Here is a 72089-nt window from a genome sequence, read left to right as displayed (position 1 = left end):
CAACGAGTTAGAGCAGGGTTTATTTTTGCATGCTTAGGGAGTCCAGGATATTTACATTGTGGAAGCTCAGAAGTACCTGTATTTGCCTTTGGACTGATGGGGTGTGATCCATTGTATTCTAATTTAATAAAAACACTCTTACACATAGTGTTTTCTGTTCAGGAATTTAGGATAGTTTATAAATTTTGGAATTTACAAATTGTGTCATGCCTTATTTTAAGTATGTACTGTAGTTTGGTTAAAAATTGAGGGGGAATACAACATTAAAAGAGCCTTGCTGTAAATGTGTGTTTTTTTTATAATGAAGATTTAATCATTTGCACCTATTGCTAATGAGATATTTTGTATCGATTGTGAGTTAATTTAACATTAACACTTAGTTTGGAATCATTCTGACACCACTAGAGACCTGTGGTAACACATGCTGTACAGTGCAATGACCTCAAAACACCATTTGAATTCCTTTGTAGAAATCCTGACCTAAATTCAGGATTTAGATGTATTCAATGGATGAGACAAAACAATGTTCCAAAGTCACCCTTTAACTACCTACAAAGAGTTTGTCTCCAATTTCTGCTTAACTTTTGCTCAGTCATCAGATATGCAAGGAGATAGAAGACTATCCTGCTGGGCAAGTCTGTCAGAATCTATTATGCACAAAACTAAGGTGTAACTGATTACAGGTAGGTTAGCCGATTACTTTGCAAATATCTGATCATTTATTCACGTAGGGACCGTGATGTCAGACCATGCAGTGCACACTGATTAGGTCTTTTGCAACCATTTAGTGTGTTCCTTGTGCGTTTTCTTCATGCTGATCATAACAAGGAACAGTATGCAATGAAATAAGGCACACTTGGGCAGCATTTATTGTAAGAGGCACCACAGTACATCATCACGAAAGTCTTGTTTTCTATGGACAAAGTCTAACTTTGGCAACACAGTATTTCCCGCTTTCCCTCACTTTCAAATAAAAGGCAATCCACTGCATATCCTGCAAGATTCCCAGCCTTTTGTCTGTACATTACAATACGAATTATGGTTACCTGGTAAAGGTGTCAGCAGCAACTAACTGCATCCTTTCCTGTGTCATATTAGCCTTCATCAACACAAATCATTGGTAAATTCCAAGGATCCTACAATAAACTTGCTTTTTCTCAATGTCTTTATCCTTGCAAACATGCTAAGAACTACAAGTATGACAGGCAGTTAACTCCTCATTTTTAACAGGAGGCTTATGGAATTGAAATGGCAACCCCTACTCGAACAATAGCTTGCTGCTCACAGCGAGATGATTCTGATGACAACCTTGGGGCTGAGTGCAGAACAACGTAGGGTTGTAACCCATATACCCGAAGTGTGAGCATGAAAATAGAGACTTGGCAGTCATTTGAAAGATCACCAAGTTGAAAGTAAACTCTTTTTCTCTCTGCAGTATTTGTTTGGTCTGCTGAGTTTTTCCAGCCTTTTTTGATCTTATTTCATATTTCCACCATCCGCAGTACTTTATTTTTGTACCTGGCATGTGCTACCATGCTGAGAGATAATACTACCAGATGGATGGCATCTGTCCTTTGCTATTCCATTAAGACTTGGGACCCTAAATTACATGGGCAATCATAAGACAATATAGCAATATGGGAAAACATGGCACAAATTAAAAAATTAGATTCTCAACATCAAGAGCAAACACTCATCTGATTTGGTACATTGGGTTTGAATGGCCTGATATCCTAAATTAATCCAGTCCCATTTGCCAGCATTTGGTCATATCCCTCTAAACCCTTGCTACTCATCGACCCATCCAGATGGCTTTTAAATGTTGTAATTGTATCTGCCTCCACCACTCCCTCTGGCAACTTGTTCCATGCACGCACCATCTTATGTCTGAAAAGTTGCCCATTAGGTCCCTGTTATCCAATTGTAAAATCTTATTCCTGGGGCTTGGACATGGGCCATTCAGCCCTGCTTGGACTGTTCAGGGATTCTGTATCCTTACTGTTGGTGAGTAGAGATTTGGTCCTGCAGATCCAGTGCAATCAGTTTGGGGTTTAGCAGGAAGGCAGTCAGGGAGCTACTTAGTATCAGGGTTCTAATCATTATTCATTGAGGCTGCCGTTCTAAATCTGTTAGGATGGTGGACCACAGTCAGTCCAGGGAATCTATACACTGAAATAAAGGACACCTTTGCTGTGGTAGGAAAGTTAATTGTGGGGATTGGAGGCAGCAAGGATTACAGTTGTGAAGGGGGCCAACACAACATTTAATGGTCGGACAGCACGAAAAGGCTTGGGGTACTGCAGGAGGATCATTGACAACCTATCTTCAACTGGAGGGCAGTACAAAACAGTGTTTGATATAACCAAGAAGTTTGCCAAGTATCTCCGACAAACTTGCTTACTGCTCCTGTGTCAGCTTGTGCTTTTTTATGAAGTTATTAATGGCCATCATCATGAGGCCTCTCCTGCCTGAGACTGAGCAGATGCCTAATGTACAGCAGTTCTCTAACTTACAGCATCCTGAACGTCACTTCCTAGACCAGCAATGGAGGTGTCTACTGATGTCTTCATTACAATACGCTCCTGAGTTTAATGTAGCTATTTTTTATCACCAAGGTGTCAGTATGTGAGCTGATGAAGTCTGCAGGAAATAGCATGTCAGTGCTTTCTCTAAGAAGTCTGGACTTCTCCTTCAGAAGTTGAGGAGGAGGTATTGGCTGGAGGGGCTACACTTCAGGGTGGAGACTGTGCAGATCCACTGGTGTATGCAAAAAACAAGGGAGAGAATGAGTGGCAAAATAAGGGTAGAGTCTTGGTCATGTTAAGAATACACTCACAGTGGTCATAATGGCAAAGCAGCCTACCACTTGTCAATGAATCTTACTTGGTTGGTAGGTCATAGAGGTCTTGGTATCATCACATGAGCCAGCATGGCCCTCTCTCATGAAAGCAAGATTCTTTCCTCATGTGGGGTGAGGAGATTTCACCGCCCATCTTGGCCCTCTCTGCCCTATTGACAACTATTTTCTCCTAGAATGAAATGAGAGTGAGATGAGTTAAGTGACATGAAAGTGAATGAAACAGCTCATGGTGCTCTTGTAGGTGGGGGAATGATGATGAGGCATCCTAAATGAGTGAGTAGGAAGGAAAGAGGGCAAAAATAACTATTAGTCTGGGAACTGGGTGGATGAGACCCATTGAGGGAAGTTATAGCATGCAAAAGATTTAGATTCCTGGAAGAGAATTAAAATTGGAATTAAACAGTGTAGGTGCTACTAAGTCTCCAAAAAATATATTTACTTGCTGCTGTCTTCTTGGTGTAGAGGCTTTTGCTGTAGACAAAGATATTGAAGCAATGTACAGAGACACATTATGAATTAGTAAGCTAAGTATTTGTTCCTTTCTAGCCAAATTATGCCTAGTCTGATGCAGATCTATGCTGTCTGAACAGCCATTTTACAAGGTACATTTTATATTTTAATGAGTTACGTCCACTGTACACTGATTCTACACTAATGGCTACATTATTAAGAGTACAAAAGCAAAAAACAACTGACAGGTTTTTGTATATTTACCTCTCCAATCAGAAATCACTTCTCATTGATGTAAAGGTGATACAATTCACTTCATAAAAATTTGAAAGCTATGTTTTATTTAGAAAAATCGCGTTGTAATGATTAAGGGATTCAGCGTGAATTCTATGTAATACATAAATAACTTCCAGGGGTAATCAATGTACTTTACAATTCATTTACAGGTAGATTATTATTTCAGCACTGCAATAATCAGCATAACGTGAATGGTTGTGAATGAATGATAAGGTCTGTAGTGTAATCTGTGAGTGTAATCAGTTTGTACTGTAGTTCAAACGGAAAGCAATAACTGAACTTTGAATCATGTTTTCACAGGGTCTGATCTCTGAACTCAGTCATTTGCTCACTCTCTGCTAATTTGTGATTTATGTAAATCACAATAGTAATAAAACTAAAGGCATGCCATCAGCTAAAGTGCAAATTAAATTGCACGCTGTGCAAAAATGTTGCAATGTCATCACTTCTAAATTATAGTCATAGTGTGACTTCCATGAAAAAAAACTGAGTAGAAGGGAAATTATTGCCCACATCATCATTAGCAAAAAAAAATTGACATAATGTTCAGCAAGATGTCCAACTTGAGCAAATTCTTGTGTTTTCATTATATTAAATATAATTGGCATTATATTAAAATATGTAACTTGTATCAACGTTTTTCAAATAATGCAAAAGTTGAAAAAGAAATCTTTTGCAAAGTGTGCTTGTCAATCACACAACCTTTCTGGAAGTGATTCCAAAAATTCTCACAAGGCAAACATTTCAGGCAATTACAGGATCACACAAATTTTCATATATCAAAATTGCAGGCTGACACCTGCCATTTCCTTGGGATTGACCATTCTAAAACCAGTATTGAATCCCAACATCATCTGCAACATTGAAAAGGTTTTGTTAAGAGGGCTGTTGCAAAGACCACTAGGAACAATTTTACCTGCCAGTGAAAACAGAGAGATCTATCCACCAATATCCCCCGCCATTCTTAGTGAGTAGTTGATGAAGTGAAGTCATCATGGTCCTCCTCTAAGAAAGCAACTCAGAGTTTATTGATGTAATTGAGTTCAAATTTTAACTAGGGAAATCATCATGTGATTTTTAATCTCCCCACTAGCTCCAGACCTATGATTCTTCAAGAATTATCTCCACAGGAGAAATCTCTAAACCAAGAAGACAGTGAAGCAGGTGGTACAAATGATATTTTTTGGAGATTTAGTAACACCTTCAGTGGTTGCCTCCCACCTACATTCTCTTTCAGAGTCTGAGTCATTAACTTGCTGAGTCCATAGGAAAGAATAGAGGGTTGTAAGAGTAAATGGGATCACTGTCTTGGGATGGAGGAGGTGGAAATATACGTCTTTCTGGAAATTCACAGAAATATATGGCCAAGAGTGTAATTATTCACCACAAATACAGCACTGATATTGGGTCCAATTTTAACTTGACCTCAGCAAGGAAGCCATTAGGTCTTTCCTAAAATTCCTGGTCTCATTCCCCCCAGCTCCACCCCTTTATGCTATGAGCATGATATAGAAATTGGTTCAAAAACAAACAAGGCAAGCCATTGTCTATTACCTTCTTTATACTCTTTGACAATCATGTGGATCAGGACTTTCACGATAGATTTAAGTGGTCATTCATATTATAGAGTCATAGAGATGTACAGCACAGAAGCAGACCTTTCAGTCCTACTCGTCCATGCCGACCAAATATCCCGACCCAATCTAGTCCCACTTGCCAGGACTTGGCCCAACCCTTCCAAACCCTTCCTATTCATATACCCATCCAAATACTTTTTAAATGTTGTAATTGTACCAGCCTCCACCACTTCCTCTGGCAGCTCATTCTATACACATACCACCATCTGTGTGAAAACATTGCCCTTTAGGTCTCTTTTATATCTTTCCCCTCTCACCCTAAACATATGCCCTCTAGTTCAGGACTCCCCCACCCCAGGGGAAATTTGTCCATTTATCCATGCCCCTCATGATTTTATAAACCTCTATAAGGTCACACCTCAACTTCCGACACTCCAGGGAAAACAGTCCCAGCCTATTCAACCTCTCCCTATTGATCAAATCCTCCAACCCTGGCAACATCATTGTAAATCTTTTTTGAACCCTTTTAACTTTCACAACATCCTTCCAATAGGAAGGAAACAAGAACTGCACACAATATTCCAACAGTGGTCTAACCAATGTCTTGTACAGTCGCAGCATGACCTCCCAACTCCTATACTCAATATTCTGACCAATAAAAGAAAGCATACCAAACGCCTTCTTCACTATCCGATCTACCTGTGACTCCAGTTTCAAGGAGCTATCAACCTGCACTCCAGGGTCTCTTGGTTTAGCAACATTCCTCAGGACCTCACCATTATGTGTATAAATCCAGCTAATGCTTGCTTTCCCAAAATGCAGCACCTCGTATTTATCTAAATTAAACTCCATCGGCCACTTCTCAGCCCATTGGCCCATCTGATCAAGATCCCAGTGTAATCTGAGGTAACCTTTTTCGCTGTCCACTACACCTCTAATTTTGGTGTCATCTACAAACTTACTAACTATACTTCTTACCTCGGTGGTGGGAAAGTTGTTGGAGGGAATTCTGAGGGACAGGATGTACATGTCTTTGGAAAGGCAAGGACTGATTCGGGATAGTCAACATGGCTTTGTGCGTGGGAAATTATGTCTCACAAACTTGATTGAGTTTTTGAAGAAGTAACAAAAAAGATTGATGAGGGCAGAGCAGTAGATGTGAATATATGGACTTCAGTAAGGCGTTCGACAAGGTTCCCCATGGGAGGCTGATTAGCAAGGTTAGATCTCATGGAATACAGGGAGAACTAGCCATTTGGATACAGAACTGGCTCAAAGGTGGAAGACAGACGGTGGTGGTGGAGGGTTGTTTTTCAGACTGGAGGCCTGTGACCAGTGGAGTGCCACAAGGATCGGTGTTGGGACCTCTACTTTTTGTCATTTACATAAGTGAGTTGGATGCGAGCATAAGAGGTACAGTTAGTAAGTTTGCAGATGACACCAAAATTGGAGGTGTAGTGGACAGCGAAGAGGGTTACCTCAGATTACAGCAGGATCTTGACCAGATGGGCCAATGGGCAGAGAAGTGGCAGATGGAGTTTAATTCAGATAAATGCGAGATGGTGCATTTTGGGAAAGCAAATCTTAGCAGGACTTATACACTTAATGGTAAGGTCCTAGGGAGTGTTGCTGAACAAAGAGACCTTAGAGTGCAGGCTCATAGCTCCTTGAAAATGGAGTCGCAGGTGGGTAGGATAGTGAAGAAGGCGTTTGGTATGCTTTCCTTTATTGGTCAGAGTATTGAGTGCAGGAGTTGGGAGGTCATGTTGCAACTGTACAGGACATTGGTTAGGCCACTGTTGGAATATTGCATGCAATTCTGGTCTCCTTCCTATCGGAAAGTTGTTGTGAAAGTTGAAAGGGTTCAGAAAAGATTTAGAAGGATGTTATAGAGTCATAGAGTCATAGAGATGTACAGCACAGAAACAGACCCTTCGGTCCAACCCGTCCATGCCGACCAGATATCCCAACCCAATCTAATCCCACCTGTCAGCACCCGGCCCATATCCCTCCAAACCCTTCCTTTTTAAATACCCATCCAAATGCCTCTTAAATGTTGCAATTGTACCAGCCTCCACCACATCCTCTGGCAGCTCATTCGATACACGTACCACCCTCTGTGTGAAAAAGTTGCCCCTTAGGTCTCTTTTATATCTTTCCCCTCTCACCCTAAACCTATGCCCTCTAGTTCTGGACTCCCCGACCTCAGGGAAAAGACTTTGTCTATTTATCCTATCCATGCCCCTTATAATTTTGTAAACGTCTTGCCAGAGTTGGAGGATCTGGACTACAGGGACAGGCTGAACAGGCTGGGACTGTTTTCCCTGGAGCATCAGAGGTTGAGGGGGTGACCTTATGGAGGTTTACAATATTATGAGGGGCATGGATAGGATAAATAGACCCCAGCACAGACCTTACTTATGTACTTGCTGGACTGATTCATGGATCAAAACCTGTTACAACTCTAACCTTTCCCAAGTCTAAGGAAAGGTCATTAACCATAAAAGGTAACTCTGTTTCTCTGTCACAACCGGCTAAATACTTCCAGGATTTTATTTCAAATATCCAGTGTCTGCGATATTTTGCTTTTTGATTAACAGTTATCTATTTTACATGGATTGTGGCTATTCAACATTAAGCACCTTCTATTTCCTGTTAATCTAGAATATAAGTGTCATCAACAGAAATACAGAGTGGAGCTACAGAGTCATGTAACATTGTGACCAAACTTGGGTCAATTTGAATCTGCCACACTTTATACAGTATTTTATGGCCATCACTCCTGGCTTAGCTAGAATAACCATTGCTATTGCTAGGCAACATCTTATTTTCTAAGAAACTGGGTTTGAAGATCTTGAACATTAACGCTGATTTCTCTTCACAGATGCTGCCAGACCTGTTGAGCTTTTCCAGCAATTTCTGTTTTTGTTTCTTCTTTTCCAAACGTGCTTTTTCTTGTGGCTGACTTTGTTTATTTCAATTGCATCTAATACATTTCTCCTGGTTGCCGATGAGTTAACATACAACGTAGGACACTACAGCACAGTACAGGCTCTTTGGCCCTCAATGTTGTGTCAACCTGTGAAACCAACCTGAAGCTCATCTAATCTACACTATTCCATTCTCATCCATATGCCTTTCCAATGACCATTTAAATGCCCTTAAAGTTGATGAGTCCACTACTGTTGCAGACAGTGCATTCCATGCCTCTACTATTCTCTGAGTAAAGAAACTACCTCTGAATTTGTCCTATATCTATCACCCCTCAATTTAAAGCTATGTCCCTCGTGCTAGCCATTGCCATCCAAGGAAAAATGCTCTCACTGTTCAACCTATCTAACTCTCTGATTATCTTATATATTTCAATTAAGTTGCCTCTCAACCTCCTTCTCTCCGACGAAAATAGCCTCAAGTTCCTCAGTCTTTCCTCATAAGATGTTCCCTTCATACCAGGCAACATCCTAGTAAATCTCCTCTGAAACTTCTCCAAAGCTTCCACATCCTTCTTATAATGCGGTGACCAGAATTGTACGCAATAAAACTGGCCACACCAAAGTTTTGTACAGCTGCAGCATGACGTCATGGTTCTGAAACTCAATCTTTCTACCTAACACACCGCATGCCTTCTTAACAACCCTATCAACCTGGGTGGCAATTTTCAAGGATCTATTTCCATGGACATCGAGATCGCTCTGTTCATCTACACTACTAAGAATCTTATTATTAGCCCAGTACTCTGCATTCCTGTTACTTCTTCCAAGGTGAATCATTTCACACTTTTCCTCATTAAACTCCATTTGCCGCCTCTCAGCCCAGCTCTGCAGCTTATGTATGTCCCTCTGTAACCCACAACATCCTTCAACACGATCCATAACTCTAATGACCTTAGTGTCATCTGCAAATTTATTAACCCATCCTTCTATGCCCTCATTCAGGTCATTTATATAAATGACATACAACAGTGGACCCAAAACAAATCCTTGCGGTACACCACTCATATCTGAACTTCAGGATGAATATTTCCCATTAAAGACACCCTCTGACTCTTTTCAGCTAACCAATCTCTGATCCAAACTGTTGAATCAACCTCAATCCCATGCCTCCATATTTTGTGCAATAGCCTATCTTGGGGAACCTTATCAAATGCCTTAGTGAAATCTATATACACCACATCAATCGCTTTACGGTCATCCACCTGTTTGATCACCTTCTAAAAGAACTCAATAAGGTTTGTGACCTACCCTTCACAAAACCTGTGTTGACTATCTCTAATCAACTTATTCCTTTCTAGATGATTATAAATTCTATCTCTTATAACTATTTCAATACTTTACCCACAACCAAAGTAAAGCTCACAGGTCTATAATTTCCAGGGTTGTCTCTACTCCCCTTCTTGATCAAGAGATCAACGTTTGCTATCCTCCAGTCTTCTGGCACTATTCCTGTAGACAATGATGATATAAAGATCAATGCCAAAGGCTCAGCTATCTTCTCCCTGGCTTCCCAGAGAATCCTAGGATAAATCCCATCCAGCCCAGGGGATTTATGTATTTTTACACTTGCCAGAATTGCTGACACATCCTCTTTGTGAACCTCAATCCCATCTAGTCTAGTTGCCTGTACCTCAGTATTCTTCTTGACAGCATTGTCTTTTTCCCGTGTGATTATTGAAGAAAAGTATTCATTTTAACGCTTCCCCTATCTCCTCTGACTCCACACACAACTTCCTACTAATGTCCTTGATTGGCCCTAATTTTACTATAGTCATTTTTTTATTCCTGATATACCTATAGAAAGCCTTAGGGTTTCCTTGATCCTTGATCCAACACTTCTCATGTCCCTTCCTGGCTCTTCTTAGCTCTCTCTTTATGTCTTTCCTGGCTAACTTGTAACTCTCAAGCACCCTAAACGAACCATCACATCTCATCCTAACATAAACCTTCTTCTTCCTCTTGACAAGAGATTCAACTTCCTTAGTAAACCATGGCTCCCGTGCTCGACAACTTCCTCCCTGACTGGTGCATACTTATTAAGGTCCCGCAGTAGCTGGTCATTGAATAAGCTCTACATTTCAATCGTTAATTGTGCTATTTGTCGAGAATGCCTTTTGCTGCCAATAAAGTTGACTTTGCACATTCCTCATCAGGGCATTTTCTCCATTTTTTTCTTTCATCCTTAGCTGAAGAATGTAAGAATTTTTTTTCTACATCTAATTTGAACAAAGGATTCTTGTGTATCTACTTCATAATTTAGAAATCTAGTGTTTATACCTCTTTTCATTTGGGTTAAGAGTTATTTTAATCAACCTATTCATAAATGCTCTGACACATACCCAGGACAGGTCGAACTTGAATCCAGATGAACTGTCTTAGAATTAGGAACACAACTCTGCTGTAAGAGCCCTTCAATTGGACTGTTAAATAGCTTTTGCTGATGTTCTACATTAGCAAATATGGTTCTCAACACTTGGTGGTGCTGCAGTACTAGAGAGAGTTGAATTTTGTTCAGGTCAGGGACTCACCAATGGAAACTAATATAACAATGCTTTAAATGCTTCCAATAAAGTAAACCGTAATGATGTACCAAGAACTGAATCAGAATTATTCAATAACCATGGATAGATACCGCCAATGGCTGAAAGTAGATAGCCCAGGCTCAATTTTGTGGTCCTGATTCAAGTCCACATGGAGCCAAGAAGGGGAGCAAAATGGTGGCTTGAGCATGATTCCAGCACCACTAATCCAGAATCATGATTCCAGAAGTCCTATATTTCCATCTCTGGCAATTTTCAGTAATGCAGGAACGAGAATAGTATACAAAACCCAAATGCCCAGATTCAAAATTTCAATATTTCTGAAATTTTCAGCGAGGCAGCTGTATTTTCAAAGACTTGGTAACTCACCCTTGGTGAGTGAATCTGTGAACAATCAATTAGAGCCAATAAGATTCTAAAGCATGAATGAAAATTGTATTTCTCTCAGGATTTACATGCATTTAGAAAGGCAAGAAGTGATTAGGGCTAGCCAGCATGGCTATTGTGTCTCACTAACTTGATTGAGTTTTTTGAAGAAGTGACAAAGAAGATTGATGATGGCAGAGTGGTGAACACTGTCTATGTGGACATCAGCAAGGCATTTGACAAGGTTCCACATGGTCGACTGATTAGTAAGGTTAGATCACATGGAATCCAGCTGAAAATGGCCAAATGGATACAAAATTTGCTTGAAGGTAGGAAACAGAGGATGGTGGCAGAGGGTTGTTTCCTGGACTGGAGGCCTGTGACCAGTGGTGTGCCGCAAGGATCAGTGCTGGATCCACTGCTTTTCCTCATTTATATCAATGTTTTGGATGTGAATATAGGAGAAGTTTGCAAATGATGCAGTGGACAGTGAAGACAGTTATCTTAGACTAGAGTGGGCCAATGAACCGAGGAGTGGCAGATGGAGTTCAATTTAGACAAACATGAAGTGTTGCATTTTGCTAAGGCAAATCAGGGCAGGAATTATAGAGTTAATGGTAGGATCCCGTAGAGTGTTGCCGAGAAAAAAGACCTAGAGGTGTAGGTGCATAGTTCTTTGGAAATGGAGTTGCAGGTTGACAGGGTGGTGAAGAGGGCTCTTGGCATACTTGCATTCATTGGTCAGTGCATTGAATATAGCAGTTGGGATGTCATTTTGTAGCTGTACAGGACATTGGTGTGGTCACTTTTAGGACAGATACACCAGTTGTGGAACCTGCTGCCGAGCAAGGACCTACAGAAGGGAGACAGCAGGAGCAGGCAGGCAAAGGGAGATTAAGACACTATCCTCCCGATAGAGCACGATAGCAAATGATGACATACCTGCAAGCATCGAAGGTCAGTGCCTGAAAAGAAGCAACTTCTCCTGGGATACCTTACTTTCCTTTATGAAATGTTGGGTGGGGCACTGTCTCAAATTGTGTTAGTGGAAACCCAATACCAGTGACAATGGCCCTGAATCTTTTCACTTCAGGGTCCTTATTGGCATAATTTCTGGAGAAATTTGTTGGATATTGCACCCAAAAGCCACCAGTGCAGTACAGTTTTTACAGATGCAAAGTTCAAACATGCTCATGGGTTCATTTTAATCCCACACTGCTAACTGACAGAGCAGTGAACCTGCACAGTTACTGCCTTTGCTGTTTGAATTCATGTATTGCTGGATATCAGAGTGCGTCTGAGAAAATTAACAAACAGTGAAATTCACAACTAATTGTGGAAGAACCTGTTTGAGAGATGTCACAGCACAAAAATAGGTAAGTGAATATTTTAAGCGTGGCCTTACAGTAAGTCTGCAGTAGTGAGTAAAGTGGGTTCTTTCTTGATTATATGTTTTATTGAGATATGTCTCTTGTTTAAAGTTAAAAACATAAGACGAAAGTAGTAACTTAACCTGCAGCAGTGTTTTGGAAAGGAATAAGACAGTACTATTTTCTGGGTCTGTAGATTGAAAGGAGCAAAAATAGCCTTTAGTAGAGTGAATATGCTCTTCTTGTCGGATGTGGGATTTTAGAGAGAGTTTACGTGGTACTGAGGATTATATCTGCAATGAGTGCCTTTGGTTTCAAATTCTATCAGATCGAATAGATTGGTTGGAGAGACAGTTAGGGGCAATGAGGAATTTACAAAAGCAAGGGGTTGTGTTGGATGGTAGTGATAGGAAGGGGGAAAAGTCGCAGATACAGTCACATAGATGGGTTAACTCCAGGAAAGGTAACAGAGGCAGGCAGGTAGTGCAGGAGTCTTCTGTGTCTATCCCCATTTCAACCAAGTATGCTGTTTTGGAAAATGTAGGGGGTGATGGATTCTCAGGGGAATGTAGCACGAACAGGCAAGTTTCTAGTATTGAGACAGGCTCTAATGCAATGAGGGGTACGGGGGACTCCAAGAGATCAATTGTGTTAGGGGACTCTCTAGTCCGAGGTACAGATAGACGTTTCTGTGGCCAGCAGCAAAAAATCTGAAAGATGTGTTGCTTCCCTGGTGCCAGGATCAAGGATGTTTCAGAGGATGCAGAATGTTCTCAAGGGGGAGAGGAGCCACCAGAAGGTCATTGTACATAATGGAACCAATGACATAGGAAGGGAAAAGGTTGAGATTCTGAAGGGAGATTATAAAGAGTTAGGTAGGAATTTAAAAAGGAGGTCCTCGGAAGTAGTAATATCTGGATTACTCCCGTTGCTACAAGCTGGTGAGGGCAGGAATAGGAGGATAGAGCAGATGAATGCATGGCTGAGGAGCTGGTGGATGGGAGAAGGATTCGCATTTTTGGATCTTTGGAATCTCATTTGGGGTAGAAGTGACCTGTAAAAGAAGGACGGATTGCACCTAAATTGGAAGGGGACTGATATACTGGCAGGGAAATTTGCAAGAACTGCTTAGGAGGATTTAAACTAGTAAGGTGGGGTTGGGGGGGAATGGTGGTTGGGTGGTAGGTCCCAGGGAGATAGTGAGGAAAGAGATCAATCTGACATTGGTACAGTTGAGAACAAAGGCGAGTCAAAAAGTCAGGGCAGGCAGGCACAAAGCAGACAACAAGGTCGGACTGATAAATTAAACTGCATTTATTTCAATGCAAGAGGCCTAACAGGGAGGCAGATGAACTCAGGGCATGGTTCGGAACATAAGACTGGGATATCAGAGCAATTACAGAAACATGGCTCAGGGATGGACAGGACTGGCAGCTTAATGTTCCAGGATACAAATGCTACAGGAAGGATAGAAAGGGAGGCAAGAGAGGAAGGGGAGTGATGTTTTTGACAAGGTTAGCATTACAGCTGTACTGAGGGAGGATATTCCTGGAAATACATCCAGGGAAGTTATTTGGGTGGAACTGAAAAATAAGAAATGGATGATCACCTTATTGGGATTGTTTTATAGACTCCCTAATAGTCAGAGGGAAATTGAGAAACAAACTTGTAAGGAGATCTCAACTAACTGTAAGTATAATAGGGTAGTTATGGTTGGGGATTTAAACTTTCCAACATAGACTGGGACTGCCATGGTGTTAAGGGTTTAGATGGAAAGGAATTTGTTAAGTGTGTACAACAAAATTTCCTGATTCTGTATGTGGATGTACCTACTAGAGAAGGTGCAATACTTGACCTACTCTTGGGAAATAAGGCAGGGCAGGTGACTGAGGTGTCAGTGGGGGAGCACTTTGGGACCAGCGAACATAATTCTATTAGATTTTAAATAATGATGGAAAAGGATAGACCAGATCTAAAAGTTGAAGTTCTAAATTGGAGAAAGGTCAATTTTGACAGCATTAGGCAAGAACTTTTGAAAGCTGATTGGAGGCAGATATTTGCAGGTAATGGGATGGCTGGAAAATGGGAAGCCTTCAGAAATGAGATAACGAGAATCCGGAGACAGAATATTCCTGTTAGGGTGAAAGGAAAGGCTGGTAGGTGTAGGGAATGCTGGACGACAAAAGAAATTGAGTGTTTGTTTAAGAAAAAGAAGGAAGCATATGTCAGGCATAGACAGGATAGATTGAGTGAATCCTTAGAAGAGTAGAAAGGCAGTAGGAGTATATACTTAAGAGGGAAATCAGGAGGGCAAAAAAGGGGCCATGAGACAGCTTTGGCAAATTGAGTTCATGAGAATTCAAAGGGTTTTTACAAATACATGAAGGACAAAACGGTAACTAGGGAGAGACCAGCAAGCCTGATGTCGGTGGTGGGCTAGTTGTTGGAGGCAACCCTGAGGGACAGGACGTACATGCATTTGGAAAGGCAAGGACTGATTAGGGAAAGTCAACATGGCTTTGTGCGTGGGAAATCATGTCTCACAAATTTGATTGTGTTTTTTGAAGAAGTAACAAAGAGGATTAATGAGGGCAGCGTGGGAGATGGGATCTATATGGACTTCAATAAGGCGTTCAACAAGGTTCGCCGTGGGAGACTGGTTAGCAAGGTTTGATCTCATGGAATACAGGGAGAACTAGCCATTTGGATACAGAACTGGCTCAAAGGTGGAAGACAGAGGGTGATGGTGGAGGGTTGTTTTTCAGACTGGAGGCTTGTGACCAGTGGAATGCCACAAGGTTCAGTGCTGGGTCCACTACTTGTCATCATTTATATAAATATTTGGATGTGAGCATAAGAGATATAGTTAGTAAGATTGCAGATGACACCAAAATTGCAGGTGTAGTGGACAGCGAAGAAGGTTCCCACAGATTACAATGGGATCTTAATCGGATGGGCCAATGGGCTGAGAAGTAGCAGATGGAGTTTAATTTAGATAAATGCAAGGTGCTGCATTTTGGGAAAGCAAATCTTAGCAGGACTTATACACTTAATGGTAAGGTCCTAGGGAGTGTTGCTGAACAATGAGATCTTGGAGTGCAGTTTCATAGGTCCTTGAAAGTGGAGTCGCAGGTAGATAGGATAGTGAAGAAGGTGTTTGGTATGCTTTCCTTTATTGGTCAGAGTATTGAGTACAGGAGTTGGGAGGTCATGTTGCGGCTATACAGGACATTGGTTAGGCCACTGTTGGAATATTGAGTGCAATTCTGATCTCCTTCCTGTCGGAAACATGTTGTAAAACTTGAAAGGGTTCAGAAAATATTTACAAGGATGTTGCCAGGGTTGGAGGATTTGAGTTATAGGGAGAGGTTGGATAGGCTAGGGCTGTTTTTCCTTGGAGCATCGGAGGCTGAGGGATGACCTTATCGAGGTTTATAAAATTATGAGGGACATGGATAGGATAAGTAGACAAGACCTTTTTCCTGCAGTGGGGGAGTCCAGAACTAGAGGGCATAGATTTAGGGTGAGAGGGGAAAAATATAAAAGAGACCTAAGGGGCAACGTTTTCATGCAGAGGGTGGTACATGTATAGAGTGAGCTGACAGAGGAAGTGGTTTCGACTGGTACAATTGCAACATTGAAAAGGCATCTGGATGGTTTTGTGAATAGGAAGGGTTTGGAGGGATGTGGGCCAGGTGCTGCCAGTGGGACTAGTTTGGGTTGGGCTATCTGATTGGCAGTGACAAGTTGGACTGTTTCCATGCTGTACATCTCTATGACTCTCTGACTCTATGACAATGCCAGTCACACAGACAAAGCCAGAAGCTTTGATAAAAATAGTGATTTCCAAAGGTAGAAGTGGTAGCAGCACACATGTGACAATTAAAGCACCATTAGGACCATGCACCCTTGGAATCTTACAAGCCCAGAGCCATCCTCCACCTTTGTCTCATTCACTGGTGTGATTTTATTGATGCTCAAGCAGCTCCTCTTCTAGAGTTGTGTAAATTGCCAATCTGGGTTAGCCACTCTTGACCTGGCCCTGTCTTGGGCATTATGTGATTTTTTCTTCATACCAATAAAAAGGGGCATTTTAATGAACACACTGTGGAAAAATCAAGCTTTCAATTGTGTGGCTAATATGTCCTTTGTCAGCAGTAAAAACTTCTCAATGGTCCTGGGGTTGCACTGGGACACCACAGAATCCTCAGTGCCTGGATTGCATTATATCTGGTTCATGCCATCTTGGATACTTGGCCAAGACATGAGGCAATCCCACATGAGATATGCATCACATCCTTACAAACTTACATCTAGGTCCATCTACTGAATGTTTATATGTACACCCTGGCAGACTCACAAGAGGTCATTGAGCTTTTTATAGCACGACAGACATGTCTTATGGATGACCCAATAATTGTTCACTGCCTCAGTAACCTCTTTAGGACTAGGGTTAGAGTTAGGGTTAGGGTTAGGCAGTTTTGTTCGGACATGATGGGTTCTGCTTCTCAAGAAGCATGAGGACTCCCACCAATTATTGGCAGCCTGAAGGAGAATTCACACTATGTCATCATCAAATTGTATGGCGATTTTTGAGTGGAGCCACTCAACACTTGGCCTCTCTATTCTTTCTGGAATATTGTGTGCATATAGCCTCTGTGGAGAGACAAGGACACTGAAAGGTGAGAACTTGTGTCTTATCCTCAACATTTGTTATTAAGAAGGGGAATATGACAGGTGTGTTTAAATATTCTCTCCCCACCCAGTAAGGGTGCTTATTATGACAATGCTGACGTAATAGTAAAACAAAATTTAAAACAATCTCTTTCTTGTTACTGCTGTTAAACAGACTGATTTGTAGAACCCATTGTTGCAGAGGCTATAGAGGCCAAGTCATTGAATGTATTTAAGATAGAGCTAGATAGGTTCTGATAACTAAGGGGATCAAAGGTTACAGGAAGAAGGCAGGAGAATGAGGTTAAAAAACATATCAACCATGATTAAATAACAGAGCAGAATTGATGGACCGAATGGCCCAATTCTGCTCCTATGTCTTATGGTTTTATAATATGACGGCATCTGTGAAATTGACAGAACAGGTGCCAGACAGCAATATGCCCAACCCTTTGACTGATCACACCTAAGCATTTAAGTAAATGCAAAGTAAATCAGCCCTAGGAGAAACAAAGCAGCTCTGAGATGCATCCAGTCAAATTCATGAGATGTGTTCTTGTGTCTGTGTGCAACATGTCCTCACAGCAACATTACAATGATATGAGCCACTGTACTCCAAAGTGAAGCATTGAAGTGCAGAGGTGTATTCTAATTAAAGTCAGAGTTATACCATAATGGTGCAGGAAGGTTGAACTTGTCGGTTGCCACTGGCCATGGATGTAGGGTGTGTACAGCTGCTGTCTGTAGAACAAGCCCTGAGATATTGGTGCTGGATGCCCACAATGGTAGCTCTGAAGAGCAAACGGAGAGCTGGAGTCACCAGGTATCATTCTGACTTTTATGTTGTGAATTATCACTATTTTCTATCCAGTACTTGGTAGAATGGGAAACTGCATATCAATAAAGTCAGATTAGGTAATAATAAGATGCTAATACAGGCAAATGGGTGTCAATAGGCCTCTTGACATTCAATAGCAAGATTGGTTGCAGAATCAAACTTTTCCTCTTTATGTCAAAAGTCACATTTCTGCTGATCTGGCCTTTTTTGCCAAACTGACTCACCAATGCCTATATCATTCAGGGGCTGAGAAGGTTCTACTAAAGATCGTCTTTCTGGTAAAAAAAACTTAGATTTAGATTTAGGTTTAGGGTTACATTTTATTGTCATGTGAACTCAAGTACAAAATCACAGGAGTACAGTGAAAAATTTTCAATGTCACCACCCACAGCGCCATCTTAGGGACAAGTACCTCAGTACAAAAACTTAAGAACAAGGTAGAAAGAAATAAGACACAAAGTTAAAAGCTAATCATTACAATCACTCTTGGTATAGTGTAAAAAAAAGAAATAAATTTAAAAGTTAAACATTGTGGTCCTTCTTATTCTGTAGTCTTAAGTGCTCAGCCATGCTGGGACTGCACTTCCTACAAGGGCTCAACCTCCTCAACTTTGACATGCTTTCCCCATACTGGCTTGATCTCCCCAGCTCCTGTCGTTATTGTAGATGTCGGGGGAACCTTGATCACCGTGTTGGGCTCGCTCCTGGGATCTCACACTGTCAAAAGTCCTGATCCAGGCCTTTAGCCACTGTCACACACCAGATCGCCAAAAGCTCTGATTCAGGCACCACCCACACTGGGTCTCGGCCTCACCTTCAGGCCACACATCAGGCATCAGGAACTCACCAAGAGTCCTGGGTCAGGCTCCCAGCCACTGCCTCACACTGGGCATCTAGCCAACCATTAAATTTAATGAGGCGTAAGTGAGGACTGCAGATGCTGGAGATTAGAGTCAAGAGAGTGGTGCTGGAAAAGCACAGCAGGTCAGGCAGCATCTGAGGAGCAGGAGAATCAACATTTCAGGCAAAAGCCCTTCATCAAGAGTCAAATTTAATGAACCCAATATTGCCACTCTCTGGAAGGTAAGTTCATAAAAAAACTTCAATAAAAACTGAAACAAAAAAAAACACATGAGAAAAGAAGAGAAAAGGGAAGGGGAAGAGCGGACAAAGTGGACGAGTGTATTCCACCACCAACCTGTAGAGATGCCAACTCGAGTGCACACTTGGCCTGCTCGCCAATCTCCACAAGTCTGTGTTGGGCCTACTCACCAGCCATTACAATTCCACGCTGGGCCTACTGGCCAACTGACTTGAGTCCACGCTGGGACTACCTGCCGACTGCCACAGATCCGCGCTGGATCCACTGCCACTACCAATACTCTTACCCGATTAAGCTCTTCAACATGAGGTAAGTAAAATAGGATTTAAAAAAAGAAATGAAATGAAAAAAAGTGGAAGGAGCGGAGGAGTCCCAGGCTTGGAAGTTATATTCCATGGCTATCTTACCAACCGTTTTTAGCTAGCCACAAATTCTGTAGTTGTCACATATACATTGTTTTATTCTGATTTTTATCCAGATCAAACAATTTTAATGTTGTTGAAGACATATATATTCTTAAATCTAGCTTCATTTCTAAATTAAATTCTATTTCTCAAATCCAAGTTGCAGTATAGATGTATTGAGGTTCTGAACAGTTGGTTGAGGTACATTTACATGTATTGATTTCTTCTGCTAAGAACAACAGAGGGGAGAAATAAATGTGCATTTTTCTTCACATCCATTTATTGTGTTTCTATTTAAATCAGGCAACTCATTTTGCCTGTTTTCCTTCTTCCATATTCATTTTCAGTATGGCTCTTGACTGTTTGGCTTCCAGCCAGATGATAACTGTGAAATTTCAAAATTATCAGTTTAATAGCAATGAATGCCTGTGACTATTGTTCTACTGCTAAGCCTGATATACCAGTACGGCTGCATCACAAGCTCACTTGTACATTCCTTTACTTTTACTGGAACTTACAAAATGTCTTTGTCATTTGAATCACAGATCCGAGAAATATGTATCGCAGTTGGTGATCTTTCTGTTCTGCCCGAAACAGAGCAACTCGTCTCTTCCCCCAGGCTGGAATTTTCTGTGTCATTTGAAAGTTCTGAGATTTTGGGAAGAAGTGGGCGGGAGACTGGGGATAGTTATACTACAACAGAAAATAGCAGAATAGAAATCTGATAGGCTGAATCACCTCCTTCTGCACCGTAATACTTCTGTGATTCTGTTTCTAATGTTTTTACATCAGAGCCAGATTTTTTCAAAGGGTAGACATTATGATGGGAGACCAGAATGCTGAATACAGTGACAGTATAATTAGCATAATTCAATTGCTAATTGCAAACCATTTTGATGGGGCATTTGAATTATACAGAAAGTGCATTTCAGGGCCCCGACGGGTATATAGAGGCTTTAAGCAAGCATTTAATGGCTATTCATGCAGTAAGCCATCACTGTTTGTCAGAGAGTGTGGAGCTGCTTGGGCTGTCAGATGCCCGAAACGTCGATTTTTCTGTTCCTCGGATGCTGCCTGACTTGCTATGCTTTCCCAGCACCACACTATTCTGTCAGATAGTTGGGGGCTTATTTTCTAGTACTGCAAGGCATGCTGTCATTGTACCTTTTGGGAACTGGCACTTGTGCAGGTTAAACAGAGGAGAAGAGGGGAGAGCATTGGGTGGGTACGTGGAGGCTTGGCACAGCAATACATGGCATCCTGCTTTCCAGAGGTTGGACCAATGATGATAGATAGTTGAGTGGAAAAGGTGTGTAGCCAAAGGCAGCTGCACAACAGTAACATCAGAACTAACCGGGTCAACTAACTTTAACTGTGAAAAAAGGCAGGCCACTAACTTTTCTGCCCTATAGCTTGTATTGACCTTGGTACCATCTTCTAGCTGCCTGGGACCTGACAGATCTTGGCACACTGAAGGCATCTGCATAGATGGAGTAGTGTCCATTGTTGGTGCAGTTACATGAGGTGCTGGTCTCACTGACAGAGGGGCTGAGGAGCTTCCAAGTACTGAAGGCAGCCTCTCCTCCTCCTCATAAAGGCATTGACAAAGCACCCTATTGACCAGCGTAACAGGATGAAAAACCAGGCCCTCGTTCCCCTTTTGATGTATAATCACTCTATTCCTACCATGGGTCAAAATCCTGGAATTCCCTCTGTAACAGTATTATGAGTCTGTCAACAGTACATCGACTGCAGCACCACAAAAAGGCAGCTCACCACAAACTTCCCAAGGGCAATCAGGGATGGACAATAAATGCTGGCTCAGCCAGCGATACCACATGCCATGAATGATTCAATAAAACTCTTGTGAGTGTTCTGATGTCACACCATCTATGATGGAGAGGCCACTATGCTGCCAAACAGGGAACATTCTAATTCAAAGTATAGATATAGACTGATTGGGGATGTAGGCCCAGTCTGAGGTTAGGATAACCAAATGCCTCATAGAACAATTGACAGGATCGAACAAAAACTTGTCCGGTGATGTGGGAAGGGCATGGGACCATAGGGAATATGAAGCTGGGGTGGTGGGAGGGAGGCAGTGAGGGTTGGTTAGGCTCAGTAAGAAGACATTAAATTTATAATTGGATGTTGACAGTTTGCAGGGTAGTGGGGAGAGACTGAAGGGTTGTAAAGGGAACATGAAAAGTTGTGAAGGTTGATGGGTACAAGCACAAAGGTGACAGGAAGAAGGTGGAAGGTAACAAGTTCTGGCATAAAATTGATAATGACCATTTTTGCAATGTCTTCAGAGATGTGTGTGTGTGTGATGCCTGGATGGGAGCTCAGTGTAGGAGGGACCCTACATGAATGATGGATGAATGTTTCGTTGTGGAAAACTGAACAATTTGAAAACTTCACTGTTCAGTGGTGAAATTTATGTTTCTCATCTCACTGTCAGCTTTCTTAATGCAGATTAATTGCTGCAATGCCTTGTATCAGGAAGCAGGAGAGCAGATGAAGAGGATGCAGCAAAGGAGGGCTTTTTCTGGTCAACGAAAGGGGCTATAACACCAGCAGCAAAGGTGAAGGATGGTCAGGATCCAAGGACAGTACTGGAGAAGGCAGACCCTGGTGCTTGACAACAACATTGTGATCCAGATACAGAACTTCTTTATTTGTCCAGTAGGCTCTTCCACCTTAGTGTAGGGTCAGCTGACAATGGCTTTCACCAATGAAAAACATACCCTGCAACATAATTCTATATGTCACTCGAACACACTGATGGCTCTTCTAGTTTTTTACTGGAATTGCCTGGAAACCAACAAAAGGGTGTAAGTGCCACTAACTTCCAGTTCTACCTTTAGAAATGGTATTCCACAAATAAAATGCAATCTATTAACTCTGTTTACACTCCACAGAGACTGAATATTTTCAGTATTTCTGTTTTTGTAGCATTTCAGATTTCCAGCATCTGTAGTATGTTGATTTTGCATTTTTAGCTAGCAATTTGAATTTGTGCCCTCTACATTCAACTCCAAATGTAGTCACTTGGAATTTATAGCAGAGTAAATGTTCCCTTTATGAGCTGGGAGCATCAGTATGTAAAAGGTGCATTGGAAAGAGCTACATAATTGTGTGAAAATGTAGCACAGGCAAGCAATAGATCTAACAAGGTGATCATATTCAATTGGGCAAGTATGAATGTTCACTACTCTGATCCTGTCACTTCAATCACCGGATCAGATGACATATGCTTCTGAGTTCTAATCCGAGTGTACATATTACAGATAAATGCAATAAATTCTCAAAAATTGCTGCAATCCTTGATACAGGTTGAACATTCTGAATGGTTTTAAAATCAATTGAAGCTCCCAGCTCATGAAGGGAACATTCTTTCTGCTATAAATCCTAAGTTACTGCATTTGGAGCTGAATTTCATGGCCTTGGGAGTCAGGACGACAGTGCTTGTAAAATTGATGGCCATGGTGCACGGATCCGTCATCGACTTGCCCTAACCGTTCACACGGATATTTTACCTGCAGCAGGACAAGAATCATATTAATATCCACTTGTACACAAAACTGAAGACAATGAGATTCAAGGACCAGTAGCAACACAGATGTGAAATTAACCACAGCACAGAAAGCAGAGACATGTGGAAAAGTAATAGGCAGTAAGGAGAGTAGCAGCGTAGTCAGGTGACCATAAACTGATGAAATGGGTAGACCATGGCAGATAGAATGATAATGTAGAGAAGTATGTAAGAATTCATTTTTAAAGGGAGAATGAGAAGAGGTTGTTTAAACTAAATGATACAAATTGTAATGAATGCAGGAACAAGGAAACATGGGGTTTTGGACATAAAGTTATTTGAAGATGGCAGGACAAGTTAATAAGAGGCATAGGATTGAAAAGAAAGTAAATTATTTTAAATATTTCCAAATGTTTGGTTAGGCCTTAATTGATATATAATGCTGCTTTTTATTTGGGGAGGCAGGATTGCTCCCCTTCACAAGAAGAGGCAACTACCTTCCAAAATCCAGAAGCCTGCTCAGCTATAATATTCTGCGGACGTGCCAATTGCTTTATTAGTGGACTTGCACTCCAGTATTCAAGTGGGGACTCAGGCTGCACCAGAGCTCAGTAGTGGGTGCTCCCAGGAAGGAGCTTGAAGAGAATCACAGCTTTCCAGAAAGATAAATATAGTCATAGAGCCATACAGCTGGAAATAGACCCTTCAGTTCAACTCTTCCATGCCAAACAGATATCCTAAATTAATCTAGTCCCATATACCAGTATTTGGCCCATATCTCTCTACACCCTTCCTACTCATATACCTATCCAGATGCCTTCTAAATATTGTAATTGCATCAGCCTCCACCACTTCCTCTCGTAGTTCATTTAATACACACACCACACCTCTACATGAAAACGTTGCCCTTTAAGTCCCTTTTAAACCTTTCCCCTCTCACCTGAAACCTATGGTCTCTAGTTTTGGACAGCATGGGGAAAAGACCTTGGCTCTTCACACTATCCATTCCCTTCACAATTTTATAAACCTCTATAACATCACCCCTCAGCTTCTGATGCTCCAATGAAAATAAACCCAGCCTATTCAGCCTTTTCCTATAGCTCAAACCTCCTGACCCTGCCAATATCCTTGTAAATTTTACTGAATTCCTTCAAATTTCACAACACCTTTCCTATAACAAGGAGACCAGAATTGCAAACAATATTCCAAAAGTGCCCTAACCAGTGTACTGTACAGCCACAACATGACCTCCCAACTCCTATATCCAATGCACTTACCAATAAAGGCAAGCATAACAAACATAACATCGTGTCTACCTGCGATTCCACTTTCCAGGAGCTTGAAACCTGCACTCCAAGGTCTCTTTGTTCAGCAACACTCCCCAGGACCTTACCATTAACTTTATAAGTCCTACCCTGATTCGCCTTTCCAAAAATGGAGCATTTTACATTTATCTAAATTAAACTCCATCTGCCACTCCTCAGCCCATTGGCCCATCTGATCAAGATCCCATTGTAGTCTGAGGTAACCTTCTTTGCTGTCCACTACACCTCCAATTTTGGTGTCATCTACAAACATATTAATCATACCTCTTATGTTCACATCCCATCCCAGGCGCTGGTGGAGGGTCAGGAGTGAGGGGTTACAGATGGGAGCTGCAGGTGGAGGTAATGGTTGCTGTGAACGTGGTGAGGGGTCTGTAAAATGAGGTGGAGAGGGCAGATAGAGAAGGATAGGGGAGAGATAAAGGAGGAGGGGAGAGAGAGGGGTAAAAGGGAAGAAGAGGGGATGAGGGAAAAGAGAGCGAAACAGTGAAGGGGGGAAGGGAAAGATATGATCTTTAATTTTTTGATTACACTGAACAGGTGGGCTGCTGATTTCAGGCACTCCCTCATTCAGAGTATGATGGAGGGTGGTTGGGGGGGGGGGGGGGGGGGGGGGTGTAAACCACCCAAACTACTTTACATGCCCCCTTGAAATAAACATCCAGTTGGGGAGATATAAAATCCAACTTATTGTGTTCAAATCAGGGCACAAGGGAAACAGCATAGGTCATGGAAATTTGCAGTACAGAAATTTGCTGTAATGGCACCAGATATGAAAGACTTCAGCTCCATGGAAAGTCTAGAGAAGATGTGAATGCTTTCTTTAAAGTAAAGAAAGTAAACTTAAGTGTTGAAATGATTAAGGATTTTGATAGAGTAAATTACAAGAAATTGATCCTACTGGCAGAAGTCAGTAGCCAGGGGACATAGATTTGAAGTAAATAGCAAAAGCCAGAGATAAGATAGAAGAACTTTTCATGCAGTGAGATTTAAGTGCACTAAGTATTGCACTATCTAAAATGTTGCTGGAAATAATTTTTTTTTCCCAAAAGAAAATTGCATAAATACAGTACATGAAGGGGAGAAATTTGCAGGCACATGGAAATAGAACGGCACTTTCAAAAATCTTGCACAATAGAGTGAGCTAAATGAATTTCATCGGCCCTCTAGCAGAAACAATAGGAAATGGGGGAGATCTGATACTGGATGGGAAACCCAGAAGAAATTTCAGCATGACTTTTAATGGTGACATTTTAATGAAGCCAAAACATTTTATTTCCAGTTTTGTTGTTCAGTGCATAACTGCAAGTAAGGTAAGAACTTGCAAGACCAGATTTAAATTGTAGTATGTAGTAGGGTACATGGAACAGTCCCCCATCTGCAGCTATACCAGTACCATTACCCACCTTTTTCTCTGCTACATCAATGACTGTAATGGTGCTGCCTTGTACACCCATCAGGAACTCTAACAATTCATTCACTTCACCCATACCTTCCACCCTGACCTCAATTTCACCTGGACCATCTCTACGGCTCCCTCCCTTTCCTGGATCTCTCTGTCTCCATCTCCAGCAACCAAGTCAGCATCAACGCCTATTACAAATACACAGACTCCCAAAGCTACCTCAATTACACCTCCTTCCCTCCTGCAAAAACACAATCCCATACTCCCAATTCCTCCACCTCCATGTCTGTTCCCAGGATGAGCAATTCCACTCCTGGACATCCCAGATGTCTTTCTACTGCAGGAACCATAACTTCACCTCCCCTGTGATCAACAATACCCTCAACCGCATCTCCTCCACTTCCCATACCTCTGCCCTCAAACCCTACCCCCAAAATGCAACAAGGGTAGAACCCTCCTGGTCCTCGCATTAGTGGTCCACCCCACTAATCTCCAAGCCCAATGCATCATTCTCTGCCACTTGTCACCTGCAATCTGACCCCACCACCAGAATGATATTTCTCTCCCCACCCCTATCACTTTCTGCAGGGACCATTCTTTCCAAAACTCCTTCATTAGGTCCACACTCCCCACCAACCCCTCCTCCGCACCTGGAACCTTCCCATGCGGCCACAGGAAGTGCAGAACCTGCGACCGCACCACCCCCCTCACCTCCAGCCAAAGCCCCAAAGAATCATTCCAAGTATGGCAGAGATTCGTGTGCATTTCCTCTAACCTGATGTATTGCATGTGTTGCTCCCGATGCGATCTCCATTACATCGGAGTGACTGAGCACAAACTCACAGAGTGGTTCAGGGATAATTTATGGTCCATACGCTCCAATCAACTTCACCTTCCGTTCGCCATCCACTTCAACTCCCCCACCCACTCTCCCAATGACATGTCCATCCTGGGCCTCCTGCAACATCAACACAAGGCCATATGCAAACTGGAAGAAGAACACCTCATCTTCTGCCTCAAGAGCTTGGATGGGATTTTCTTTGAAGGGTCAGTATGGGCTGAATGGGCTGATTGGCTTGATTCCACACTGGAGGAATTCTATGATTCTGTACAAAATCGCCTGACTTAACCAGATTAGGAAAGATTAGTACACTGGCACATTTGTCTGCACATCACCCTGTTCCTTCATTTTTCCCTCTTAAGTTTGTACCATCACATCATTCCACATCCTTTTGCCTTACATATCTGTCCGTTCATCTCTTTCTATGTATTTCCTCAAGTTTTTATCTTTCTAGCCACATTTTCTCATTCTCCATTATCTTTGCATAATTTCATGCCTCTCCCTGATAGTTATCCACATTAATACCACTGTAGCCATCAGATAAACACATGATAGATTCCTTCATTAAATTAACTCCCAGGATCTCCCAGCTACCTGGTTACACATTTAAAGACAAGTAACCAACATGTCATTATGACACTCTGTCATCCTCATAATGATAGCTTTCAACATTCTTAATTTTCTATCCATTTTGCCCCTTACGTGCACCAGACATAATAGATGTCAATGATAATGATTCCATAGATGAACTGAGTTGTTCAGAAGTTGCAGCATCACAGGGTTTACACAGACCACACAGCAACTCAGAGGCTTCCATTTTGATTGGATCAGTAAAGTGGATAGTCAAGCTTTCAGCTGGTGACTCATATTTCATAAATAAGTGAGAACAGAATGCAGTAGTAGGTATGGCATGGAGAATCCATGCGGAAGGCAAAGCCTTTTCTAATCTTTGCTCAGCTGTAAGTAGCTTTAGTACCCTAGACTCAGACAATGGATAGGAGAATCATAGAGTATCAACAGACACTGTGTGACTCACTGACACCTCAATACTAGACGCATGTAAAGAGAGTGTCTTAGACACTACACAAGAAAGCTACTATAGTGCAGCAGGAGGAGAAAAGCCTTATTTAGTGGAACATCAAGCCTTAGAGACAGAACATGTACAGACACCCACAGTCCAAGATAATCGAAAGTAGCATCTCAACGTGCAAAAGCTGTATTGGCTTAAAGCACAGGGTAAAGGATAAGTACTGAATATTTCCTGCAGTTTGAACTTTACAATTGTACTCTCATCTGAATTTCACTGGGTGAGCTTCAGATGTTGTGAAACCTGAAAGGGTTCAGAAAAGATTTTCCCAACAGTCTCGGGCAATTGTCATGTGGAGTCTGCATACTCTCCGGGTGCTCCGGTTTCCTTCCACAATCCAAAGTTGTGCTGGTTAGGTGAATTGGCCATGCTAAATTGCCCATAGTGTTCAGGGATGTGTAGGTTAGGTGCATTAGTCAGGATAAATATTGGATAATAGGATAGGGGAATGGGTCTGGCTGGGTTACTCTTCAGAGGGTTGGTGTGGACTTGTTGGGCCAAAGGGGCTGTTTCCACACTGTAGGGATTCTATCAACAAAATAAAACTGGAAGTGCCATCACATTGACAAGGATGTTGCCAGGTTTGGAGGATTTGAGCTGTAGGGAGAGGCTGAATAGGCTGGGGTTGTTTTCCCTGCAGCGTCAGAGGCTGAGGGCTGAGGTTTATAAAATCACGCGGGGCATGGATAAGATAAATAGACAAGGTCTTTTCCCTGGGGTGGGGGACTCCAGAACCAGAGAGCATAGGTTTAGGGTGAGAGGGGAAAGATATAAAAGAGACCTAAGGGGTAACATTTTCCCACAGAGAGTGGTGGGTGAATGGAATGAGCTGCCAGAGGAAGTGGTAGAGGCTGTTACATTTACAACATTTAAAAGGCGTCTGGATGGGTGTATGAATAGGTATATGGGCCAAGTGATGGCAAATGCTAGATTAGGTTAGGATACCTGGTGGATGAGTTGGATCGAAGGGTCTGTTTCCACGTTGTACATCTCTATGACTCAATAAGTCCAAGAACACACACATTCAACAACACTTGAAGGGAGCACTGATGATAGCAGGGGCTCAGAATGTACATTGGTAGAACATTTCAGTACTCAGCACCAACAGTAGTACAGCAGCAATTCTAATATCTGAGCTGGTCAAGTTCTATGGAACAAACCTAGACTGAGTCTGCGGTAGATGGTGAGGGAATCAACAACAGGGAAAAAGCATACTTGACCTCATTATCACCAGCCTGCCTGCCAGAGAACCATCTGTCCATGACAATATAGGTAAAAGTGACCACCATACAGTGCTTGTGGAGGTGAAGTCCTACTTTCACTACAGTAATACATTCACCGCATCATGTAGATAATCAAGTTATTAAAGCATGGCACTGGAAAAAGTACAATAGGTCATGCAGCATTTGAGGACCAAGAGAGTTGATGTTTTGGGCATATCCTTTCTAATAGGGCTGACTTTGAACCGATCTAACAACTCAAGACATGGCCTCCATGAGGTGCTATGGGCCATCAGTAGCAACAGAATCCACAGTCTCATTGCCTGGCATATCCCTCACTCCAGCATTACCATTAAGTCAGGGGATGTACTCTGGTTCACTGAAGAGAGTAGAAGGGCATGCCAGGAGCAGCACCAGCACAAGCACCATGACACCTAAAAATGACGTCACCTGGGATCAGCAGTAAAGTGATGACGGGTGTCATTAGCAGTAGTATCAATCAGCGCCTGCTCAGCAATAACCTGCTCAGCAATGCTCAGTTTGAGTTCTACCAGGCTCAGTCAGCTGCTGACCTCATTACAGCCTTGTTTCAACATGGACAAAAGTGATGAGATGAGAGTAACAGCCCTTGACATCACAGCCACATTTGACTGAGTGTGACATCAAGGAGCACAGGCAAAACTGGAATCAGTGGGAATCAGGAGGAAAGCTACCTACTTGTTGGAATCATACTTAGCACATTGGAAGGTGGTTGTACTTGTTGAAAGTCAGTCATTGAGTTCCAGGGCACCTTCCACGAGCTCCTTAGGATACTGTCCTAGGCAGCTTCAGCAATGAACTTCCTCCTATCAAAGTCAGAAGTGGGAATGTTCAGTGATGATTATATGATGTTCAGCACAATTCAAAACTCCTCTGATACTCTGTTTCTAGTCCATGTCCAAATGCAATAAGACCTGGGCAATATCCAGGCCTGGCTGAAAGTGGCAGGTAACATTCATATCACACAAATGCTATTGAACAGCCAACATCAATAGGAGCCAATCTAACCATTGCTGTTTGACATTGGAGGGTGTTCCCATCACTGAATTCCTCCACTAGCAACCACCTGGGGGCTACCATTCATCTGAAACTGAACTGGACTAGCCATATAAATACATGGGCTAAAGAACATTTCAAAGGTAAGGAATCCTACAGCATGTAACTCATCTCCTGACTCCCCAAAGCCTGTCCATCATCTACAAGGCACAAGTCAGGAGTGTGATGGAGTAGACCCCACTTGCCTGGGTGAGTGCTACTCCAGCAACACACAAGAAAATTGACACTATCCAAGACAAAGCAGCCCATTTAATTGCACCACATCTGCAAACATCCACTTCCTCCACCACTGCCAGTCAGATGCAGCAGTGTGTACCATCTACAAGATGCATTGCAGAAATTCACTAAAACTCCTTATACAGCACCTTCCAGACCCACAACTACTCCCATCTAAAAGGACAAGGGCAGCAGCATGAGTATACCAATAGCTGCAAGTTCCCCTGCAAGCTGCTCAGTATCCGGACTTGGAAAATGTCACTTTTCCTCCCATGCCTTTGGTACCAAATCACTCCCTAACAACGTGGTGGGTCTATCTATTGAACATGGACTGCAGTGGTTCAAGAGAGCAGCTCACCATCACCTTCTCACAGGCAACTCGGAATGGGCAGTGAAAACTGGCCCAGCCAGCTGAACATAAAAAGAAATTAGTCACCAAAAATAAGCAGCAGTCTGGGCTGTTATATGACAAAGGTATTATAACAGTGAAGAGCAAGTTGGCACAAAGGATTGATTGTTGCTGATTAAATATCAACTGAGCACTGTTGAACAGAAATTGCTTCACCACAATTGTTCATAGGTTTTACACATGGTGCCCACGTGGCAATGAATTCCAGGCTTTAATTCCCCGATCCTATCAGTTATGCTTTATTGATCTTTCATGTTGCTTCAGTTGCGGATGTGGAAAAGTTGTTGGAATTCAGTTTACTGAGCAGAACATCCATGACCTGGCAAGAACAAAATACAATATGATTTTGTTTTAATGCTTGGAATCCATGGAATGTGGGTTTCATTGGCAAGGCTGGTATTTGTTACACATCCCCAGTTTCCCTTGCACTGATTGACTCTCTAGATCATTTCAGAGGGCATTTAAGAATGAACTGTAATGCTGGGGATCTGGCGTGACATGTAGGTCAGATCAGATAAGGACAGACTTCCTTCCCTAAAAGATCATTACTGAAACAGGGGAGTTTTTACACCGTTCTCTAATAGGCTAACTTTTTAAATCAAGATGATATCGATTTCATTTTCCATTATTTCCCAAGGTGGAATTCCAATCCATGTCACCAAACTATTAACCTCAGACCCTGGATTACTAATCTAGTGACATGATTAATGTATTGTGAGAAACAAAGCCCACTCACTTCAATAATTTCAGTCCGAGACAAGATCTGAATCAGTAGTGCCATTTATTTTACACTTGCAAGTGGGTGTGATGTCCACTTTCTCAAGGCAAGGGACATACACACACTAAATTCAATTCATACATAACATTTATATGATTTGATGTCTATTGTTTTACACTGCTCCCTCCCCTGCTTACATCGTCCACTTCCCTAAGACCGGCCCCCATTACCCCTGTTTACCTCTTGCCTTATCCAGCCTTGTCTGTGATAAAATGCTTATTTCTGGTCTCACAAGGCTGTTTGACCTTATCCTGCTATAGGTCATTGTTAGGCCTATCCTTTCTTCATCATTATCTACCCCCTTCATCTGTGCCTTTCCCGAGGCCGTTCTGATCCCTATGACCCTTTTAATTGGGGTTTGTTCCTGTGTTTTTGTAAAAGTGGGAAGCACATGTTTATATCTACTGTTTGTACAGGCGTATCTAGCTTAACTTCATCCCCTCACAACATCTTATCTACTTGCCCATAATGTCTACCTTCTGACATACAGTTTTAGCTAATACAAAAACAATTATATATTTCCTCCACATCGTTTCCATTCTTGTTGACTCAGCTCTTGGCTAAAACAATTACACACTGGTGTGAGTTCATTTTACTTTGTAAGATGGAATTGCAGAATTGCAGAAGTAACATTAATTTACCTATATCCCACAGTATCAACACCTCCCCGGAAGTGATATCGCACAAGTTTCCTGAAAGGAATGCAAAGGTTAAAACAAAATGAAGATAGTTTTCCTGTCATAGACAGAGCCATACAGGGGGAGGTTTCACTGCTGGAACACTTGCTTCAGTGGCACAATTCCCCACTCATGCCTTTTCTGAGGAGTGGGTTCTCAAACCCCCACCATAACTGACATTCACAACAGATAGCTCATAAACGAGAGATGGGTCGAGATCAGTGTGGTGCTGGAAAAGCTCAGCAGGTCAGGCAGCATCCCGAGAAGCAGGAAAATCGACGTTTCGGGCAAAAAGCCCTTCATCAGGAATGAGCTCACTTTTGCCGAGTAAACGAGAGATGTCCATTAGGAAATAGGATGCCGATAAGGATTTAGAATAGCGATTCTTTCTGATACGGTTACTTACCAGGGGTAAATATTTTAGAAATAAATATGTTTACAATTCCACGACTCGTTGCAGGTGCTGCAGTCCGAAAGTGTGTAATCTGCACGGGACCTCAACGATTTACAAAAAAAAATGCACGATGCACTGAATGTGTTTGCTGTGAACGGATTAAGTCTAAGATTTCACAGCTATATCACAACAATGTGAAACAGAATATGATTAATTAAATGTCATTTATCTTAGTTCTAATAATAATTTTAAACACCAGGAGATACACTGATTTCTAATTGGGCGCTTGACAAGTTTGTTTTGCTCGATTTTCTATCCCTCCCACTTTTTGCTGACGAAATGTTGTTGTTTCAATCCATTGTAGTCCGGAAGCCGCACCGTGATGTGCTTATCCAGTTTGTAGAACGCGGTTCAGTTCTTCCGCAATGGCAGAATTCGGGAAAATAACAGGTATGGGATCGAGAAGGAGAGGGGAGCGTATCAGTCTATTTTTTTTTTTGCAAGCATTTCTTGGAAATGTACTTATTCCGAAACAAAATTGACTTGAACTTCCTTAAAAGTCGCTGGGTTTTAATTCTGTCGTTGGTATCAAATGCTTGTTGGATTTGTTCTGGGGAAACTGGCTTATGAGTTCTGAACTGTCAATATTGTCATTCCGTGTTCACAATTACGATTTTTTTAAAGGAATAATTTCGTTATTAACTTGGTTATAATACCTGTACTTCTGTTATCTTTATGGATTATCTGAACGTAGGAAACTTAGTAGCAAACAGTCTTCCCAAACTCAAGTTAAAAATCGCACGGCTAGGTTATAGTCAAACAGGTTTAATTGGAAGCACTAGCTTTCGGAGCGACGCTCCTTCATCAGCTGGTTGTGGAGGACACGATTGTAAGGCACAGAATTTATAGCAAAGTTTACAGTATGATGTAACTGAAATTGTACATTGGAAAATTTGAATACTGTAACACAACAGTTAACCTGAGAATGTAACTTTTTTTTTAAAAGTTACATATGAAAGTGAAACTAACATGGTCAGTCTAACAGACAAAAGACTCAACAAACAATCAAGGTATTTTTCAATGTATAATTTCAGTTACATCACACTGTAAACTTTTACTATAAATTCTGTCTTATAATTGTGACCTCCACAACCACCTGATGAAGGAGCGGCACTCTGAAAGCTAGAGCTTCCAATTAAATCTTTTGGACTAAAACCTGGTGTTGTGTGATTTTTAATTTTGTACACCCCAGTCCAACACTGGCACCTCCAAATCATTCCCAAACTCTACTGTCTTAACTCAGTCCCATTGACCTACAATGGCTCTTTCATTAACATTCAATGGTCTCTGGTTTAAAAAAAAATCTGTGCCTCCATTTTAAAATTCACATCTTTATTTATGAAACTCCTCCCTATTGCTGTTATCTATTACAACACTTAGATATGTGTTCCTCTAATTCTGGCCTCTTAAGCATTTATAATTGAATTGATCCCCCCAATAGTGACTACCCAGGTCTGAGGTCTAGAATTCTCTACCCAAACCTGGGACTGCCTTTCTGCATCTGTTAAAGGAGGAAAACACTTTTTAACATTTGATTTTAACCAAACTTTGGCTGTTTCCCTGAATATCTCATGTGGTGTCATGTTTTACTTTATAATGCTCTAGTTGGAATGTTAAGGGCACAGATAAACCTAAATAATTGTCGACATTGTGGATATTACAGTATGTTCTAGTGTCCTTAAGTAGAGAAATAAAAATCAAAGAGATCTAAAATCTATTACAGTCAACTTTTTAAAGTGAGAGTTCTGGAAACATTTGCCAGAAAAAAATGACTTGGGTCATTTTTGTTTCTTCACATGAAATAGTTTAACAGAAATATGTTTTTCATCCTGTCATGAGATGTCAGTGTCAGTAGCTAGGGCTGCTTTTATTGCCCATCCCTAACTGCCCTGAAGAAGTTGTACATGCTGCTTTGAACCACTGCAGTCCATGGGGTGTACGGACACCCACAATGCTGTTAGGAAGAGAGTTCTGGGATTTTGAAGAAATTCAGAATGTTGTGTGACTTCGAGGGAAACCAGCGGGTGCTGATGTTCCTTTACATCGCCTGTTCTTGTCCTTTTTTAAGTGGCAGAAGTCACAAGTTTGAATTGTTCTGTTGAAAGTACCTAAGTGAATTTCTATTGTGTATTTTGTAGACAATAAACACAGGCTGCTATACATCAGCTGTGGAATGAGTGAATGTTGAAGATAATAGATGGAGTACCAATTAAATATGTTGCTTGTTCTCCCGTGATATCAACCTTTTTGAGTGTTTTTGGAAATACAGTACACCCATCTAGGTGCAGAGTGTTAGATCATACTCCTGATTTATGCCTTGTAGATGGTAGACATGCACTACGGAGACAGGAGGTAGGCTACTCAATGCAGAATTCCTGGCTGTTTACCGGCTCTTGTAGCCACAATACAAGAAGGTGTTTAGTATGTTTTCCTTTATTGTTCAGAGCATTGAGTATAGTAGTTGGGAGGTCATGTTGCGGCTGTATAGGACATTGGCTAGGTCACTTTTGGAATGTTGTGTGCAATTCTGGTCTCCCTTGTATAGGAAGGATGTGAAACATGAAAGGGTTCAGAAAAGATTTACAGGATGTTGCCACAGTTAGAGGGTTTGAGCTATAGGGAGAGGCTTAACAGGCTGGGGCTGTTTTTCTTAGAGTTTTGAAGGCTGAGGGGTGACCTTGGAGGTTTACAAAATCATGAGGGGCAAGGATGGGTAAATAGATAAAGTCTTTTCCCTGGGTTGGGAAGTCCAGAACTAGAGGACATAGGTTTAGGGTGAGAGGGGAAAGATTTAAAGGAGGCCTAAGGAGCATCTTTTCCACGCAGACAGTGGTGCGTGTATGGAATGAGCTGCCAGAGGAAGTGGTTGAGGCTGACAAAATTACAACATCTACCCATTTGGATGGGGAGATGAATTGGAAGGTTTTAGAGGGATATGGCCAAATACTGTTAAATAAGACTAGATTAGTTTAGGATATCTGGTTGGCTTGGGCGAGTTCGAACGAAGGAGCTATTTCTATGCTGTATATCTCTATGATTCTCTATGGCTGTTCCAGTACAGTCTTGGTCGATGATAACCCCCAGCATGTTGATAGTGGGGGTTTCAGTGGTGGTAGGTAAATTCTTTCTTGGAGATGGTCATTGCTTGGAAGTTAGGCTGAGAAGTGGTCGGTAACATTTGCACTACACTAAGCCTGGATGCAGCCTAGATCTTTCTGCATACGGGTGTGACAGCTTCAGTATCTTGGTGTTCAACCTGGTAAAATCATCAGTGAACATTTCCACTTCTGACCTCATGATAGCGGAATGTCATTGATGAAGGAGCTAAAAATGGTCGGGCCTAGGACACTATCCTGAGGAACAGTAATCCTTGTGGCGCTGTGATAGTGGCCATAATTTCTAGGTTCACATCTCACCTGCTCCAGAGGTGTGTAATAGCAGTTCCAAACTGGTTGATTTGAAGGAAACAATACCTGAGGAATGCCTTTTTTGGGGTGCTGAGATGATTGATTGCCAACAGCTACCATCTTTGTTTGTGTTTGATATGAGACCAATATGGGAGTTATTTCCCTGATTCTCATGACTCCAGTTTTGCTCTGGCTCCTTGATTCAATACTCACTTGAATGCAGCCTTGGTGTCAAGAACAATCGCTCTCCCTTAACTCCATGTATCATAGAAGAGTAAATGAAAGGCACTTCCAAAGTGTACTTAAAATATAATTGCTGGCGTATTTTAGACTGGAGGTGGAATGTGTGCAATGTTCCATCACCAGTTAATGGGATTAGCTTGTTTGGTCTAAATGTCACCTCTTACCCTCCTTTTAGATGTTCAAATATCCCGCCTCTTCAAATATTTACACTATATTACAGATCTGAGCCTAAGGAAACATTTTCTGAACCAGCTAATGTATGTTTCATGTTTTTAAAAAAACTGTGACATCTATGGTCCTGGATCAACATGACAACTCTTCCAAAGGTCTAATTTATTATTTTAATCATGCAGCTACATAATATAGGATCGTGATTCTCACTTGAACGATTGTGCTCATGTATTCAGATCTAGATGTCATCCTGATTGGACCAGTTGTTTTTATTATTAAGGATATGGTCTTTCTATGTATTCTTCACTACTTGCAGACTTCGAAAATTCACCCGTGTGTGTTCTTAACAGGGATTTTAAAAAGATCACGAGACAAAACAGCAGCTGGAGAAAAAAAATAATACAATTACGTGAGATCCCTGAAGTGATAGAGCAAACAACAAATTATAATTGAAGTAAAAACAGAACAAGTATAGAACAACATAAACACAGAACAGAAAATAAACTCTCACAGCAGAAACAACTGTAGGGAGTAAGGGGGAAAGTAACAGAGCAAGAGAGGGAAACAAGAGGAGTTGAAATTATCTAGATTCATAGGGGAAGTTTAATATTTTTGAAATTAATGAAATTAGGAACTTCAACAATAGGGAGTGAGTAACAGATGTTTGGAAAGTGTAGCTTTCATGACCATAGGGAATCCCTGCTTTGTATATTACATTCTAGCCTTTTATAAATCAAACATTAATGAATAGCTAAGATCAACAGTCCTTTTGCTGCTTATATGGAAGAACTTCATCTTTTAGAATAAGATTGATTAAAATGAAATTCGTGCCTGAGGTAAAAGGTTCAAATCATAAACATTTTTAATTCATAGTACACTACAACAATACTTTCCTGTGCAATAGGTTTAACCAATTCATAAATGTGATGTTTGTAAACCTGTATGAATTTACAGAAACTGGGAAAATATTTGCAGAAATATTTACTCTGTCAGAGTAATTTATTTTGTAAAAGCTTTCTTATGGACCAGATAAATTCCCTAAAAATATATTAAGAAGATAGCGTGGATCCTAGCCTTTTCTTATTTTTAAGGCAAGAGTAAGGCATTGCATTCCAGAAGAAATTCTTTTTTTGAGACAGAACATAGGTGTTCTGCGATGTGATCACCCGATCATATGCTTCATTTCTCCAGTGTAGACTCTGAGCTTGCAGTTCTCGACCACTTGAACACACCACCTTGTTCTCTGGCTAGCAGTTCAGTCTCAGATTTGCTGCAGTGCTCCAATGCAACTTAGCGCAAGCTGAAAGAACAGCACCTGATTTTACACATGGGAACTGTACAGCCTTCTGGACTCAATACTGAATTCAACAATTTTTAAGGCTTGAGTAACCTTGTCCCATGTCCTTACGCAAACTCTCATACATCTGGTCTTGTTATCACATGGTCTACTATTACACACAATCCATTGTAAGCCACTAATTGACCCCATTAGTAGCTAATCATTCTCCCAGGCTGATCATTGTCCACTCCTTTCTGTCCCCACTCTTTTGGGCTCTGGCTCCACCTATCTTTTACCCCTTATCCCACCCACCCCCAACCTATCTCCTGCATAAAAACTAACATTTTCCTAGCTACCATCAGTTCTGAAGGAAAGGTCACTGGATCCAAAATGTTAATTCTGATTTCTCACCACTCATTGTATCCCAATTTTTAAGAATATCCCCATTTCCAATTTAATTTGAGAAACGTCCAATTCAGAAATACCGGACCTTGGTTCTTTGCTCTGTTAAACCAGTGATGCATTCTCCTTTTGCTTTCCTTTTTGAGAAAAATAGCTTTTGAGCATATTTGCATAACACACTCTGTAAGACTTCTTTCTATCTGGCATTCTTATCAAATAATTCACCTCATCAAATTGAGAAGGAATTGAATAAGGCCCACTAAACACGCCTTTTAAGTTTTAAGTGCCACTGAGAGTAACACTAAAGCTTTTATCTCCACTAGCAAGATTAGGAAGTTTTGATCTCTTGTTTGCTTCCTGTTTCATCACATGCTGTGCTGCTTTTAAATGCTGTTGAGTTGTGTGTTACTGGAAAAGCACAGCAGATCAGGCAGCATCCGAGGAATGGCTGAAGAAGGGCTCCAGCCCGAAATGTCGATTTTCCTGTTCTTCGGATGCTGCCTGACCTGCTGTACTATTCTCAACACACTCTCAACTCTGATCTCCAGCATCTGCAGACCTCACTATCTCCTACTTTTAAATGCTGTCTAGCCATCTCGCCTGCTGCATTTAATCTTTCCCTAAAATGTGATACATAGTGCAAATGTGTGGTCTCTGAACGTTGATTCACCAATTTCTTCTTAATCAATTTCAGTGGTCCTGCCACAATGCCTAAAAACTATTTCAAATGGACTTAATTTAGTTGATTCATTAATTGCAAAAATCACAGATGGAATTCCTTTATCCCAACACTCTGGATAGTCTTGATTATAAGCCCTCAACATGGTCTTTTTAAAGTTTGATGCCACTATTCTAGTGATTCCTGTGATTCGAGTACACCATGAATTTGAATTGTTTTATTCCGAAGCTATCCATAACTTCCTTGATCAAATTTTACATCAAAATTATTCCTTGATCTGATGATATTTCTGTGGTAGTCCGTATCTAGTTTAAACAGAATTGAGTAACTCTTCTACAATCCTTTTAGCTGTGATGCTGTGTAATGGAAAGGGCTTCAGAAATGTTGTAGACACATCCATTATTGTCAATAAATGCTGATTTCCACTTCTTGTTTTAAGTAGAGATCTTATGCAATCAATTATGACTCTTATAAAAGGTTCTTCAAATACAGGAATAGGTATTATGTTGCTGGTTTTGTCATTGTCTGAAGTTTTCCAATTATCTGACACACATGACATGCCTAGCAAAATTCAACCACATCGTTATGCAGCCCAGGTCAATAAAAATGTTCTTTTTATTTTGGCTTGAGTTTTCCTTACTCCCAAATGACCACCTATTAATTTGTATGCTGCCCTCAACATCTCCTTTCTATAGGAGGCAGTGAGGTCTGCAGATGCTGGAGATCAAAGTTGAGTGTGTTGCTGTGTTTTTCCAGCAACACACTCTGTCCTCCTTCCTTTAACCCACTGGTAATACAACTTGATGAACTTCTGCCCATTTTTCATCCACCTGAATATGTGATAGTCTCCATTTCCTCAAGTCTTCATTTTTAAGATGGTAACATTCTAGGATACTTCTTTGTATGCTTTTTGACACAACTGCTTTATTTTATTTCTCTTTTTGTTGTAATTCAGCTATTTTCTCTAAAAATATCTACTTTGTCCTCCACCTGTCTTGAGCTTCTTTCCCTTAATTATTGATCAAACATTGTTTCTGATAATTAAACTGCAACATCCTTCAACATTCCCTGGTTTCTCCTCCTGTTTCAAGCTGTGGTTTTGTGACTTTATTAGCACACAGTCAGGAAAAATCCCAGGATAGTTGCCTGATTTTCCACTAACTTCTTGACCACAGTAGGCATGACTGTCAACTGTGATCCAGCTATCCCATTACCAAGGATAAACTATATTTCTGGAACTGAGAATTTCTCTATTACTCCTACCACCACTTCATCACTTTTCATTGGACTCTTTATCCTCATTTTATAGAATGGAACACTACCCTTCTCACCATGAATTCCTCATATTACCATTTTTCCCTAAAATACTCCTTCTGAACTACATATCTCCTCTTCTCAGTACCAATGATTGACTTTCTCCCATATCTCTTAAAATCTTAATTTCTTTATCTGGCCCTCCTGGCACACGTAAGTAAACCTTACCCCCACAAGTGAATTCTTTAACAAAATCTGGCACTTTCTTCTCCACCAATCCCCTGACCAGGTTGTACCTTTTTATTTTACAGCTTTTTAGCTTCCACAATGCTTTCCTTTACCACTTCAACAAAACTCAGTGGCTCATCCTGTTCTCCCACATCCGTTTTCCCAGTGATTTTTCTGATTCACTAACACTGCAACTTCATGCAGTAAACTTTATTACAGTGAAAACATCTGAGCTTTTTTTTACTTCTCTTTCCCACTCGTGGATTTATTTTTGAATTCCTCCAAATAATCATCTCTATGAGCATCATATATTTGATCGATTTTCAGTGCCCTTATCCACCTATCAAAATTACTTTGTTTGATCCTTTCAACTCTGTGTATGTTTCAGATTCTTAAAATGTTGTCTGTAGGCTTCTGGCACTAGCTTGTATGTACTTAAGATGGCTTTTTTCATCTCATCATACTTCCCACATATCACCTCTGCTAGAGATGCAAGTACCTCACTAGTTCCACCTCCCAACTTTGTTTGGATCAAGAATGGTCACTGGCCATTTCATTTGTTTAGCCACTTTCTCAAATTAAATGAAAGGCTTCAACATCCTTCTTATTGAACTTTGGCAATGCTTGGACATATTTAAACAGATCCCCACCTATGATGGCTATGATAAAATTGCTCTCCATCACTGTCCTCCTCACTACTCCTGCTTTTCACCTCTACCGACACTACTTTAAGTTGATTTTTGGAGGTTGGAGCTGAAAACTCCCAAGTTCAAAATTCCTCCCCTTTCTTCCTCCCCCCTCCCCCCTTCTTCTTCTTTCTTCCTCTTTCTTTTTTTTCTTCCTCCTCCTCCTCCTCCTCCTCCTCCTCCTCCTCCTCCTCCTCCTCCCCCCTCGCCGACTTCGTCTTGGGCTCTTACTTCCTTTGTGTTCTGCTACAGCAATTGCCTCTTTCTGTAGCTTCCAGTTGTAATTCAAATCGTTTCACTTCCTTTTCATGTTCAAGCTGCTTCAGTTGCAATTAAATTGTATCCATTTCCAAAGATTCCAATGCCATTTCTGACAACCATAAATGAAAGTTATTGCTGCAATTACTTCCCTTTTATTTCCCAAGGATAAAGGCAACCCCCAACTCCTGTTTGTCTGTCAATCCCAAAAGCTTTGCCTTGCTCACGTTCTGTAAAGCTCCTGAAGTGACTTATTCCACCCACAGGGACCTCTTACTGACAGACAGAGCCATTACTACACAAGGTATACCATGTTTAAACCGACCGAATTTAACATCCGAAAAGAGAACACCAATACTCACCACAAGGATCCTAAACCCAACCTGGAATTACAGATTTTGATCCCAACAATAGCCCCCAATTTGATATGGACCAGAGCAAACCCCTTCAAAATATGTTAGGAAGATAGCCTAGACCTTAACATTTTGTTATGCTTAAAGTAACTGTAAAGCATTGCAATCCAGATGTAATTCAATTGATCAGACTACTCGACTTTACACAAAACACACTGTATTTTACACTGCAGTTAAAATAAAGCCAAAATAAAATAAAAGAATTGGCTTAACTGTAACTCTATTGAAACACTTAACAAAATGATATGTATATATTAACTATTGCTAATTAATTGTTCCAATATAGCAATATCTCATAAAGACACTCTTGGCAAAGGCAAATTCAATAAAATAGATTTTCTTACATGCAATTCAAACAGCAGAAAGGGAGCCCCATCTTTTAGCTATAACAGAGGAATAAGAGCTTCTACATCCAGCTTCAAGATCCCAGCAACTATATAGAGCTAAAACTAAAACTCATGGTACTGTTGGAGCTTGACCCATTCAGACTGCTTCTATTGTTCCAACTTTCCATCATTTAAAAAAAAGACAAAATACACCTCCCTTAAATCCATTGTATCATCACTGGTTGTACTGAAATATGGAATTGTTGGCATCTTTATTACTGGTTTAATCCTATTTGCAATCCTCTTAATCTTCCAGACAAAAAAGTCACCGAATAGCTAAATGGAGCTGTAGACATTTAAGTGGAACAATTTTCAATTACGTAGAAGTATTGCAGGATTTTGGCATGAGCTTGTAGTAAAACGTTTCCATTCTCTGTGTGCTTTGGCTGAAAGTAGGTCCTTGATTCATGGTCTAATTGACGTTTTGTTTTGGGGACAATCCATGGTGCAGCTAGGTCAAAATTGTTGGACAGAAATGTTAATATCCAGATTTGACCAACTTGACACCAAGCAGCAAAAATGTAGCAAGTGCCTGAGGTTGTCAGAATCAGATCCCCTGATGCCCAGCCCCACACCACACCATGCAACCAAACCCCCTCCCCTCCCAAGACCTTCCACTCATCTCTCATCAGTCCTTATCTACTTACTTCTGTGTGCTGTAGCTCCTGAATTGTGAGTGGCAGTACAGTATGTCTGCATCCCATTTTAAAATAAAAGTTCAGTGGATCAAATTTGAACATTGGGCCTTTTAAATTGCATTGATCAGGCACTGTCTGAAAATTGCCAATATTGTGTCCATTCTTATTCAACCTCTGGCTGCAAACAGCTCTACAGTGGTTCATCAAACTTCTTGAGTCCAATAACATGTGGCCAGTAACAAGGTAAGTGGAAGTATTTGTGCAGTGAGGACCAGACAGGAAATAACATAGCGTCAAAACAGCAGAATTAGTGTCTTCAGACAAAAATCTTGCCAGTGCAGGAAGAAATGTCGAAGGCTTGATAACACAAGGTTGGTTGATTTGAATAGTTTGCTGCATGTGGGTCATGTGCCATGAGTACCAGGCCTGGAATTTCTGAAGGCCAAGTGGGATTGTTGTGGTGCTGGTGGTCAAAGGTAGCAAATGCCCTCTTCCATCAGATTTAAGAACAGCTTCTTCTGGCTGTTATCAGATTATGAACAGTTCTCTCATGTATCAGAGCTGATCTTTCTCTGCACCTTCTCTGTAGCTGTAACACTACATTCTGCATTCTGTTCTATTACCCTGATGTACTTATGTACTGATGTACTTATGTAAGTATGATTTGACTGGTTAGCATGCAAAATAATACTTCTCACTATATCTTGGTACATGTGACAATAATAAATCAAATCAAAAGGAAGCTGGTTCAGGTAGCCAGGATTTTATTATAAAGCAAGTTTCAATTTCAGCCCTTCTTTATAAATATTTGATTGTGCCTAAAAAGCTTTGCGTAGAGATTTGTACCTCCTTGTGAAGTAGCTATCCATTATTCCTCAATCTGCTGTGCAATAAAAATCATCAGATTTGGTGATAAGCGTTCTGGCCAGTTTCAGAGTGCTAGTTCTATTGATAGCAGTTCTGCAATATGTAAATGACGAGAAAATGCAGTTTGCTGGCCTCCTACCTTATTTTCCTCCAGCCAATCATATAAATAGCAATGACTCTGATTTGTGATCCTTTTACATTGAGGTCAAATAACTGTGTATTGCAAAACCAAAAAAGAGCCGTCAGGAAATGATTTTGGGTGACTTTTTATTTGTTTGGACTGCATGTGGCTTGAGGACACTAGCAGGACTTGATATTGCTTTTTCCTTTGCACATCGAGCATAAAAATTCCTGAAGTGAACCTGTGGCAAATCACAATGTTAGAAAATGATCATTTCAGTTAAGGGGCATCTCTAGGCTTAGGAGTTCCCAAAAATTATGGTTTGCAGCTCTCACTGAAGTCATGGAATGAGATTTGGGGATTTCACAATCTCCAACTGAGTTCTAACAGCTATTTGGCCCCTTTTAAATGGTTGGGTTATTTTCTGTTGGGATTCATCTTCTGTTCTGAGGGTTGATTGTTGCTACAACTACAGCCTGCAAAAGATAGATCTTACTCCATTTTCAGTGCAGACCCAGCAGTTTTAAAATGTCATCCTACACCTTCAAATTTCACTCTGACATTGCATGAAGTCTGAAGCATTTGAATAGGGTAACAGAAGGCAAGTTTGAGACGCTGTGCTCTAGTGTAAGTCCACCTATAAATTTGCAAGTCACGTAAATTAAAGTTCTCTTACCAAAATTATAGTGCACAAAGCTTGTTAACTTGATAAATGTCTGGAATGTAATCAGTAATGTTTCCACGTGGGAGCACCACCAGTCAAATGTTAAGAATTTAAAAAATGAAAATTGTAAAGGTTGTATTGCAATATGTGGCATATATGCTGAACTTGTCACAACATCAGTGACTAAAAGAGAACAGGTTGTGGTTCAGCCTGTTTGAGGAAATGAGGCTATCTGAAAAATTCCCCAATTTATAATAACTTGTTAGAACTTGTTTTCAATTTAGCTTGAATATCAAATCATTTCTGTTTGCTAGAATGGGGGAAGGAATAAACTAATGTCTTACGTAATATCATTTTCAAATTTATCCTTTCTTTTACCTCTTCATCTCAGCCTTAACATCCTACTTATTCCTATGATTGGTTGGTTGTCATTTTATTTCTCACAACAGTGACTTTTCCTCATTTCAAAAACATGAATGTTGAGAGTCAATTTTTAACAATGATCAATGTGCATGTAATCCAGCAAGTAAACTGGATGGTGATCAAAGGTGAAAACCCAATAGTTAATATCTGCATTGCACCTTAAATGTAATAAATCATCCCATTGAAATGGAGGCAGTTGGATGGCTGCAGTGTCCTGTGGGGCAATGTGGCTGCTGAGAACCCCTATTTGCCCATGACCAACACCTCTTCCCCCGAATTTCTATTCCACAAGACTCAAAGAAAATGATCAAGCTTCTCATCAGTTGATCTTCTATCCTGGGTGTCCAGCAGTGATCTCTGAGAATCAGAAGCCAGGCAATACTTTGCTGCCGAGGCCCATAATTTGTTAAGAACTTCTTAAAGAACTAAGTGGAGTTTGATTCTGTGAGCTTTTCCTGTTGGACAGGGAGTCAATCATCTCAGAAGAACCTCACCCTAGAGTAAAATGCATGGAAGACTAAATTTTTGTCATAATTAGTTTTGTGTGTGGTTCTTTACTGTACTGGATACTGCATTTCTTTCTATTTGGGGAAGTGTGCAGTTTCCTTTCAGAACTGAAGATTTTTGACACTTAAATAATGAAATCTCATTCAAGACTTTTAAGTATAGGCTATTTGTTCCTTTGATTAAACTGAGATTTTATCAATGATTTTAAAAGGTGAAGTTTAACAATAAGCATTTATCATATTACAACGGATGTGAGAAACTATGCAAGTAGAAATTTAGTTAATCCAGTACCCGTATATCCATAGTATACAGTTCTTTTACCAGGAACTAATTTGAAATATATATAATATCACAAGAATGTTTTCTAAGAAAAAGAACGTCATTTGGTTAGTTGAAAAAGTTGGGACTGTTTGCCTTGGGAGAAATGAAAGTTGAGAGGAGATTTGATAAAGATATGCAAAATCATGAAGGACCTGGACAGAATAGAAAAGGAGAAACTGTTCCAACTACTGGAAGATTTGAAAACAAGAGGGCACTGTTTTAATGTAATTGGCAAAAGAAGCAATGAAGACATGAGAAAAAAGTTTTCCACACAGTGAGTGATTAAGATCAGAAATGCACTGCTTCAGAACATGGTAGAGGCAGGTTTAATCAAGGCATTCAAAAGGCTAATTGGATCATTATCTAGAAAGGCAGGATGTGCAGTGTTGTCTGGAGAAGGTGGGGAAATGAATTTGGCATAACCATAGGCTAGAAGTCCAGAGTGCCATTGACATATTTAACATATAAATCCAAAATGTATTTTTTTAAAAAGTATTAATATAGTCGAGTCAGATAGAGACAGGCATGTCATGGAATGTAACAGCTAAAGATGCAAAAGGAAATTCAAACAGCAGTCCTTCAAACCAGGAAGAGACAAATCAAAATAGACTGGGTTGTGATTTTTTTTGTGATTAATGAATAATAGCAGATGTTTAAACCCCTGTTCAACAGCAAACCACCTCTTGTAGATTATGTCCCAAACTGCAGTCAGAATACACACAAACATTGGTTATTAAAGTCAGTTTCAACTGTAATGGAGTGCACTGGTGGAAATGAATATCTTTTTCTAAGCCAGAGAGCTAAAATAACCCTGTGGACAAGCTTGTGTTCAAGCATCGGTATACTCTGAATGTCACAACCATAAGAGCTATTCCTAGTCACTCTTACTTTGTAAGTAAAGAAACTGAGTGCTGGAAGTCAACTAGCTAGTAAACTAGACAAAAGGAATCATCACAACAAAAGAACTGTCTCGAATTATGAATGATGAAATTCAGTCACGGTTGAAAAGAATCTCATCATACCCACAAAAGATCACGAAACACTGTTCAATTATCAATGTTGTCGCACCCGATAGCTACCACTGCAACATTAAACTATCTGCTCTTTGAAGACAATTCAGAAACTGATCCATGTATTTCTTTTAAAACATTTATCTGTTTAGGCTAACCTTTTATTTCTAATCGGTGTATATGTGTAGCTTTACTAATTTTTCTCCCACTTATTAATTAATAAACTCACTCTTTGCTAACTCAAGAAAGTCTGTCTAAATTGGGTCCTTTTAAAACAACTTCATTTGGTTTTGGGTGAAAAGTTTCAACAAAAGTAAAAGCATCCATTTTAAATGTGACCTTGTTGCGGCCAACCAAGGGGGTAGGTGAATAAAGAGGGGAGCCACTTTGTCAACCCTCGCCCTGGAGCTTAACAGTTTGGGGTGTCTTGTTGGAACGGTTTCAAATTGGGGAACCTCACCTGGGTTCTGTGCGAAATATGCTCAGTGTATTGCTCATTCTGAGAGTTAACATATGATGGACTGAATGGCCTCTTTTGTGCTATAAGAATTCTAAGATTCTCTAATATGTGATCAGTCAACTTCCACTTCACACAAGGTAGTTGTGATAGTGAAAATTCAAGGAGAGACACGAGAACTGATTTGCATACTGTATTTTTAGAAAGTATTTCTACTTTCACCTCCTGACTATGGTTTGTCAGTCAGTTACACCTGATTCTCAAACATGAAGCAACAAGTTCTGTTGGGTTTATTACAATTTGTTCAAACTTTGATGTTAAATTGCTCAATTATCACATGACATAAGAGGCAGATTTTTGGAGAATGACTTTCCCTGAATTTTACCTTTTGAAGATTTATCTGACTTTCCACAATGTCTGGGCTACAGTGCCAGGGACCAGGGTTTAATTCCAGCTTCGTGTGACTGTCTGTGTAGAGTTTGCATATTCTCCCTGTGTATTCCTGGGTTTCCTCCGGTGCTTTGGTTTCCTCCCATGATCCAAAGATGTGCAGGTTAGGTGAATTGGCCTAGTGTTCACAGATGTGTAGGTTAGGTACATTATTCAGGAGTAAATGTAGGGTAAAGGAATGGGTCTGGACAGGTTGCTGTTCAGAGGGTTGGTGTGGACTTTTTGGGCCGAAGGGCCTGTTTCCATGCTGTAGAGATTCTGAAGTGTCCATTTGAGGTGAGCTATTTAATAGGGTCAAGCATTTTTCTGAATTTCATTTGCAAGTACCTAGTCTTGCATGCAACAGAAACATAATATTAAAGCCACTTAATGTCTAAAATGAATGTCCACATCAGTTAGCAGGCTACAATTGCCATAAGAACTAAAATTATGTATGTGACTTTTTTTAATCATTGAATGCAAGAATGTTAAATCACTTCCTGTGTGGCAATAAGATTCCTTCTCAGTATTTGAAGAAGAGCATGGGAGTTTCGTTTCCCAAGCAATTATCCCTTGATTAACATTGCTCAGAAAAATCTGATGCATCTCATTGCTATTTGTGGGAACTTGGCTGTGTAGAACTTGGATACCATATTTCCTTCCATTTCAACAGTGACTGTAGTTAAAGTACTTTGGCTGCAAATGTTTCAGTACATCCTGATGTTGTGAAAGGCAGTGTATATAAATGGAAGTATCAATGCGCCTGCAAAATTCTGGGAATTTAGTTTATTCAATTATTTTGTGCTCTGACAAAATGTACATTTTGTCTGTGCTGAAGGTTCCACTTGCATAGCCTTGCTAATACAAAAGCTCTGCATGTTCTGGTCTTCAATGAGCTGAGGTTTGCAAAGCATGGAATATAAATTATGCTGCAGCAGATGGAGGTCGGTTAATATGTATAAGGACAATATCACTTTTACATTAATGCAGGCTAAATACAGAGATGTTTGGCTGCAGTTTCACCTGGAATAGTTCACCAATATAAAGTATTGTAATAGAAAAGGTAAATTAGGTTGACCACCCATCCACATCGGCACCATGGATTTCCCTGCCTGAAGAGAAATCACCTAGCTGTGTGTGAAGGTTGAGTTGTGGGGCTCAGTTACCCATCCAGTTTCCATGCCTGTCATTGCAGCCACCAGTAACATCTAGGAGAGCCATGGGAGTAAACTCCAGAGCAACTGTGATAATCACATTCAAGAGAATGTTGAGGGAGAGAGTCTTTTTGTTTGTAAAGTTGTTTGTGGAATATGAGTGTAGCCATCTAGCATTTATTGCCCATCTCTAATAGCCCAGGGACATTTAAGAGTCAACCGCACATCATTTATGGAATAAAATTGGCCATCCTCAACCAATCTGGCCTATGCACAACTCCATGTCTGGAGTTGTGCATAGGACAGATTGGTTGAGCATGGTCTATTCGTTCCATAAAGAATATTAATGAACTCTGCATTTTGTTTTTTGCTGACCAGTAGAAAAGCTACAACTTTGATATGTTCTACAAGGTGACAGGAGAGTTTTGAACTAAATTTCAGCAAATATAGGCGGGGTTTGGCTTCCACTTGTTAATTATCTCTGGTGAGGAGTTCAACTAATTTTCCAGATCCTAATTTGAATCATAGACAGACATCTAATCTTGGGGTGGAGTAGGAATGAGGTTAAAATGTGGAAAAAGAAAACAGGACATTTTTCATGAAGTATTTTGAGATGAACTTTCAGTAGTTTTGCAGATGCATTTTCTGGTGGCAAATCAGGATTGGTTGTAGTCATAAATCCTCGGGGGATGAATTTCCGCAGAATTTCTCCCACTTTGTTCACTAAGTTTCATGGAAAAGCCGTAGAAACCCTGGGGGAAAGAAAACAGTGTTTCCAACATATAGGCAATTTATCCAGAGGTCCTGCAGTTCTTCAGCCAAGTTTACAGTGACTTGTGAGAGAACCCCTGTTAAAGTGCAACTTCCTGTTCATCTTTGGTTAATATATTTCTTGTTGCTTTCCTTTTAAGCCTATCAATAGAGTACAAGACGTTTTAATATACACCTGTTACTTCTAGTAAGCCATAAGATATTCAGTGTCATCAGATCCAGGAGTGTAAAATGACGCAAAGCCAATCATATTAAGTTGCAAAGATATATTATTATCACTTTTAAAGCCGGTCTAATTTTACATGGAGCTTCAGATGATTCAGAGCTCACTATTGTTTGTCAGCTTTGGGCTCCTGCTAAGAAGAATGCATATTCTCAAGGATGTTTTCTATCTATAATCAAATGTAATATATACAATGTGGCATATTCTTCCTACTATTTCTGCTCTTTGTTACAACTACTTGTGGCAAACAGTTGCTGGGCTGTCTCACATCTCCTCACCAATCTTACTCCCCGCTGGTTTCACTGATTCCTAACTGTTCCTTGTAGTTTGTCCATTCATTGCATTGCCTGATTCTGGCCTGATTCTAGTTAATATTACTTTCGATTTAACCAATGTCTTTGGCCCTGCCCTCCTTTTGATAATGACCTGAGGTTGAACTAAGTGCAATTGTTGTCATATTTAAGGCTGAGGTAAGCTTCTGACCACCTGCATGCTAGCTTTCAGTGACTATTGGACAAGGACAGCCCAGTTCTCTTTCGATATCAACATTTTCCAATCTCTTTCCATTTAAGAAATACTGTGTACCTCCATTCATCCTACCAAAGTGGATAACTTCACACTTCTTCACGTTATATTCTATGATGCACTTGCCCATTCACTTTTTCTGTCAAAATCCTCCTTAAGCCTCTGTACATGTTCCTTACAAACATTGGGATTGAGAATTTTATCATCTGCAAACTTGGAAGTATTACAATATGTCCCCACAGCCTATTCATTGATGTGATTGTGAATAGCTGAGGCCCAAGCGCTGATCCTTGTGGTATCCTACAGCTCACTCTGTCAATGTGAGAATTATTTTTTTTATGCCTACAGTTTTCTGCCATTAAGCAGTCCTCAATCCATTCTAATCTGTCCCTGGTCCCAAGTGCTTTAAAGTTGTTTTCTAATCTCCTATGTCAGACTTCATCAAAAGTCTAAATCCACCACATCTTCTGGTTTCCCCCTAATGGATTCTTCTTGTAAAACACTTTTTTTAAAAATCTCTATCAAGTTTGTCATGTTGTCTCTCTGTACAATCAGACAATTATTCTTTAAGTATTATAGGTTCTAGTACTTGTCCCTACCATTATCATCACACTAATAGGGTCTCTAATTCCTTGTTTTCTTTCTCCTCCCTCTCTTTTGTTAAACAGTGAGGTTACTTTACAACCATTCAATCTCTAGGTATTATTATCTTCCAAAATTTTATTAATTTGGCAATCAATGTATTGACTCTCTTCTCCAGTCATCTCTTTGAACACTCTAGGGTGAAGATTGTCATGTTTCAGGAGTTTTGTCAACATTCAATCCTATTAACTTTTCAAATTTTGCTGATATTAATTTCTTTCAGTTCCATACTCTTCGATCTTAACTTTTTCAGGGAGACCTCATATCTATTATTTAATTAGCTTCTTTGTTATTTCTCTTTTACTTCTTGTAAAAAATCTCAGTTTATTATGGGCCCATATTGCCTTTGTTAATCTTTATTTCTTTTCAAATAAATCTGTGTAGAAAGTTTTTACAATCAGTTTTTGTGTTTCTTGCTATTTTACATTCATAGTCTATTCATTTTCTTTCAGTTTCTTTGACCTCCTTTGCTGAATTAGTCTAAAAGTCATACAGCATGGAAGCAGACCATTTGATCCAACCATTTCCTTGCTGACCGCAATCACAAACTAAACTAGTCCTACCTGCCTGCCCTTCGCCCATATCCCTTCAAAAGTTTCTTATTCATGTACTTATCAAAATGCCTTTTAAATGTTGTAACTATACCCATATCCCCCACTTCCTCTGGAAGTTCATTCTACAAAGAATCACTGTTTTTAAAATTGTTTTCCTCTCACATTAAAAATATACCCTTAGTCTTGATATCCCCCACCCTAGGGAAAAGACACCTGCCATTCACCTTATCTAAACCCCTCATTATTTTCTAAATCTCTATCATATCACCTCGACCTCCTACACTGCAGTGAGAAGAGGTCTGAGCCGAATCAGTCTCTCCTTATAACTCAAACCCTCTATTCCCAGCAATATCAAGGTAAACCTCTTCTTAACCCTCTCCAGCTTAAAAACATCCTTCCTATAACAGGGTGACCAGAACTGAACACATTACCCCAGAAGCAGCCTCACCAATATTCTGTACAACCTTAACATATCATCCCAACTCCTATACTCCAAGATCTGAGCAATGAAAGTAAGTATACCAAAGACCTCCTTAACTACTCTATGTATATGATGCAAACTTCAAAGAATTATATACCTGAACCCCTAGGTTCTACAACACTACCCAAAGCCCTACTTTTAATTGTATCAGTCTTGCCTTTGCATTTAGGTAAAACAAAGAATGCCTCCTTTATCCAAATTAATGTCCATCTGCCACTCATCAGCCCATTGACCCAATCAATCAAAATCTCTTTGTAATCTTAGATAACCTTCCTCGCTGTTCACTATACCACCAATATTTGTGCTATCTGCAAGCTTACTAACCATGCTTTCTATATTCTCATCTAAATCATTTATACAAATGACAAACAAAAGTGGACCGCACTGATCCCTGTGGAGCACCACTGCTCACAGGCCTCCAATTCTCCCAGTATTCTTTGACAATGTTTATAAGCCACCTGCTCCTTCATTCTAATTCAATGTTTCACTTACCTTGTTAGCCATGGTTCATTTGCAGTTTCTGTTGTATATCTTTGCCTTTTATGGGCGTGTCTGTTTTTGTAACTTAAGCATCAATTGTTCAAATACTAATCATTGTCAATCTACCATCAAACATTTTAACATATTTTTCCTGCCCACTACAGCCAACATTCTCCTCATACCTTCACAGTTTTCCTTGTTTAGACTTTAGTTTCAAGTAGAATTTTACATTAAGTTTGAAAAAAGATGTAGTTCAATCACACTATGGTTCCTGTTGACATAATGTTTTTTTTTAACTGGCAAAATTAATAATTAGTCCTTTTGCATTGCACAATGTCAGATCAAAAAAAGTCTGTGCTCTAATTGATTCCTCAACATTTTGCTCCAGAAAACATTCAAACAAATTTCAGAAATTCTTCTTTCATAGCACCGGTGCTCATTTGATTTACCAGTCCATATGTAATGTTCCATCAAAGTGGTTCCCTCTAACCACCTGTATACAATGACGGATGTCACCATGCTGATTGTGTCATTGGCTTCTCGTTCCAGAGCTGCTGCTTTGCACAGACCCCTGAAGCCCATGCAACCTATATGTAAATTGAAGTCACCATTGATTACTGCATTCCCTAACTACAGGCACTTTGATTTCGTGATTTATGCTGTGCCTTATATTACCAGTACTGTTTGGCAGCCTAAAAACCACTTCTACCTATGATTGCTACTCCTTGCTGTTTCTCAGCTCCTTTCAAACAGACTCTGCATTCTGCTTTTCCAATCGGAGACTCTCTCCCATTAATGCACTGAACGTTTTCCTCATCATTAGCACAACTTCATCTCTTTATACCTTTCTACATAGCTTTCCAAAATGTCAAATATCCTTTTAATATTCCGTTCCCAGTCATCTTCATCCTGCAGCCATGTCTCCATCATAGCAATTAAAATATCTTTTTTTAGTTCTTCTTGTAGAGTTAATTCACTTATTGTGAATGCTATGTACATTCAGATAATGTTCTTCATTGTGCTTTTTTAACATTACTCTGTAATTTTATCCTGATATGATTCTAGGATTTGTTTCTGTAGCTTTCTACTTTCACTTAACAGCTTTTCTACTTCCTATAAGCAGCATTCTTCCTCTATCAGAATTAAAAGCAGACTCTATCCCGTGTCTATAATTTAGTAGAATGATAGAAGGAGAATCAGCCAAGTTTTTAGAGAAAAATATATACCAATCAGTCTCTGAAAAGTTCGTAAAGAGCAAATACTTGAACAGCTGTTACTCATAGCATTGTTCATCTTCTAATGTCTATCAACTTCCTAATCCTTAGTTTTGCAGATTGGTTGAGGTTCTGTAGTTCTGTTGCTTTTTGCCCATCAATGAGTTCCAGCATTCAGGGTGAGAGAGAGTCTCTTGTTTCCATTTTAAATGATTTGTAGTGCTTGGAGTTAGAGAGGGTCTCTACCTGCAACATGGGCATAACTATGGAAGTTCTTTGACTAACACCTTCACACTGAAACCCAGGTAAAAGTGTTCAACCCCATGACTGTATTCTATTCCAGTAGATTAGAATTTTTTTTAAACTTCTTTCCTGGAGGCTAAAACAGCATGTCTACAAGAAGTGGTTTTCTGCCAAGAAGGAAGAAATAGTTAGCTTCTTGTTATCTGTTCTTGTTGAGTGTCTCCCTGTTTGACATTTCCTTCATAATTTACTTGTGCAACATGTCATGAGTTTCACACAGGACTTTGCCAGACAATCACTACATTTAAATCCACAGTACATTTATTTTCTGTTGCAGACCTCCCTTATAAACACAACACATTTAAGAGAGAATGTCTGTAAATAGTTTGAGGTTCTGATAATCGAATGACAGATTAGAATGTTAACCAAAAAACTGGAAAAGCTCTACACCTTTGGCAGCATCCATGGGGAGAAATCAGAGTTAACATTTTGGGTCTGGTGACCCTTCCTCAGATTAGAATGTTTGTTGTATTCTCGACCGAAGTATGTACGAAGAACGAACTGACTGAATTGTTGGCACAACATCAACCTAGAAGGCATGATGTGGTAGCCATTAAACACATGGCTGCAAGGCACTCAGGACTGGGAACGAAATGAGATCATAGCTGATGATCCTCAACTTAATTATCCTACCTTTTTCCTGTACCCTTGATATCAGCCTTGAATATACTTAACGACACAGCCTTAAAAGCCCTCTTCAGTAGAGAATCCCCTGACACACTTCCCTCTGAGGTAAGAAATTCCACCTCAATTTTGTATGTCCACAGTGTGGCATTTTAAAAGCACTTAGTGTGAGACAGAACAAGTTTAAACCACCCTGAGGCAAGAGCTTGATTGGCCAAATAGAACAGCAGTGAAGAGTTATGTAAAGAAATAAGAAACAAAAATGAAAATTTAAAAAAACTTACAAAAGTGTAAAGGATGACAGTGAGTGAAAATGTGCAAAGGATGATAAAACAGAAGGCAAAAGTTACCAATAAGATTATGGGGAAAATGTGCAAGGGACATCAAAATCAACATTTTTCTTCTACATTCTTGTGGAAAGAAGATAATCATGTGGATCCTTTTAAACCAATGTTAATATTGTCAATAAGTAAGGAAATATTGGATATGTTGAATAGTTACTTAACATCAGTACTTACAGTAGAGAAAAGCTCAGAACGCAGGACATTTTAAAACAAAACTAATATTGAATTGGAAGAAAATTAACATGAGAAAAGGATCAATGAAGAAGATAGCGATGCTACCGAATGACTGATACCATGAATCAGGTGGGTCCAATCCCAAGTAAGTGAGAGTACCACAGATGTACTATAATCCTCCAAAGTCCACTCAATCCAGGAACAGTGTCTTTTTTAGATTGGAAAGTAGTGCACTTCACTGTTTTTTGAGAAGGGTAAGGCAGTGGGGGGAGGGGGGCGGGGTTAGGAAGCCAGAAAATTACAAATTAGACATAGAGTCATCTACATGTAAAGTTTGTAAACAAACCCTTCGGTCCAACCCATCCATGCCAATCAAATATCCCAACCCAATCTAGTCACACCTGCTAGCACCCCGTCCATATCCCTCCAAACCCTTCCTATTCATATACCCATCCAAATGCCTTTTAAATGTTGCAATTGTACCAGCCTCCACCATTTCCTCTGGTAGCTCATTCCATACACATACCACCCTCTGCATGAAAACGTTGCCCCTTAGGTCCCTTTTATATCTTTCCCCTCTGACCCTAAACCTATGCCCTCTAGTTCTGGACTTCCCCCAGCCCAGGGATAAGGTTTTGTCTATTTATCCCATCCATACCCTTCATAATTTTCTATACCACTATAAGGTCACCCCTCAGCCTCTGAAGCTCCAGGGAAAACAGCCCCAGCCTGTTCAGCCTCTCCCCATAGCTCAAATCCTCCAACCCTAGCAACATCCTTGTAAATCTTTTCTGAACCCTTTCAAGTTTCACAACATCTTTCCAATAGGAAGGAGACCAGAATTGCACCCAATATTCCAAGAGTGGCCTAACCAATGTCCTGTACAGCTGCAACATGACCTCCCAACTCCTATACTCAATACTCTGACCAATAAAGGAAAGCATACCAAACACCGCCTTCACTATCCTATCAACCTGCGACTCTACTTTCATGGAGCTATGAACCTGCCCTCCATTAGATCTTGTTCAGCAACACTCTCTAGGACTTAGCAGGACTTATACACTTAATGGTAATATTTGCTTTTCCAAAATGCAGCACCTCGCATTTATCTGAATTAAACTCCACCTACCACTTCTCAGCCCATTGGCCCATCTGGTCAAGATCCTGTAGTAATCTGAGGTAACCCTCTTCGCTGTCCATTACACCTCCAATTGTGGTGTCATCTGCAAACTTACTAACTGTAACTCTTATGCTCACATCCAGATCATTTATGTAAATAACAAAAAGTAGTGGACCCAGCACCGATCCTTGTGGCACTCCACTGGTCACAGGCCTCCAGTCTGAAAAACAACCCTCCATCACCACCCTCTGTCTTCTACCTTTGAGCCAGTTCTGTATCCAAATGGCTAGTTCTCCCTGTATTCCATGAGATCTAACCTTGCTAATCAGTCTCCCATGGGGAACCTTGTCAAACGCCTTACTAAAGTCCATATAGATCACATCTACTGCTCTGCCCTCATCAATCCTCTTTGCTACTTCCTCAAAAAATTCAATCAAGTTTTGGAAATCATGTCTCACATGCACAAAGCCATGTTGACTGTCCCTAATCAGTCCTTGCCTTTCCAAAGACCTGTACATTCTGTCCCTCAGGATTCCCTCCAACAATTTGCCCACCACCCAAGTCAGGCTCACTGGTCTATAATTCCCTGGCTTGTCCTTACCACCCTTCTTAAACAGTGGCAACATGTTAGCCAACCTCCAGTCTTCTGGTACGTCACCTGTGACTATTGATGATACAAATATCTCAGCAAGAGGCCCAGCAATCACTTTTCTAGCTTCCCACAGAGTTCTCGGGTACACCTGATCAGGCCTTGGGGATTTATCCACTTTTGCCCGTTTCAAGATATCCAGCACTTACTCCTATGTAACATGAACATTTTGCAAGATGTCACCATCTATTTCCCTATCTTCCATATCCTTTTCCACAGTAAATACTGATGCAAAATACTCGTTTAGTATCTCCCCCATTTTCTGTGGCTCCACACAAAGGCCGCCTTGCTGATCTTTGAGGGGCCCTATTCTCCCCTAGTTATCCTTTTGTCCTTAATGTATTTGTAAAACCTCTTTGGATTCTCCTTAACTATATCTGCCAAAGCTATCTCATATCCCCTTTTTGCCCTCCTGAGTTCCCTCTTAAGTATACTCCTTCTGCCTTTATACTCTTCTAAGGATTCACTCGATCTATCCTGTCTATAATTTACATGTGCTTCCTTTTTCTTAAGCAAATCCTCAATTTCTTTAGTCATCCAGCATTCCCTATACCTACCAGCCTTCCCTTTCACCCTAAAAACAAATATACTTTCTCAGGATTCTCGTTATCTCATTCCTGAAGGCTTCCCATTTTCCAGCCATCCCTTTACCTGTGAACATCTGCCCCCCAATCAGCTTTTGAAAATTCTTGCCTAATACCGTCCAAATTGGCCTTTCTCCAATTTAGAACTTCAACATTTTAGATCTGGTCTATCCTTTTCCATCGCTATTTTAAATCTAATAGAATTATGGTCGCTGGCCCCAAAAGTGCTCCCCCACTGACACCTCAGTCACCTGCTATGTCTTATTTCCCAAGAGTAGGTCAAGTTTTGCTCTTTTCTAGTAGGTACATCCACATACTGAATCAGAAAATTTTCCTGTACACACTTAAAAAAAAAAATTCTCTCCATCTAACCCTTTAACACTATGGCAAGTCCCAATCTATGTTCAAAAAGTTAAAATCCCCTCCCATAACAACCCTATTATTCTTACAGGTAGCTGTTAACTGTTGTCAGGAAATCATGCTGTTTTAGCCAAATGTTTGTTGTCAGAAAATTATTCAAGTCTGTTATTAAGTATGGAATTTTTGAATATCTTAAATTTTCAACTGATCAGAAACAACCAGCAAGAGTTTATAAAATAAAATAAATTCCTAGAGAAACTCAGCCAGTCTGTCACATCTAAAGAGAGACTGAGTTAATGTTTTGAGTCAATACAGCTCAATATTAACTCAGTTTCTCCTTCTACAGATGCAGCCAGATCTGCTGAGTTTCTACAGCATTTGGGTTTTAATTCAAAGCAGCACAGTGCTTACCTTTTCCGAATTCATTAAATAAAAGAAATACCATGCCTGACAAACTTGTTCCTTTCTAAAACAAAAGCCTATGGATTATATTTATATGGACCAACAGAAGGCATGTTCTTGTACAACAGAATAGATTTAATGTTAAGGCAAGAGTTTGCCTGATACTGAACCAACTCTAGCTATGACAATAATCACGTGCTTTTGCTTCACTTGTCCTTTGCTTGGAAACTAAATGAAACTGTAATATTACACAGAGGTCAGTTAACTCAACAGCTAAATAATCCTTAGGAATTGATGATTAAATCCAACCCCCACTTTAACGTGATTGCTGCTATAGGGCTGTTTAAATAAACATTGGAGAAAAACTAAGCAGCATCTGGGGAGGTGGGGGAAGTTGGTAGGGTGACTGTCAGCAGTGATCTCTATATCTCAGGATAGGGTCCTGCCCAAGTACTGCAGGAAACATGCGCAGGATGTACCAGAAAGCAGGTAATTTGGTCAAGAACTAATTAGACAGACATTGAAATGTTTGTTACTGTCTGCAGAGAGGAGGCAAATTTAATTCATTTAGTTTGCCTTTCATTTTTCAGCTCACTCTGAGTTGGTTGCGTGTTTGTTTTCTTCTGTCCAGTTAACATGCCTGTTTTTGTTGCTACCTCTAATTCCAGGTTTCTTACTAATTCTACAGTGACGTTAGATCAGGATGTTTCCTAAACATTTAAAAGGTACAAGCTACACTCTCACATGCAAAGATGAAATTAATGTTTTGAATCAAAACAACACACTTATTTTAAATAAAAAGGGAAAATGTTTTATGTACTCTGGCAACATCTGTGGAATGAGAAACTGAGTTAACATTTCAAGACAAATTACTTTCTTTCCCCCAGACCTAATTGTTCCCAAGGCTTGAGCATTTTCACCAACAAAACAGAAATTGATGAAAAAAAAACTCAGCAGGTCTGACAACATCTGTGCAGAGAAAGCAGGGTATTGAAGAAGGGTCACTGAACCTGAAATATTAACTCAGCTTTCTTTACACAGATGCTGCCAGACCTGCTGAAATAAGTTCTGTTCTTGTTTCTGATTCCCAGCATCTGCAGTTTTTTTTTGTTAAACTTTTTCAGCTGGATCAATCTTAACTTTTCATGTGTTTCTGCTGCTTTTAGATTATCCAAGGGTTCAGAACAGCAAGGAAAATCCCAGTTTTAATGTAAAGAACAAACTGAAGAGTGTCACCTTACATTTACCTATTGATGTATAATTATCACAGATCTTGTACCCAAGCAATGCTTTCACTTAAAGCTGCTAATCAGAGTTGTCTTTATTTAAATTACAAACTGTAACCCGATGCCACTTTGAATCAGTTGGAAGTTCTTAAAGGTACAAAAGGTAATGGAACATTAAAAAGTTTAATTAATTGCATATATTTGTTCTTGCATTAATTGTGCTTCTTTAAGGAGCAATGGTATCTGCCTGCAGTAAGCTTAGCACTTTAAAATGCTATAATTAAGTTGGCATTACTGCAAATAGATAATAGTTAGATTTATATTTTAAATAGACAATTATATAAATATTTGAAGCACCAAGGACTGTGGATCCAGCACAAACAGGTGCTGGTGTGAGAGTAAATAGCTGAAAATGTGTTGCTGGAAAAGCGCAGCAGGTCAGGCAGCATCCAAGGAGCAGGAGAATCGACGTTTCGGGCATGACCCCTTCTTCAGGAATGAGAGTAAATAGCAAACCAAAATCAGGGTTTGCTATGCCTAATGTAGGAAGCACTCAATGTGAAAAGTGTTTCTGAGTTACAATCCATCTTACAAAATTCCTTCAATTATTTCTGACAAGCTCTAAAGTGTGACCTGAGGTCCCAATGTTGGACTGGGGTGAACAAAGTTAAAAATCACACAACGCCAGGTTACCATCCAACAGGCTTGTTTGGAAGCACGAGCTTTCGAAGTGCTGCTTCATCAGGTGTTTGTGCTCTAAATTAGCTCTAAAGTAGGAATATCACCTTAATGGTACAGCATAACAATACAGAAGCTCTAACAAAATGTGCTGTGGAACAAGGATTGCTTTTATGAAAGAGCATTATCCTGTATTTAACTGTTGTGTCTTCCTGATTTACAAGGGCTCCTTTCTGGCAATAACAAAGCACAAAAAATTAAAATAGTTATATATCTCAATTGTGCAAAATTAGAGAACAGTGCAAAATTATATGAGTGACATCATTTCTTTGGTTAATGCTTTTTGTTTAAAAAAAAGTGTTCCTGTAAGTGATTTTTGACATCTCTTTGTGACTTGAACATAAACAACATGAATAACTATGACTCTAAGATAACTAATCACAGTGTACATTCTGTTAGGTATTGGATACAGCATCTTGTTCTGTGTATTTCTCAGAATGTATTGAGGTAATAGTCAAGTTCAGCCAATTACTTGGAAAGAATTCTTCTGTCATGATGCAACACTCTATTGATCTTGGCTTCTCTCTGCAGTGCCAACAAAGGTCAGCTATTAATTTCTAACAATGAAGACTTGCCACAGCTTCTAAATTCCACCGTTTCTGCACTGAAACAGGTCACTGTCAAACTTGAGTTTTAATTATTTTCACTTTTGTAGTCTTTCCTTGCATATCAGTAACTTGTCCCTAATTGTCACTTTTTTTGTTCTGAGACTGGCAATACTCGCTATTGGAATTGTGGGTTCAATCTTCAATCTGCCACTTTGTGATAGTTATGGGATACCTCTTGCACAATGAGTATACACCTGTTATAATTATTATTATCATTATTATTAAGTAGTAACTCATGTATCTTTAAATGGAATGTTATGCATATATATTCAGCTTAATGTTTTCAATTTATCTTATTACTTAGATGTGAGAACAACAGCAGATGCTTTTGGAGGCATTCCGCAACCACCCCCATATGGTTTGCACCCACCACCTTACTCTGCGGTATGCATCAAACATCTATTTCTACTGTATCAATCTTATTATAATACTTTGAAGCAATAAAAAGGAAATCCAGCTTATTTTTTTCCTTTGCAGAACCATTGATAGCAACTAAAACATTAAAAATGTGCTTTCATAAAAATAAGGATGCAACTTTTCAGATTCCACTAATCCTGTTAATTAATTCAGGATGTAACTCTCTTGGGGATTTCCATTCAATTTCAATCTAATATTTAAGATGTATAATTATGCAGTAAATTATTTTATATTCTCTCATTTGTACGTAGATGAGCTTCCAGAATTTATTTTTTAGGTGAAATCATGTAAGGGTAGTAAAATAATCTCCAGTGTGTTCCATGCATTCTTCTAATCCTAGCTGCATGTGTAAGGACATAGCTGTAACTGTAACCATTCCAACGACATTGATAAATAACTTGGCAAAATAAAGACTCACCTTATTAACATGAATATTCAGATCACTAATAAATTAGTCAATGCCTTTTGTGTTGGAGGTATAACTTTCCTTTCAGTATCTCTGACTCAGATTGGTAAATGTGATGCAGAAATACCATCATTTCTGGGTCTTCAGCAATCCACTTGGTATCAGTAAAAAACTACTGGAGGCTGATCAAACAAAAAAAAGAAAAAAAATTGAGCATTAGATATTAGCGGCTTCACCAGATGTGGTTTTGGCAGGTTGGCATGTAACATAGGGCAGGAGGCTTACACAGCACCTATGACCTAACTCTGATAAGGTGGAGATGGGCAAACAAAACCTGAAGTCAGCAAATAAATAACTAAGGGCCAAAGAAACTTGTTAAAAGCTCAATTAACTAATTAGCATTACACAGCTCCTCCCATAACACGGTCTGCTAAACAAAGCTTTACAAAGTGACATGAAGAAATGTGAAAATGCTGTATTCTTTGACACACAGCAGCCCCCTACCTGCAGACTATGATTTACACCCCAACACCTTACAATTGAGCTTCTGATGCTGCTGTGACTACTTGAGCATCTTTCCCAGTGGGCAACAGAAGTCTGACTCTGCAGCACATCAGCTCATGCGCTGCTAATTATGGCTACGGGACACCGGCTTCATTCCAGTCACTGCCAACCTTCCTTCTGGTTGTGGGGTGGGGGCGGGGAGGCCTGTCCTTCTCTTCCTCCTCCCCACCCCCAAAAACCCCATTCTTGTTGTATCTTACCCTGAACATGAGTGTTTTGTGAAGTTGGAAGAAACATCAGTTCTCTTCCTGTGTTTGTAAAATTCCTGCAGGCTATGTGCCAGAAAACCCATGCCCCCATGTGACCTGGTCCTTACCCTGTTCATGAAGTAGGAACAGATCCAAGCAGAGTCCAGAACTGGCAGGTTAAAAGGCCCATCTCTATTCTAAAGAAAAACTCTTGAGTCTGATAGTAATTACAGCTTTTCCGTTAAAACTGCATCTTCTGAACACTTTAAAACAAAACTCTTGCCTACACCTCTTCTGCTCCCCCAGGCCAGCCTCACCCCTTCGTAAACCTCATCAGCCACATCATAACAGCTAAAAACGATTGACTATACCAGAGACCCCCAAGCAAACAACTAAACTCCCCGCGTAACTTTATAAACAATAGAAAAAACAATAGTTAAGCACTTGGATTGTAACAAAGAGCACATATAGCTCCCAGAGTAAACATACAGATTTATGAATTAGCACAATTGTGGATATCTAGGCTGAATACCTAAAAGCAATGGGAAATTATGGAACACTTACATTTGGGTCTGAATTACGCTGGCCACCTATGGACAGGAAACACAGACATGGTTCTGTAAATAAATGAGCCATGCCTTTGGCAATATACCCACTGCCAATCCATCTACTCCCTTTACAATTCTGGGAAAGTGTTTCCACCTGCCACTGGCACAATTGAGGCCCTGAGGTGGCACTTTGAGAGAGGTCCTGCAAGTTTACCCCCGAGGGTGGTTGCTGAGTGAAAGTGGAGAATGCCTCTTTCCAGAGCTCCTGTGTCAATTGGAATTCCCAATCCCACAGTTTTCCCCTCTCTACCCTGCCAGCCTGGCTTCAGTACAAACTCAGACTTGAACATATGTTTGTATCCATCGCTAAAAGTAATCTCTTCAGCATAGTTGCAGGACTGGCGGGGCCACGACTCTTCCCTAGCACTGTTAGTCATCCGCTGGTTGGCAAGTCTGAGATCCAGGTCATTGTCTTCAAGATGGATAGAACTCCTGCCTCCTGCCTCATACTAATTAAAGTCCATCATCCAAAAATAATAAAGCAGTGTGAACCATTTAGGTGGAAATTGGCTTGCCCCTGAAATTTATTCAGAGATCAGGGAGACATCCTTAGTGTAGCATCTAGCCCTTGATTATAATACTACCTACCCTTTCAACAGATAAAAATGTATTCTACCTTGTTATCAATGAGATTAAAACATCCCTTGACTCATCTGATGACTTCTCAATTAAAATGTCAATCTTTTAATTTACCACTTTTTAATTTGCAGCTGCAGCAATCTGACACACACTATTCACCTCTTTCAATCACAGCACTGTCATGAAACAAATACAGAGAATGCCTGAGAAACTCAGCAACGTCTGTGGAGAAAGAAATAAAGCTAAGGTTTCTAGTCTAATATGACTCTTCTTTAGAACTGCAAGGAGTTGGAAAAAGGTGGTTTTTGCACTTTTGATGGGGCGAGAGGAACAACTGGTATGGAACCCCTGTGCAAAAGGTGTTGGTAATTGTGATGAAAGAGAAATAGAGATATAAAATGGGTGTAAATTAAGCTGCAAAAGGGAGAAAGTCCTCTTCGCCGAGAGGAAAATAAATAAGTCACAAATAAGACAAGCCCGTGGTTTGGTGGAGGACTGGTTCTGAAGTTGTGTAATTCAGTACTGAGTCTGTACACTGTAAAGTGCCTAAGTAGAAAATGAGCTGTTGTTTCTTGAGTTTGTTGTTGTGCTTCGTTGGACCATTGCGGCAGGTCCAGGACAGGAATGTTAACATAAGAGTAATGTGGTTTATTGAAATAGCAAGCACATGGGAGGTCATGGTGATTCCTCTAGAAAGCAAAGTGGTCACCCTGTCTATATTTGGCCTTGACAATGTAAAGGAGACCACACTGTGAGCAGCAGATACAGTAGACTAAATTGAAAGAAATCTAAGTGAAATGCTGCTTCACTTGGAAGGTGTGTTTGGGACGTTGGAGAGTGAGGCGAGAGGAGGTGAGCAGGTAAGTGTTGCACTTTCTGCAATTTCATGGGATAGGAGAGTGAGGAAGCACTAGGACTGATGGAGTGGATCAGAGTGTTATAAGAAATTGGTACCTGCAGAATGCTGACTGTGAATGGAACATTCACTGGGTAGCAGCCGCTAGAATGGAGGAGATTGCAAGGATGAATGCAGAGGAAAGTTGGGTGGAAAGTGAGGATGAAGGGAACCCTATCTTTGTTCTGGGAGGGACAAAATGTGAAGGCAGAAGTGTGAGAGAGAGGGTAAATATGGTAGGGGCCCTGCCAACCACAGTGGGGAGGAGGAATTCTTGTTTGAAGAGAAAAGAGATCATGTCAGAGGCCCCCTGGTGGCAGGTGGTGTCATCTGAGGAGATGTAATTTGCAGGAGCCTGTATTTGGGGTATAGTCAGATAACTGTGTGAATCCATCAGCATATAATGGATATTGGTGGGCAGTCTAACTTCAGAAATGCAAACAGAAGTCAAGAAAAGGGAGGGAGGAGTCAGAGATGGACCAGGTGAAGATGAGAGAAGGATGGAAGTTGAAAGCAAAATGGATGGATTTCTCCAATTCCATACAAGAGCAGGAAGTGGCACCATTGCCATCAGCTATGTATCAAAGTGAGTTGGAGGTGAGGCCAGAGTAGGACTGGAACAAGAAATGTTCTGCATAGCCCACAAAGAAATGGGCATATCTGGGATGCATATGGGGGCACATGGGCAGACTTTTGACTTGGAGAAAATGAGATGAATTAAAGGAGAAGTTGTTGAAATTGAGAACAATCTTTGCCAGGTGAAAGAGGATGGTGGTGGATGAAGACTGTTCAGCCTTCCTTTCAAGAGAGAAGCAGAGAGCCCTCAGACCATCCTGATGGGGAATGGCATGTATAGGAAGTGCACATCCATGAAGAAGAATTGCAGCTTGATTCAATGGTTGAATCGTAATCCGGGACATCGGAGAATGTGTCTGAGAATTGGCAGTCAGCATCAGCAAGTTTGATAACAAAGTCAAGGTAGAGAATGGAATGCTGCAAGTCCAGAGGGAAACTGGTTGGATTAGCTGAGGAGAGCAGAGAAATTAAAAAAGCCAATGTCACATCATTGAAGAGAATAATGAAAGAGATTACCATCATGACTTGCTTTATTGGACACATACAACTCAAGTTACAGTATCTTGCAATGAACTGTATAGGAGGTTGATGTCATCAAGGTTAATTATTTCCATGCACGACAAACAGGAAATTAATTTAATGTGATAAAGCAAGTAGTTTCCAATTATAGAAAATTTTGTTTATTTCATTCTTTGATTTCTTCTAGATTTCGTCCCCCAATCCCTCTGTACTTCAGACAAATGAAAACTATGCTCCCCCTGGATATCAACCCAACTACCCTGCATCTCCACCATACTCACCATATCCAACATACCCAACAGCACCACAACCCCCAAATGCTCATCCACAATATGCTGGCTATCAGAAGTCAGTTGCTGCATCATCTGTGGCTTTTGCTGCACAGAATACTGCTGCTGCAGCTGCTGCTCCAATGTTACCCTACTTTGTCAACCAGCAGCATCCTACTTCAGTTCGTGTCTTCAATACACAAAATACTGCATCAACATATGTTATCAACCAGCAGCAACATGGATCAACATATCTTGTCAACCAGCAGCAACATGGATCAACATATGTTATCAACCAGCAGCAAATTGCACCAACATTTGTTGTTAATCAGCAACATCCTGCACCTCCAGTGGTTCTGATTCAGTCTGGTAATGTTGCAAAAGGAAATTGTATAACCAGAAGTTATCCAACAGAAATGACCCATCAACAGTCTGCAAAAAATGTATCCAAAGCTTTAGCAAATATTGCCTTGTCTAATCTAGGACGTGCAATACGTTCTTCAACAAGAAATAAGGTATACAAAGTTGCATTGCATTTTTTTAAATATTTACTTGTCAGACGTTTCTTCATTTCAATCTTATGCTTCAAAAACACAATGTAAGTTCAAATTCATTGGCATTTTAAAAGGGTTTTTTAAAAACATTATTACCTATTTGGTTACTGCTTTGTTGTTGAAGATTCAGTCACATTTCGAGTCAGTGCTGTAGTGTTGTACAGCATGGAAATAGACCCTTTAGTCGAACTCATCCATCCTGACTAGATATCCTAAATTAATCCAGTCCCATTTGCCAGCATTTGGCCCATATCCCTTCAAGCCCTTCCTATTCATATACCCATCAAGATGCCTTTTAAATGTTGTAATTGTACCAGCCTCCTCCACTTCCTCTGGTAGAATAATGCATCAATTTAAAGTCTTAAGTTTCTTTACAGAGACAAATTTAAAAAGAGTCAAATAAGCAGATTTTGAGACGTATAAAAATATTGGATTACAGAGATGACTTTAAAGAGGGTCTTGATGAAAGAGGGAATAATGATAACACCCATGTTTATAGGAGGGAATTCCAGTGCATGGGATTGTACGGTCTAAAGCACAGTTAACAATAATTGAGTGGACAGAGGAAATATGTAGAAGAGGCCAGAGTCAGGAGAAATGGAGGCTAGAGGAGAGTGCACAGATGGGGGAGGATCTTCCATAAATATTAGACCATAAGACCATAAGACCTAGGAGTGGAAGTAAGGCCATTCGGCCTATCGAGTCCACTCCGCCATTCAATCATGGCTGAGGCGCATTTCAGCTCCACTTGCCAGCACTCTCCCCGTAGCCCTTAATTCCTCTAGACAACAAGAACCTATCAATCTCGGCCTTGAAGACATTTAGCGTCCCGGCTTCCACTGCACTCCATGGCAATGAATTCCACAGGCCCACCACTCTCTGGCTGAAGAAATGTCTCCGCATTTCCGTTCTGAAATGACCCCCTCTAATTCTAAGGCTGTGTCCACGGGTCCTAGTCTCCACGCCTAACAGAAACAATTTTCTAGCATCCACCTTTTCAAAGCCATGTATTATTTTGTACGTCTCTATTAGATCTCCCCTTAATCTTCTAAACTCCAACGAATACAATCCCAGTATCCTCAGCCGTTCCTCATATGCTAGACCTGTCATTCCAGGGATCATCCGTGTGAATCTCCGCTGGACACGTTCCAGTGCCAGTATGTCCTTCCTGAGGTGTGGGGACCAAAACTGGACACAGTACTCCAAATGGGGCCTAACCAGAGCTTTATAAAGTCTTAGTAGTACATCTCTGCTTTTATATTCCAACCCTCTTGAGATAAGAGACAACATTGCATTCGCTTTCTTAATCACAGACTCAACCTGCATGTTTACCTTTTAGAGAATCCTCGACTAGCACTCCCAGATCCCTTTGTGCTTTGGCTTTATTAAGTTTCTCACCATTTAGAAAGTAGTCCATGCTTTTATTCTTTTTGCCAAAGTGCAAGACCTCGCACTTGCTCACGTTAAATTCCATCAGCCATTTCCTGGACCACTCTCCCAACCTGTCTAGATCCTTCTGTAGCCTCCCCACTTCCTCAGTACTACCTGCCTGTCCACCTAACTTCGTATCATCGGCAAACTTCGCTAGAATGCCCCCGGTTCCCTCATCCAAATCATTAATATATAATGCGAACAGCTGTGGCCCCAGCACCGAACCCTGCGGGACACCGCTCGTCACCGGCTGCTATTCTGAAAAAGAACCTTTTATCCCAACTCTCTGCCTTCTGTTAGATAGCCAATCCTCAATCCATCCCAGCAGCTCACCTCGAACACCATGGGCCCTCACCTTGCTCAGCAGCCTCCCGTGTGGCACCTTATCAAAGGCCTTTTGAAAGTCCAGATAGACCACATCCACTGGGTTTCCCTGGTCTAACCTACTTGTTACCTCTTCAAAAAATTCCAACAGGTTTGTCAGGCATGACCTCCCTTTACTAAATCCAAATATTAATCCAATATCCAGCATGGGGAGACATCATGTGACATTGAATTGAAAGAAAATACAACCTAATAATAATTGTAACTCAAACATACTTGATAGTGGAAAGGAACCACCAATTCATAGAACCCATTCAAAATGTTTCAGTCTCAAATGATTAATAATTTTAAACCTAGTCTCATCTCTTCTGTACAGACCTCCCATTAGAGATTGCTAATCCTTTGACAATGACATTATTATTACAGCTGTTGGGGAAATAGCAACAAAAGCTGTATTGTAACGACCTGATATTCTTTTCTGGATTAGAGTGGTGTTGGAAAAGCACAGCAGGTCAGGCAGCATCCAAGGAGCAGGAAAATCGATGTTTCGGGCAAAAGCCCTTCATCAGGAATAGAGGCAGGGAGCCTTCAGGGTGGAGAGATAAATGGGGGTGGGGGCGCGGGGGGGGGGGGTGTTGGGGAGAAGGTAGCAAAGAGTACAATAGGTGAATGGGGGTGGGGATGAAAGTGATAGGTCAGAGAGGAGGGTGGAGTGGATAGGTGGAAAGGAAAATAGGCAGGTAGGACAGGTGTCCTGGGGACGGTGCTGAGCTGGAAGGTTGGAACAGGGTAAGGTAGGGGGAGGGGAAATGAGGAAACTGGTGAAGTCCACATTGATGCTCTGGGGTTGAAGTGTTCCGAGGTGGAAGATGAGGCGTTCTTCTTCCAAGCGTCGGGTAGTAAGGGAGCGGTGATGGAGGAGGCCCAGGACCTGCATGTCCTTGGCAGAGTGGAAGGGGGAGTTGATATGTTGGGCTACGGGGCGGTGGGGTTGATTGGTGCGGATGTCCCAAAGATGTTCCCTAAAGCGCTCTACTAGGAGGCGTCCAATCTCCCCAATGTTCTTTTCTTCCTAGCCCATGCCTGTCAATCAAAAGACTAGCAAAGTTTTTTTTAAATTCTTACTGACTGTTGCAGCCTGTTTTGTTTAAAGTGCAGAACATTTTAAACAAAACTTTGATTATGACAGTTACATAGACTGTCTATTCTAACCACCACCCCGAAGAGTATTTGCACCTACTCCATTAATTTGTGATTGCCAGATTGCAGAGTAAGGTTGCTGTCGCAAACAAAATGTGGTCTGTTGCTAAGTTTAGCTTTCCCACTTGTACGAATCATGCCTTATCTTCTCTCACTGACAAAAATTTAATCTGTTATAAATGGTATAGGTTTCCATAACTAGGCAAAAGTGAGGACTGCAGATGCTGGAGAATTAGAGTCAAGAGTGTGGTGCTGGAAAAGCACAGCAGATCAGGCTGCATCCAAGGAGCAGGAGAATCAATGTTTCAGGTATAAGCTCCTCATCAGGATTCTCCTGCTCCTCGGATGCTGCCTGACCTGCTGTGCTTCTCGGCACCACACTCTCCACTTTGATAACCAGGTCCTATAGGTCATTTTTTAAACTCTAGAACAATCCACTCCTTGATTTTGGATGAGCTAAAGTTCGCAGCACATTCCCTTCCTCATAGTTACTTCATAATGGAATAGGCAAGTTAGAAGTAACAGTAGATGGGCTGATATAGTAACAGAGATGGGTAATGTTATCAAGTCAGAATTATTGATGGTAAAGAGAAATTGGATTCAAAAGCATAGCATGTCCAAGACACTAAGTTATAAACAATCTGAGCTTTAAACAGCTGCAATCAATATTGTGGTTTTCGGATTTGAGTATGCACATGGAAGCAATCCTTGTGTGTGCAGGTGATATCACCAAGAGGCACCATGTGAATAGGGAGAGGAGGAGTTAAGGAAAAAGTCCTTGAGGGACTTCAGATGTATTAGGATGTGGATGTACATTTGAAAATTTCATTTCCGAAGGGCATCTCTGGATCTTGTTGCCTCCAGAATTGGAGTTTTCAAAGGAGAGGGGTAACCGTTCCTTTAAGCTTCTTGAGTAGCTTGTGATTGGGCAGGGAGAGCCGGAAGGTGATTTTCCTCAGCCAAAACCTGAACAGCCGGTGTGCACTAAAGAATAGCTGTTGGGCCCACTGCTTGGAGCTGTAAAATTTGTTTTTTTTTTGCCAACGAGTGGTTTAGTACTGTTGCAGTCGGCTCCCCATTTGATCAGTTTCTGGACACTGATGCTGCTCCTCTTCAAAAGTCCAGCTTCCTCTTTTGTGGAAGGCAGCTGCAAGCTCCTTCATACTGCCATCTGAGGTTTGATACTGCTGATCCAGCAGGTAGTTTCCACCTTCTGGCAAAACTAGGAGCCGCTAATTGAGCTCCAAGCTCACCTCTAGTCCAATGGAGGCATTAAGATTATTTTAAGATTGCTGGATTTCCCAAGCCCATTTGAAAATCCAAATCCAGGATGTCTAGTTTGACTCAGTGATAACCACCCACACATGTCAGCCATATGGTTGTGGTTTCAAGCTCTATGCCAGAGGAGTGTTCTTTCGAGATCACTCATGAATCCTGCGCATTCTCTACCATGGGCTTTCTTGCCCCTCTCTAACTAGGATTGTTTCCAGACTGCCTCCTGCAGCGTCAGTGTGGTAATGGTGTGGCAGGAACCATGTAACCCTGTTTTACTGTATGAGCAGTCATTTCCTGCAGACCTCCCAGATGTTTAATCAGACCTGAATATTAATAATAACTGAACATCTATGGATGTGTGTGTGCATAGACTGAATGCTCAGTAGGCAGTGACACTCAACATTGATCCTTTTGCACAGCACTAACATTTTGCACTGTAAATGGTAGAATATGAATTAGTCTGTGGTTTAAATTTCTTGCACTGAACATCTAATCTCACAGATGGCTAGGGCCTTTTTTGGGGGGGGGAATGGGTGAGGTATAAGTGAGTGGAAGTGCAGGTGTACAACAGGCTTGAAATTAAGCACATCCCTGTAGCAATGGTAAACAAATTGGCCACCTTGGGCTGCTCTCATTTACCAGTTAATAACTAACTGAGAGTAGAGAGAAGGTGATAACTCATTCTGTTGGGTGGTAAAAGATAAATAATGTAGGAAGTGGGGAATTAGCTACTAATGTCTTATGGTTTCCTGAATGGATAACTTTATCATGTTAACATTATGTCTCTGCCCTATTTCAGGAGAAGCAAGTAACTGTTACAACTGGAGGAAATCATGTGATCATATACAAGTGAATGAAAATGGAATTAACTGCAGCGTGTATATACAGCTCAACAAAGAATGTTGCCTTTGTACCATATGCAATATGCATAATTGTAAACTCCTGTACTTGTACTAATCAATAAATTCATAGCTTAAAATGCAAGATTTTCTTCAATTTAATCTAAAGTATAAAATATAAAAGATGTAAAATGTTTGAGATTAGTTTTGTACTGCTGTGTAATTTCTATCAAGAGATGTAAATTGTAGGACTGTTTTTGCTATAGATTACCTGAGGGACTACACTGTGCAGATAATTTGAATTATTCTAAAGGCATTTACCAGTTTTTCAAAATGCATGTGGACATCGATATCATAAAGCAGATTAAAATTCAAAATCTTCAATAAAAATATTGAATTGTTTTTATTACGAAGAAATAGAGACTTGTCTTAAACTACTCATAATAGGAGAATGCAATTTCAATTGCAACTCAGCAAAGTTTTGAGATAAAGCTATTTAAAGTAGAAAATAATGCAAAATACATGATGCAAGAGTATTTCAGTCATCAATGTTCTAACTAACCAGTACCTTCCGAGCACTGTTGTCTTTCAAAGAGTATTAAACTGTCATTGTTATATACTCATGGGAATGCAGCTAAATTTAGCAGCTCATGGAGGATTTGCCTCTGTCAATGACTTTAATATTTTTTGGACAGAAACAAAATACACCAAATGTTTAATCTTACTTGTTTTGAATCTAAAACCAGGAGGCAACACTGAACCAACTGTTCAGGAAATTTGCAAATAACAAAAGCTACTTTTTGATACAGCAAACAAGGCAATGCCTTCCTGCCCTCACATGTTCCCACATCATATTCCATCTGCCAAGATTTCGCTCACTTCCTTAACCTGTCTCTATCCCTCAGCAAACTCT

The 72089-nt window shown here is 40.5% G+C and overlaps 2 protein-coding genes across 4 annotated transcripts in view; both read left to right on the top strand.

Annotated features, from left to right (window-relative positions):
• The window catches only part of LOC140480594 (contactin-associated protein-like 2), a 2042618-nt gene extending 2042334 nt beyond the window's left edge, over positions 1-284 (top strand). The window contains exon 24 of the mRNA XM_072575654.1: positions 1-284. This exon is cut by the window's left edge and continues 1087 nt beyond it. The gene's annotated coding sequence lies outside the window, so the exon portion shown is untranslated.
• Positions 285-32801: 32517 nt separating this feature from the next.
• Positions 32802-71566, top strand: LOC140480243 (uncharacterized). 3 transcript variants are annotated; one of them, XM_072574958.1, is made up of 4 exons: positions 32802-32903; positions 60837-60916; positions 65472-66068; positions 71137-71566. In XM_072574958.1, the coding sequence occupies exons 1-4, from the start codon at positions 32879-32881 to the stop codon at positions 71188-71190; spliced, it is 756 nt and encodes a 251-aa protein (XP_072431059.1). In that variant the 5' UTR covers positions 32802-32878; the 3' UTR covers positions 71191-71566. The 3 variants fall into 3 exon arrangements, with proteins under 3 accessions (XP_072431059.1, XP_072431060.1, XP_072431061.1); XM_072574959.1 differs by lacking the exon at positions 32802-32903 and adding an exon at positions 58649-58685; XM_072574960.1 differs by lacking the exon at positions 32802-32903 and adding an exon at positions 60622-60718.
• The last annotated feature ends 523 nt before the right edge of the window (positions 71567-72089 follow it).

Source organism: Chiloscyllium punctatum, chromosome 8 (assembly GCF_047496795.1).
Source record: "Chiloscyllium punctatum isolate Juve2018m chromosome 8, sChiPun1.3, whole genome shotgun sequence".
In the NCBI taxonomy this organism is placed as follows: Eukaryota; Metazoa; Chordata; class Chondrichthyes; order Orectolobiformes; family Hemiscylliidae; genus Chiloscyllium; species Chiloscyllium punctatum.
This window is presented reverse-complemented; position numbering and strand designations above follow the sequence as displayed.

What these genes read in the sequence shown, in the direction of transcription:
- LOC140480243 (XM_072574958.1), top strand. Translation starts at nt 32,879, where the DNA reads ATGGCAGAATTCGGGAAAATAACAG. An exon ending in AGAATTCGGGAAAATAACAG is followed by an intron (nt 32,904 to 60,836) that starts GTATGGGATCGA and finishes CTTATTACTTAG; the next exon opens with ATGTGAGAACAACAGCAGAT. An exon ending in ACCCACCACCTTACTCTGCG is followed by an intron (nt 60,917 to 65,471) that starts GTATGCATCAAA and finishes GATTTCTTCTAG; the next exon opens with ATTTCGTCCCCCAATCCCTC.